Here is a 72,089-nt window from a genome sequence, read left to right as displayed (position 1 = left end):
TGAGTCTGAAAGACATAGCTGCTAGACAGGGTCTGCAGCAGAGGTGAGAAAATCAAGAAGAGGGAAAACATACTTGGAGAAAGTGAGGACTGCAGACACTGGAGATCAGAGACAAGAGTTTGGTGCAGGAAAAGCATAGCAGGTGAGGCAGCATCCGAGGAGCAGGCGAATCGACGTTTCAGGCATATGGCCTTCACCAGGAATGAGGCTTGTGAGCCAAGGGGGCTGAGAGATAAAAGGGAGGGGGGTGGGGGTTGGGGGGAAGGTAGCTGAGAATGCAATAGGTAGATGAAGGTGGGGGAGAAGGTGATAGGTTGGAGAGGAGGGTGGAGCGAATAGATGGGAAAGGTGATGGACAGGTCAAGAGGGCAGTGCTGAGTTGGAGGCTTGGGACTGGGATAATGTTGGGGGAGGGAAGTGAGGAAACTGGTGAAATCCACATTAATCCCGTGTAGTTGCCAGGTCCCAAAGTCGAATATGAGGCGTTTTTCCTCCAGGCATTGGATGGTAAGGCTGTGGCAATGGAGGAGGCGCAGGACTTGCATGTCCTTGGTGGAGTGGGAGGAGGCGTTGAAGTGTTCAGCCACTGTGCGGTGGAATTGGTTGGTGCGGGTGTCCCAGAGATGTTCTCTGACAAGTAGGCGTTCTGCCTCCCCAACGTAGAGGAGATGACATTGAATGCAACGGATACAGTAGATGACATTGGTGGAGGTACAGATGAATTTCTGTCAGATGTGGAAGGATTCTTTGGGGCCTTGGATGGAGGTGAGGGGGGAGGTGTGGGCACAGGTTTTGCACATCCTGTGGTGGCAGGTGAAAGTGCCGGGAGTAGGGTGTGGGCTGGTGGGGGGGATGTGGATCTGACGAGGGAGTCATGGAGGGAGTGATCTCTCTGGAACGCTGCCAAGGGTGGGGATGGAAATATATCTCTGGTGGTGGGGTCCGTTTGTAGGTGGCGGAAGTGGTGGAGGATGGTGTGATGTATAGAGGTTAATGGGGTGGAAGGTGAGGACCAGGAGGGTTCTGTCCTTGTTGCGTTGGGAAGGGTGGGGTTCAAGGGCAGAGGTACAGGAAGTGGAGATGTGCTGAGGGGCATTGTTGACCACATGGGAGGGGAAATTGCAATCCTTAAAGAAGGAGGCATTCTGGGATTTTCTAAGGTGGAATTGGTCACCCGGGAACAGATGCCACAGAGGCAGAGGAATTGGGAATATGGGATGGTGTTTTTACAGGAGGTAGAGTGGGAGGAGGTGTAGTCTAGGTAACTGCGGGAGTCGGTGGGCTTGTAGTAGATGTCTTAGGATGGTTGGTCGCTGGAGATGGAGATGGAGAGGTCCAAGAAGAGGAGGGAGGTGTCCGAGATGGTCCAGGTGAATTTTAGGTCAGGATGAATAGTGTTAGTGAAGTTGATGACATGTTCAATCTCCTCGTGGGAGCACGAGGTAGCACCGATATGGTCTTTGATGTAGTGAAGGAACAGTTGGGGGGTGGTGCTGGTGTAGTTGCGGAAGATGGACTGTTCCACGTACCCAACAAAGAGGCAGGCATAGCTGGCTCCCATGCAGGTGCCCATGGTTCCCATTTTGGTTTGGAGGAAATGTGAGGATTGGGTGGAGAAGTTGTGAAGGGTGAGGAGCAGTTCAGCCGGGCCGATGAGAGTGTGACTGGAAGAGTACTGGTTGGGATGGTGTGAGAGGAAGAAATGGAGGGCTTGGATCCCTTTGTCACGGCGGATGGATGTGTGCAGGGACTGGGTGTCCATGGTAAAGATGAGGCATTGTGGGCTGGGAAACTAAAGTCTTGGAGGAGGTGAAGGGCATGGGTGGTCTCCCAAACGTAGGTGGAGAGTTCCTGGACTAAGGGGTCATGATGATGTCAAGGTCTGCAGGATGTGTTCTGGATGTAAGTTTGCTTGCTGATCTGGAAGGTTCAATTTCAAACATTTCATCACCATAGTAGGTAACATCATCAGTGAGCCTCCAGTGAAGCATCAGTGTTAGTGACCCACTTACTATTTATGTGTTTCGGTCTCCATGGGTTGTTGACGTCATTTTCTGTGGTGAGTTCAGTGGGACAGGAACAGGGTGAGACAATGGGTCGACTGGGGAAGTCAGGTTTGAGAATCTTCGGTAGGAGATCGAATCAGGTGGTGTGGGGTGCGCGGATGATGAAGTCAGAAGCTGTGGATGAGAGATCTCCAGGAGTGATGAGGTTGTGGATGGTCTGGGAGATGAGGTCATGGTTTAGGGGGCTGTAGGAAGAGGTGTCTACGAATTGGCACCTGGCTTCAGCAGTGTAGAGGTTGGTGTGCCAAACTACCACTGCGCCGCCGCCTCTTGTCAGTGGGTTTGTTGGTGAGTTTGGGGTTGGAGCAGAGGGAGTGGAGGTCTGTGCATTGTGAGAGTGAGAGGTTGGAGTGGGGGGGGGGGGGGGGGGTGGGTGGGGGGGGGATGGTGGAGAGGTTGAGGTGATTGATGTCACAGCGGCAGTTAGAAATGAAGAGATCGAGGGCAGGTAACAGACCAGCACAGGGTATCCAGGTGGATGGAATGTGTTGGAGTGGGTCCTCAGCCCTAGACCTGTCCATCACCTTTCATGTCTATTGGCTCCTCCCTCCTCTTTGGCCTATCACCTTCTCCCCCACTTTCATCTGCCTATCGCATTCTCAGCTACCTCCTCCCCCTCAAAAACCCCATCCCCTTCCATTTATCTCACAGCACCTTCCCCCCCCTCCAGCCCACAAGTCTCATTCCTGATGAATGATGCCCAAAATGTCGATTCTCTTGCTCCTTGGATGCTACCTGACCTGCTGTGCTTTTCTCGCACCACACTCTTGACCTCATCCTTACCAATCTGCCAGGTGCTGGTGTATTTGTCCATTATGGAATTGGTAAAGGTGATCACCGTACAGTCCTTGTGAAGACAAAGTCCTGGCTTCACATTGAGAATAACCTCCATCATGTTATGTGGCACAATCATTGTTCTAAATGGGACAGAGTTCACACAGATCTAGCAACTCATCCATGAAGTACCATAGGCTATCAAAAGCAGGAGAATTGAACTCCAGCATCATCTGAATCCTCATGGTCCAGCATATCCCCACCCAATTACAGGAGGGCATGCCAGGTGCAGCACCAGGCATAAGTAAAAATATGGTGTTAACCTTGTCAATAGACAATAGGTGCAGGAGTAGGCCATTCTGCCCTTTGAGCCTGCACCACCATTCATTATGATCATGGCTGATCATCCTCAATCAGTATCCTGTTCCTGTCTTATCTCCATAACCCTTCATTCCACTATCCTTGAGAGCTCCTTTAATAATCCTTTAATAATCAGGTTACCAATCAGGATTATTTGCATGCCAAACAGCATAAACAGCAAGTGATAGACAGAGCTATGTGATCCCACAACTCATGGATTATATCTGCAGACCTGCCACATCCAGTCATGAACAGTAGTGGACAATTAAACAACTCACTGGAGGTGGAGACTCCATAAATAGCTACATTATCGGTGATGGAACAGCCCAGCGTATCAGTGCAATATATCTTGACTTCCTCCAGTGGTCCCCAGCATCACAGATACCAGTCTTTAGTCAATTTGTTTCACCCTATATGTTATCAAGAAATGGTTGAAGGCACTGGATTCTGCAAAGGGCAAAGGCCCTAACAATATTTTGCCAATCGTACCGAAGACTTATGTTCCAGAACCTGCTGCTCCCCTAGCCAACCATTCCAGTACACTTGCAACACTGGCATCTACTGACAATGTGGAGAATTGCCCAGGTATTTCCTGTACACAAATGGCAGGACAAATTCAACCCAGCCAGTTACCGCCCCATTGATCCACTCTCGATCATCAGTAAAGTGATGGAAGGTGTCATCAACCTGCTCAGCAATAACCTGTTCAATGACGCCCAGTTTGGGTTCCACCAGGGCCACTCAGCTCCTGACGGCATTACAGCCTTGGTTCAAACATGGACAACAAAGCTGAATTTCGGAGTTGAGGGGAGAATGACAGCCCTTGACATCAAGACTGCATTCAACCAAAGGTGACATCAAGGAGCCCTAGCAAAACTGGAATCAATGGGTATCAGGGGACAAACTCTCTGCTGGTTGGAGTCATACCTAACACATAGCAAGATGGTTGTGGTTGTTGGAGGTCAGTCATCTCAGCTCCAGGACATCTCAACAGGACTTTCCCCATGTGTTGTCCTAGGCTCAAACACTTTCAGCTGCTTCATTAATGACCTTCCCTCCATTATAAGGTCAGAGTGGGGATGTTCGCTGATTATTACACAATGTTCAGAATCATTTGTGACTCCTTAGATACTGAAGCAATCCATGTTGTAATGCAACCAGATCTGGACAAAAATCCAGGCTTGGGCTGACAAATGGAAAGTAACATTTGCGCCACACAAATGCAAGCAATGACTATCTCCAGTAAGGGAGAATCTCACCATCTCCCCTGACATTCAATGGTGTTATCATTACTGAATCCCCCACTATCAACATCTGGGGGATTATCATTGGCCAGAAACTCAACTGGATTCATTACATAAACACAGTGGCTACAAAAAGCAGGTCAGAAACAAGGAATACTGTGGCGAGTAACTCACTTCCTGACTCTCTGAAGCTTAGCCACCATCTATAACGCACAAGTCAGGAGTGTGATGGAATACTCCCCATTTGCCTGGATGGGTGCACCTCCAAAAACACTCAAGAAGCTTGACACCATCCAGGACAAAGCAACCTGTTTGATTGGCACCACATCCACAAACATCCATTCCTCCACTACCGATGCTCAGTAGCAGCAGAATATATCATCTACAAGATGCACTGTAGAAATTCACCAAAGGTTGTCAGATAGCACCTTTCAAACCCACAACCACTTCTACCCAGAAAGACAAGGGCAGCAGATACGTGGGAACACTACCATCTGCAAGTTCCCCTCCAAACCACGAACCATCCTGAATTGGAAATAGATTGCCATTTCTTCACTGTCACTGGGTTAAAATGCTGGAATTCCCACCCTAACAGCATTGTGGGCCTGCCTACAGCATGTAGACTGCAGCAGTTCAAGAAGGCAGCTCACCACCACTTTCTCAAGGGCAACTAGGGATGGATAATAAATACTGATCAGCCATACCCATGTCCCACAAATGAATAAAAAACTAAGTGCAAACTAATATAAGCAGGGAGAATATTAAGCAGCATGATTAAACAACTGTGCTTTAACCCTAAAACATTTCGTTTCAGCCCCATTCACACACAAGACAAATGGTCAAACTAACAGAGCTAAGGCATAAATAAAACAAAGTAACAAAAGTGGCCAGATTACTTAAACAGCTTTCACAACACAATCTCTCACAGGTACAAATGTGGTCTACTTGGCTGTTTCTCATACAGTGCAGAGCAGACTCTTCAGCCCAACAAGTCCACACTGACCGTCCAAAGAGCATCCCATCCAAACCCATTCCCCAATGCTTACCCCTGACTAATGCACCTAACCTACACATCCCTGAACACTGTGGGATATTTAGCATGGGCAATTCACCCCAACCTGCACATCTTTGGATTGTGGGAGGAATCCAGAGCAAACCCACGCAGACACGGGGAGAATGTGCAAACTCCACACAGACAGTCATCCGAGGCTGGGATCGAACCTGGGTCCATGGTGCTGTGAGACAGCAGTGTTAACCACTGAGCCACTGTGCCACTCTATTCCTGAAATGTTGATCAGGATCACCTTCTCAGTTCATCCAAGCTAATGCTTCTAAATAAGCTTTCCTCTCACTGGCCTCTTGCAAGCTGATGTAGAAGTTTAAGCAGGGAACTTTAAAAGTTTCATGCTGTCTCGGCAGCAGCCCAGAATCATCTCACAAAAAAAAACAACTTTAATGCTGGTTCCACCCTCATAGACCGATTGAGCTTCCCAAACTCTTAGTCATCATTCCAAAACTGCTATCTGCTTAAACATAAGATCTGTTTCAGACTTGCTGGAACCGAGTCCCAGGTGCTGAACGCACTAATAGCCAACTGCTACTGTTAATTTAAACAAAATGCTTTTCTTAGGGTAGGGTGTGGTTGTTGTGTCTTTTAGAATCGTTTGATTAAGTCTCAGCCTGCAATTAGCATCCAGGACCAGCCTCACAAATAAACAGAGCTTGCGTGGTCTGTTCTTTCTTTTTCAACTCACGTTAACCCAAAGTCCATCAGTCATTTCCAGATCATAAAACAAAATTGATAAAAGAATAAAATAAAAATAACAACATATCAGAAACAATCTTGCACTCATCAGTACAAAAGTAAGAATGCCACATTTTAAACTAATACTGTAATTTTGTTTTTTTTTGCTGATTTTTTTCCCCAGCACCCATGTTGTGTGTGTGCAGGTGTGAGACACAGTGAAAGACACAAGATGTACAAATCTTTATTCAATTTCTACCACCGGGAAGGAAGGAAACACCCAAGTGGCTAGTGACAAGCAGTGCCCCAACACTATAATTTGTACCACAGTCAATGAGGATGCTGATTGGCTGAGTTTATGGAGAGAGAAAAAGGAATTATAGGCTCCCCAAGTGCTGGGGCATTTCAAAAGAGATGCAAGTCTTGAACATGTTCCCATTGTTTGCACTGAATAGATCCCTGTTATAAATGAGCCATATCGTAGAGTCATTGAGGTCTACAGCATCAAACAGGGCCTTCAGTTCAACTTGACCATGCCGTTCAGTTTTCACAATTTAAACTAGTCCCATTTACCTCATTTGGTCTTTTTCCCTCCAAATTTATCCTAACCATATACCCATCTAAATGTTTCTTAAATGACGAGATTGTACTCGCCTCCACCACTACCTCTGGCAGCCTATTCCAGACACTCACCACCCTCTGTGTGAAACTAATAGCCCCTCTGGACCCTTTTGTAACTCTCCTGTCTCACCTTCAACCTACTCCCTCTAGTTTTAGACTCCTCTACCATGGCGAAAAGCTGTCTACTATCGACCTGAGCTATGCCTCTCTTGATTTTATATATCTCTATAAGCTCACCCCTCAGTCTCCTCTGCTCCAGAGAAAAGAACGTCCCAGACTATCCAACCTCTCCTTATCACTCAAACCTTCCAGTCCAGGTAGCATCCTGGTAAACCTTTTCTGGGCTTTTTTCTAGTTTTATAATATCCTTTCTATAGTAAGGCAACCAGAACTGCATGCAGTACTCCAAATGTGGCCTTATCAACATCTTGTACAGCTGCAAAAAGACATTCCATCTCCTGTAATCAATGCTCTGACCAATGAAGGTTAGCATGCAGAAAGTCATCTTCACTGCCTTGTCTACCTTTGACCCCATTTTCAAAGAGTAATGAACTTGTACCCCTCGGTCTCTTTGTTCTATAACACTTCCCAGACTCCCCAGAGTTCCAGCTTTGGGCGACTGTCTGCGTGGAGTTTGCACGTTCTCCCTGTATCGTGTGGGTTTCCTCTGGGTACTCTGGTATCCTCCCACAATCCAAAGATGTGCAGGTTAAGTGAATTGGCTATGCTGAATTGCCCCATAGTGTTCAGGGATGTGTCGGTTAGGTGCATTCGTCAGGGGTAAATGTAGGGGAATGGGTCTGGGTGGGATACTCTTCGGAGGGTCGGTGTGGACTTGTTGGACCAAAGGGCCTGTTTCCACACTGTAGGAATTCTAATTCTAACACAGACTGTGTATGTCTTACCCTGCTTTGCCTGACCAAAATGCAACACCTTGCACTTATCTAAAATAAACTCCATTTGCCAGTTCTTAGTGCACATGTCCAGTTTTTGTCCCATAGAATAACTCTGATATACTTTATTTCTGCACTGAGCTTGTAAGTTGAGTAAATATGTCAGCCCCTATTTAAAAGGCTGATGTTAAGGCCAATCTTGTAGCACAAAGACCTATACAAGTCCCAGTGCATATGTTGACCTGCGAAGGTGGGCTTGGGGTAGAAAGTAGGGGAGAGCCCATTCGTGAATTTCTCAACTAATGCACTGGGGAAAGAGAACATATTAGACCGCTCCATTTTGACAGTGAATGTGAGTGGAAGATGGAGTTTAGGAAGCTGAAAAATCCAATCCTTGCACACTGCTGCAGGTTGAAAGGTTGCAAAGAGGATATCTAAGTATTGAAATATGCATGGGGTAGGAGATTCTCAAGATTTGGAGTCAACTGATGGACCAAGAATTATAATATTGGACAGGCAAGCTAATGAGTACAGGAAAAGCTCCAGGCATTGAGAAAATAACCACAGATCAGCCAAAAGCTCTGGGACAAGTGAGGTTTGAGAAGATTTGTAGCTCAGGTTGAGGTATTGGATGTAGGTTTGCTCGCTGAGCTGCAAGGTTCATTTCCAGACATTTCATTACCCTACTAGGTAACATCTTCAGTGGGCCTCAGGCAAAGTGATGCTGAAAATTCCTGCTTTCTATTTTTATGTTTGGGTTTCTGTGAGTTGGTGATGTTATTTCCTGTGGTGAAGTCAATTCCTGTTCCTTTTCTCAGGGGGAAGCTGAGTTAGAAACGAGAACAGGATTTTGTGATCAAATGGTGTTCAACAAGGTTCACCATGGGAGACTGATTAGCAAGGTTAGATCAAATGGAATACAGGAAGAACTAGCCATTTGGATACAGAACTGACTCAAAGGTAGAAGACAGAGGGTGGTTGTGGAGGGTTGTTTTTCAGACTGGAGGCCTGTGACCAGTGGAGTGCCACAAGGATCGGTGCTGGGTCCTCTACTTTTTGTCATTTACATAAATGATTTGGATGCGAGCATAAGAGGTAGACTTAGTAAGTTTGCAGATGACACCAAAATTGGAGGTGTAGTGGACAGCAAAGAGAGTTACCTAAGATTACACCAGGATCTTGACCAGATGAGCCAATGGGCTGAGAAGTGGCAGATGGAGTTTAAATGCGAGGTGCTGCATTTTGGGAAAGCAAATCTTAGCAGGAATTATACACTTAATGGTAAGGTCCTAGGGAGTGTTGCTGAACAAAGAGACCTTGGAGTGCAGTTTCATAGCTCCTTGAAAGTGGAGTCACAGGTAGATAGGATAGTGAAGAAGGCATTTGGTATGCTTTCCATTATGGTCAGAGTATTGAGTACAGGAGTCGGGAGGTCATGTTGCAGCTGTACAGGACGTTGGTTAGGCCACTGTTGGAATATTGCGTGCAATTCTGGTCTCCTTCCTTTTGGAAAGATGTTGTGAAACTTGAAAGGGTTCAGAAAGGATTTACAAGGATATTTCCAGGGTTGGAGGATCTGAGCTACAGGGAGAGGCTGAACAGGCTGGGGCTGTTTTCCCTGGAGCGTCGGAGGCTGAGGGGTGACCTTATAGAGGTTTACAAAATTATGAGGGGCATGGATAGGGTAAATAGGCAAAGTCTTTTCCCTGGGGTCGGGGAGTCCAGAACTAGAGGGCATAGATTTAGGGTGAGAGGGGAAAGATATAAAAGAGACCTAAGGGGCAACTTTTTCACACAGAGGGTGGTGCGTGTATGGAATGAGCTGCCAGAGGAAGTGGTGGAGGCTGGTACAATTGCAACTTTTAAGAGGCATTTGGATGGGTATATGAATAGGAAGGGTTTGGAGGGATATGGGCCAGATGCTGGCAGGTGGGACTAGATTGGGTTGGGATATCTGGTCGGCATGGACAGGTTGGACTGAAGGGTCTGTTGCCATGCTGTACATCTCTATGACTCTATGTATCTCTGACGATACCTTCCAAGTCATTGTTTGTTAAATTACCTAATAAATCTTAAGCAATGGAGTCCAATCATGAACTTTAATGAGTCATCTCATTAAAATGATCGTGAAAATTGTAACTGAAAGAAATAACATATTTGAAGCAGAAGTTGATGAGACAGTCTAGATTTGTAGTTGGGATAGGAAGAATGGACAGTATATGTAACTGAAGAATGATGTTTAACAAATATCCAGGAGTAAATGAGAATATTTTCATTTTCTACGTAAGATACGAAAAAGTATTCAATTGTGTTAATCATTATAAAATAACGGGCACGTTATTGAAAAGTGACATTGACAGTAATGATGTGAGATCTATCCAGAGTCTACATTGAGACCAAACAATGAATATTAGGCTGGAAGAGAAACAATTGGATATGTTTCAGGTGAAGAACAGCATATGTTGAAGCTCTGGACAATTGTTCACTCTTTACACAGATTAAATGTTCAGAGAGTTCACTGTCCTTCCAGCAATCAGAATTACAAGAATAACAAACTTATGGCACAGTAAAGAGATAGCATTATTTACAGAACTGAGATGCCGTACAATATAATGTAGATCCTGTAAAATGTAGAATAAATCTAGAATATAGATGAAGCATTTACCACAAAAAAACCTATAAATCATAAAAGTTGTCATAGTCTCAGAGGGCTGCTTTCTCATTAGACAGAAAGAACTGGTGGGACTTTAACCTGAGGATCAAGATGCCTCAGGTGAGGCGAGAGGTTGAAAAGGAGAATCCTTCACAGAAACCTCAACCAGCACTAGAATTGAACCCAAACTGCATTGTAAACCAATCATTTCGCCAACTGAGCTAATGAAGGGGTTGCTTAGAAGAAATTAAAATAAATACTGAACTGAATGGTGTCGCACTTAAACAAGGATATACATTTATCTATTTTGGACAAGTGATAATAGAAGATCGCAGATGTGTTGTGCAGAAGATAGAGCAACTTTGTGAAAGTGAAGGATGTGTTAACAACAAGAAAACTTAAGGTTGCAACAAAAAAGAAGCTCATAAAATGCTGCATTCGATCCACTTTTCTGTAGTCTCAGCAATCTGGAAAATAAGCAATAATGGAAAATATTGAGGCTTTTCGAATGTGGATGGTAACATTTCATACAGACAACAGCCAAGAAGGTTACCGCAGATGGGCCAACGGGCTGAGGAGTGGCAGATGGAGTTCAATTTAGATAAACACAAGGTGCTGCATTTTGGGAAAGGCAAATCAGAGCAGGGCTTATACACTTAATGGTAAGGTCCTGGGGAGTGTTGCTGAACAAAGAGACCTTGGAGTGCAGGTTCATAACTCCTTGAAAGTGGAGTCGCTTGTAGATAGGATAGTGATGGTATGCTTTCCTTTATTGGTCAGTGTGTTGAGTACAGGAGTTGGGAGGTCATGTTGCGTCTGTACAGGACATTGGTTATGTCACTTTTGGAATATTGTGTGCAATTCTGGTTTCCTTTTTATCGGAAAGATGTTGTGAAACTTGAAAGGGTTCAGAAAAGATTTACAAGGATGTTGCTAGGGAGAGGCTGAATAGACTGTTCTCCATGAAAGTGTCAGAGGCTGAGAGTGACCTCATAGAGGTTTATAAAATCATGAAGGGCTTGGATAGGGTAAATAGACAAGGTCTTTTCCCTGGAGTAGGGGAGTCCAGAACCAGAGGGCATAGATTTAGGATGAGAGGGGAAAAATTTATAAGGGACCTAAGGGACAACTTTTTCATACAGAAGGTAGTGCATGTATGGAATGTGCTGCCAGAAGAAGTGGAGGAGGTTGGTACAATTACAACATTTAAAAGGCATCTGGATGGGTATATGAATAGGAAGGATTTAGAGGGATATGGGGAGAAAGTGAGGTCTGCAGATGCTGGAGATCAGAGCTGGAAATGTGTTGCTGGAAAAGCGCAGCAGGTCAGGCAGCATCCAGGGAACAGGAGAATCGACGTTTCGGGCATAAGCCCTTCCTGAAGAAGGGCTTATGCCCGAAACGTCGATTCTCCTGTTCCCTGGATGCTGCCTGACCTGCTGCGCTTTTCCAGCAACACATTTCCAGCTTAGAGGGATATGGGCCAAGTACTGGTAAATCGGACTAGATTAATTTAGGATATCTGGTCGGCATGGACGAGTTGGTGTGAAAGGTCTGTTTCTGTGTTGTACAATTCTATAACTCTAACCAAGGAGGATTTTGAAATTACAAGAGAAAAGAAAAACACTGGTTAAAAAAAGTAACATCCAGGAAATAAAATGGTACCGAAAGCCAACATGACTGAAAAAACTGACAACAGAAACAATGTGCTGATACCTCAGCAGGAGAATACAAGTGAAAACCTGAAGCAAAAGGCTGTGCTCTGAGCCACTGAGACTCTCTAGACAGATCAGAACTAATGAGGAATCAACTCCTGTCCTGCAGCCAGACTCATTCTCAGCAGGCTTCGTTTCAAATTGATACATCAGCCTAATACTCATGGGGTGTATTAGGCTGAAGAAGGGCTCATGCGTGAAACGTCGATTCTCCTGTTCCTTGGATGCTGCCTGACCTGCTGTGCTTTTCCAGCAACACATTTTCAGCTCTGATCTCCAGCATCTGCAGTCCTCACTTTCTCCTTGTACTTTTAAGATCCAAATTGGATGACCTCACATTTGCTTACATTGAAATGCACTTGCTACAAATTTACTTTGTTGATTAATACTTGTTTGTAATTATATTTTTCTTTTAAATGGCTTATATAAAGAACAAAGAAAATTTACAGTCCAGGAACAGGCCCTTCGGCCCTCCAAGCCTGAGCCGATCCAAATGTACTGTCTAAACCAATCAGTCAATTCCTAAGCATCTGTATCCCTCTGCACCCCACCTACTCATACATCTGTCCAGATGCATCTTAAATGAATCGACCGTGCCTGCCTCTACCACCTCTGCTGGCAATGCATTCCAAACGCCCACCACCCTCTGTATGAAGTACTTACCGCATGTATCCCCCTTAAACTTTCACCATGCAGCATATATTTCTGCCATCAGCAAGCAACCTCTCCATCTAAGTCAACAACTACAGTGAACGGTGCGTTCCCTGTGGACCATCACTTGTCAAACTCAATTAAAGTACCTGCAGGTTATCCCTGCTGCTTGCCTCCTTCTGCTCAGCTAATTTCCTATCTAAGTCAATTGTCAATTCCATGAGTTTCCACTTTAACCAACAGATTTCTGTGAGGAACGTTATTAAATGCCTGCTGTAAATCCATACTAACATCTGCAAACATTCCCTGCCATTTGAAAGAGGATTTCAAAACAATGCCAGTGTTGGACGAGGTTGGACAAAGTCAGAAGTCACACAACACCAGGTTATAGTCCAACAGGTTCATTTAAAATCACAAGCTTTTTGAGTGCTGCTTCTTTGTCAGGTCAAGCTCTTTTAGTTTCTAGATAGCTTTGAGAAATTTCTTGATTACAAATGTTTGGTTATCTTGAAGATCCTTGCTTAATCATTGAAGATACCTTCTTTCAGTTTGGAACTTTCACCACTGATTTACCTTTGCCAATTTCTGTAGCTATTTAAAATGTAATTGTAAAGATTACCTGTCCATCAAGATCATGCAGTTGTAGTATTTATAGGTGGAAGGATGTTGCCAGATTTTCTCTTTCTGTGTCTGGGTAAGTCTTAACAAGAAAAAGCTTTTATCTTTAACAAGATGTAGTTTACTGCATGATAGCAATTAGTGAACATTATGTGGGTTTGTTAGGCATTATTACAATAATAATAAGAGCATCCCATCCAAATTTCTGTATCTTCATAAACCCACATTTACCATGGCTAATCCATTTGGTCTGCACACCCCCTAGGCTCTATGGACAATTCCCCATGGTCAATCCACATAACCTGCATATCTTTGGACTGTGGCAGGAAACCACAGCATCCACTGGGAAACTACACAGACACTGGGAGAATGTAGACTCCACAGACAGTTGTCCAAGCTAGAATTGAACCTAGGTCCCCTGGTGCTGTGAGGCAGCAGTGTTCACCACTGGGCAACTCACTCTGAGAAGAGATGTGAATGTAACTTACTCTCCATGTGATCCTCAAAAGTTCTGCTTTACCCCAACAGATTGTGTGTAACTTAATGCAGTATGCAACAATCACCCTTTCAGAACCACTTATACGCTGATTGTATCCCAACATCAGCACATTAGAAGACAACACAACAGTCTTCTGTTCTGCACCGTGGATAAGTGATGACAGAGACAGGGCTGTGAATCTGAAGGTCTCAGTCAAAAGTGCGCACACAGCAATGGATGATGAATGGCCTCTGAACCCTTGGAATTGGGCAGATATTGCTCCTCAGAGACTATCTCTAAGCAGTAACTGACTCATAGGGTGGAATTTAATGCATTCCCTTGTGGCATCTTTGATGGTGGGAGTGGGGGCATTTAATCCAGTGGGAGAGTGATTGAGACCCACTGCCCACTTACCTCCATCTTAACGTTGATGGTAGGAATGTCTGTGGATGGATGACATGCCTGTGGAGCCATCATTAAAACCCCTTATCTTGGTGATGAGGGCTTGTTTCGGTGTCTCACACTGCTGTCACTGGTACTAATCCCAGGGTGGAACTCACCACTCAGGGAGTGCGACAAGCAAACACTGTTGACTCAGCTGTCTTTATTTAACATTGATCACGTAGTGCAGAAGGCCGTATCAAAGATAACTTGGATAACAAGGGGATTGCTGTGTAAAGGCACTCAGTACACGATAAGGAGACCAGGCCTGAGGAAGGGAGTGGGACGTATCGTCTTGCTCTTGCTGAAAAACTGTTTCACCGCCACAAATTCCCAACTGCAGAGACCTCATTGGATGCAGAGCAGCCTTGATGGGCTGAATGGCCACTTTTGTTTCTATGTCTTACGGTTTTACATTCTAAATTAAATGCAACTATAAAGCAATTTGACATAGAAAATGTGTAATTTCTACTGTGATGTTTAACCTTCTACTTTTCCTTTTGCATTATTCCTCTGATTATCATTATTGATCACCATCTATCTGCCCTCCAGTTTAATCAGGAAGTACCTCTTTCCCTGAATCTTGTTTCTGAGTTTTTTGTCTTGACATGCTCTGTCACACTGCAGTGTCCCAGTCCTACCAGTAGGTGTCACTACCACCTCACTATCTAAAAACCGAAAGAACTGCGACTGCTGTAAATCAGAAACAAAACCAGAAATTTCTGGAAAAGCACAACGGGTCTGACAGCATCTGTGAAGAGAAATCAGAGTTAATGCTTCAGGTCCAGTGACCCTTCCTCACAACACAACAACATAATCTAATCTAATCTAAAAAAAAACTTCCTCAGAATAGAGGACCTAAAACATCAACTCTGATTGTTATATTTCAGGAGAAATATTAATGACTGGAATTTGGACAGAGAGGAGGCACAATTTCAAAGTTTGCAAATGTTTTGAAATGCCTTTGAAGTGAGGAGGCTGGTGACAGAGTTCAGGAGGATACAGGCGGCTGTAGCAAATGGAGCAGACAGGTGGGATGGTTGCAATGCAGAAGTAGGCATTTCAGCCCATCATGTCCATGCCAGCTATCTGCAAAAGCAAATCTGCCTTTGAAGGTGCTGGGAGCTGAATACATTCACAGGGAAATTGCTCAGCTCTTTGAGGGAGATAATTCTACGACTCTCCAAGAATGGAGCTGAGAAATGGTTGAATTACTTTGCAGGGAAATGTGCCATCATGACTTGACTTCTGGCCTTAAATAACTCAGTGTCGTGACCCCTGTTTACCCATTAATCAACTTACAACCTGTCGATGAAGATCTCAACCCACAGGAGGGGTTCCTCGGTTCTGTGAGCAGTCAAATAAACACTAGCAGTTCGGTCTATAAATTACGCATCATTGGCCAGCGCTATCGAGGTCTGACTGTTTTAGTTGTAGATTGTCTACTGTCCTCTCTCTTGCAGTTAACTTGGGATCATATGGAAACGTGCAGATCATTACAATGTGCACATCTCGATAAGATTGTTAGCTGCAACAGTTCCACAGATCCAACATTAATCCTGTGGAACACCACTGCAAGTCACAAAGATCATGCACACACATAATGCTTCCATCAACTTAACAAAATAGGTGACAGCCATTCTCTAGTGCATTCATCAGGGCAATGCCTTGACCAATTAGAGTCAATCTGCCTCACTGACATGTAAACAAAGCTTGGCCGTTAACTTGCAATCATCATCTAACTGGTGCATTCTCCATGCAATGTCTCTGCTGTTGCCAACTAACCAGAACTCTGTTCTCATACATTATAAAATGTTGTTCCCTTTTGCAGGCTTGCAAATGTCCAAATAAACACGGCTGATTAACTTCAACAAGATGTGTTTTCTTTCAGAAATGTACTTGATGTACATGTGCAGTGAAAGTGACGTATTGAAACACCTAACTCTAACCAAGAGAGAGGGCAGTAGACAATCCATAACCAAAGCAGTCAGATTGAGATGGGGCTTGTAACTCTAACCTTGGACATGGTGAGGAGATGCCGATGTTGAACTGGGGTGGACAAAGACAGGGGTCACATGACACCAGGTTATGGTCCAAGAGATTTATTTGAAATCACAAACTTGCGCAGTGGGGCTGATGAAAGGGTTTTGCTTTGAAAGCTTGTAATTTCAAATAAACCTGTTGGACTATAATCTGGTGTCTGAGAGAAAGTAAGAAATGCAGATGCTGGAGAGTCAGAGTAAAAAAGTGTGGCGCTGGAAAAGCACAGCAGGTCAGGCAGCATCCGAGGAGCAGGAGAGTTAATGTTTCGGACATAAGCCCTTCATTATGAATGTGGGGGTGATGGGTGCTGAGAGATAAATAGGAGGGTGGGAGTGGGGCTTGGGGTGATGGGAATGAGGAAGGTTATAGGTGGGTGCAAGTGGGAGGTTGTTGTGATAGGTCAGTGGGGTGGGTGGAGCAGATAGGTGGGAAGGAAGATTGACAGGTAGGACAGGCCAAGAAGGTGGTGCTGAGTTGAAAGTTTGGATCTCGGATGAGGTGGGGGAGGGAAAATTTGGAAAGTCATGAAGTTGACATTGATGCCATGTGGTTGAAGTGTCCTGAGGCAGAAGATGAGACGTTCTTCCTCCAGACGTCGGGTGACTTGGATTTCGCGATGAAGGAGGTCCAGGATTACATGCCATTGGTGGAGGGGGAGGGGGAATTGAAGTGGTCGGCCACAGGGTGTTGGGGTTGTTGGATGAGTTTGTCCCAAAGATTTTCCCTGACACATTCTGCAAGCTGGTGTTCTCTCTCCCCGATGTAGAGGAGATCACATCAGAGCATCGAGTTGATAAGGTGGGTGGATGTACAAGAAAATCTCTGCCAGATATGAAAAGATCCTTTGAGCCCTTGGGGGGAGGTGAGGGGGGTGAGGGGGGAGGTGTGGGTATAGGTTTTACATCTCTTGAGACAGCAATGAAGGTGTTGGGTGTGGAGGGTGGGTTGGTGTGGGGTGTGGACATAATCAGGGGGTCACAGAGGAAATGGTCTCTGTGGAATTAAGATAGGGGTGGAGAGGGAGATAAGTCTCTGGTGATGGGGTCTGATTGTAGGTGGTGGAAATGGCAGAGGATAATGCGCTGTATCTGGAGATTAGTGGGGTGGAAGGTGAAGACCAGGGGGTTTCTGTCTGTGTTATAGTTGGAGGAGTGGGGTTCGAGGGCAGAAGTGCAAGAAGTGGAGGAGATGAGTGGGAAGGCATTGTTGATCACATGGGCAGGAAAATTGCGGTCCTGGAAATAGGAGGCCATCTGAGATGTCCTGGTGTGGAATTGCTCCTCCTGGAGGCAGATACAGCAAAGGTGGTGGATTTGGGAGTAAGGGATCATGTTGTCACAGGAGGAGTGGTGGGAGGTGGGGTAGTCCAGGTAGCTGAGGGAGTTGACACCTGATTCCAGCGGTGGAGAGTCTGTGGGTCAAACTACCACCAGAGTTACATCCACCGTGTGGCTGAATGAATCCATCGAATCCCTACAGTGTGGAAACAGGCCCTTCGGCCCAACAAGTCCAGACCAACTCTCCAAAGAATGACCCATTCCCCTACCTTTTACTCTATGTTTACCCCTGACTAATACACCTAACCTACACATCCCTGAACACTATGGGCAATTTAGCTTGGCCAAGTCACCTAATCTGCACATAGAGTCAAGAGATGTACAGCACAGAAACAGACCCTTCGGTCCAAACCGTCCATGCTGAACAAATATCTGAACCCAATCTAGTCCCACCTACCAGCACCCAGCCCATATGCCTCCAAACCCTTCCTATTCATATACTCATCCAGATGCTTTTTAAATGTTGCAATTGTACCAGCCTCCACCACTTCCTCTGGCAGCTCATTCCATACACGTACCACACTCTGCTTGAAAAAGTTACCCCTTAGGTCTCTTTTATACCTTTCCCCTCACACCCTAAACCCTCTAGTTCTGGACTCCACCGCCCCAGTGAAAGACCTTATCTGTTTATCCTATCTATGCCCGTCATGATTTTATAAACCTCTATAAGGTCACCCCTCAGCCTCAGATGCTCCACGGAAAACAGCCTTAGCCTATTCAACCTCTCCTTATAGCCCAAATCCTCCAACCCTGGCTACACCCTTGTAAGTCTTTTCTGAACCCTTTCAAGTTTCACAACATCTTTCCGATAGGAAGGAGACCAGAATTGCTTGGATTAATCTAAAAGTGGCCTTACCAATATCCTGTACAGCCACAACATGACCTCCCAACTCCTCTACTCAATGCTCTGACTATAAAGGAAAGCATACCAAACTTCACTATCCTATCTACCTGCTATTCTACTTTCAAGGAGCTATGAACCTACACTCCAAGGTCTCATTGCTCAGCAACACTCCCTGGGATCTTACCAGTAAGTGTACAAGTCCTGCTAAGATTTGCTTTCCCAAAATGCAGCATTTCGCATTTATCTAAATTAAACTCCATCTGCCACTTCTCAGCCCATTGACCCACTTGATCAAGATCCCATTGTACTCTGAGGTAACCTTCTTCGCTGTCTACTACACCTCCAATTTTGGTGTCATCTGCAAATGTAGTAACTATATCTCTTATGCTCACATCTAAATCATTTATATAATGACAAAATGCAGTGGACCCAACACCGGTCCTTGTGACACTCCACTGGTCACAGGCCTCCAGTCTGAAAAACAATCCTCCACCACCATCCTCTGTCTTCCACCTTCAAGCCAGTTCTGTATCCATATGGCTAGTTCTCCCTGTATTCCACAAGATCTAACCTTGCTCAAGAGTCTCCCATGGGAGACTTCCTTACTCAAGTCCATACAGATCACATCCATCGTTCTGTCCTCATCAATCCTCTGAGTTTTGTTGAAGAAGTAACAATCAAGTTTGAGAGTCATGATTTCCCACAAACAAAGCCATGTTGACTATCCCTAATCAGTCCTTGCCTTTCCAAATACATGTAAATCCTGTCCCTCATGATTCCCTCCAACAACTTGCCCACTACTGACGTCAGGCTTATTGGTTTGTAGTTCCCTAATGTGTCCTTAGCATCCGTCTTAAACAGTGGCACCACGTTAGCTAACCTCCACTCTTGTGGCATCTCACCTGTGGCTATCGATGATACAAATATCTCAGCAAGCAGCCCAGCAATCACTTCTCCAGCTTCCCAAAGTGTTCTGGGGTACACCTAATCAGGTTCTTGGGGATTTATCCTCCTTTATATATTTCAAGACATCCAGCACTTCCTCCTCCGTAAAATGGACATTTTTCAAGATGTCACCATCTATTCCCTACATTCTATATCTTCCACGTCCTTTTCCACTGTAAATAAGGATGCAAAATACTCGTTTAGTATCTCCCCCATTTTCTGTGGCTCCACACAAAGGCCGCTTTGCTGATCTTTGAGGGGTCCTATTCTCTTCGAGGAGAAAGTGAGGTCTGCGCAGTAGGTTGAAATCTTCGAGGAGAAAGTGAGGTCTGCGCAGTAGGTTGAAATCTTCGAGGAGAAAGTGAGGTCTGCGCAGTAGGTTGAAATCTTCGAGGAGAAAGTGAGGTCTGCGCAGTAGGTTGAAATCTTCGAGGAGAAAGTGAGGTCTGCGCAGTAGGTTGAAATCTTCGAGGAGAAAGTGAGGTCTGCGCAGTAGGTTGAAATCTTCGAGGAGAAAGTGAAAGTCCTATTCTCTCCCTAGTTACCCTTTTGTCCTTAATGTATTTGTAAAAACCCTTTGGATTCTCCTTAATTCTATTTGCCAAAGTTATTTCATGTCCCCTTTTTGCTCTCCTGATTTCCTTCTTTAGTTATCGCCTATTGACTTTATACGCTAAGGATTCACTCGATCTATCCTGTCTATACCTTACTTTTTCTTCTTTTTCTTAATTAAGCCCACAATTTCTTTCATCATCCAGCATTCCCTTTACCTACCAGCCTTTCCTTTCATCCTAACAGAAATATACTTTCTTTGGACTCTCGTTATCTCATTTCTGAAGGCTTCCCATTTTCCAACCGTCCCTTTACCTGCGAACATCTGACCGCAATCAGCTTTTGAAAGTTCTCGCCTAATACCGTTAAAACTGGCCTTTCTCCAATTTAGACCTTCAACTTTTAGATCTGGTCTATGCTTTTCCAACTAAACCCTTAACTTTATGGCAGTTCCAGTCCATGCTTGGAAAGTTAACATTCCCTACCATAACCACCTTATTATTCTTACAGATAACTGAAATCTCCTCACAAATTTGTTTCTCAATGTCTGCTGACTATTAGGGGGGTCTGGAATACAATTCCAACAAGGTGATCAGTCCTTTCTTATTTTTGGATTGGAGAGGAAACCAGAGCACCTGGAGGGAATCCACACAGACACAGGGAGAAAGTGCAAACTCACCACAGATAGTCACCCCCAAGGCTGGAATCGAACCCGGGTCACTGATACTGTGAGGCAGCAGTGCGAACCAGTGGGCCACTGTGCCACCCCCACATGTGCTCACTGAAGTTCCGCTGACCATGTCACCCCCCCCTACTCCAGATACAGTCTCCACCCCAACTCCCAACTCCAGGTCTACATCAGGCCCCAGCCCTGCCGACTTTTTACCATCACCCTGGATCTCCCCCTCACTGAGGATAAACGATCACTCCACAGTAAAGGTCTCACCTTCATAGCACTATGCTCCCGGGTCAACGAATTTCATTGCATTGCAACATAGCACTTTTCTTCTGCTGCTTCTATGCTTTCAATCATGGCTCCCACCCCATTCTGAGAACCCTTCTCCTGCCTCAAACATACTCCATCCTCTTGGATACCCCATCCTGGTCTCTAACCTGCCCTCGATCTCTTCATCTCCAACTGCCACCATGGTACTGACCGCCTCAGCCTGCCCACCACTCTCACCTACTCTTCCAACCTCTCACCTTCATAAAGCACAGCGCTCCACTCCCTCCACTCCAACCCCAACCTCACCATTAAACCAGTGGTCAAGGGGGTGCGCAGTGGTAGTTTGGGGCACCGATCCCTACACCACTGAAGCCAGGTGCTAACTCATAGATACCTCCTCCTACTGCCCCCTCGACCATGACCTCACCTCCCAGACCATCCACAGTATCATTGCCTGAGGGGATTTCTCATCCACAGCCTTGAACCTCATTATTCCACAACCCCACATTGCCCGATTCTAACTCTTACCCAAAATTCACAAACCTGACTGTGGATACCTCGGTCGACCTATTGTCTCTGCCTGCTCCTGCCCCACTGAACCTATCTCCTCACATCTTGACACCATCCTGTCCCCTTTGCTCCAGGGATCCCCACATATATTCGGGACACCATCACCCTCCCTCCACGAGGTTCGTTTCCCTGCCCCAATGCCTCATCTTTATCATGGACATCCCATCCCTGTACACATCCATCTAGCATGGTGAAGGCCTCCAAGCCCTCCATTTCTTCCACTCCTGCCGACCCAACTAGTGCCCCTCCACCTACACACTCATTCAATTGGCCAAACTAGTCCTCACCCTCAATAACTTCTCCTTCAAATCCTCCCACTTCCTTCAGAGCAAAGGGGTAGCCATGGGCATCTACATAGGCCCCAGCTATGCCTGCCTCTTCGGTAAGTGGAACAGTCCATCTTCCACAGTTACACTGGCACAATCCTCCATCTCTTCCTCTGCTACATTAGTGACTATATCAGCACCATCTTGTGCTCCCAAGGAGGTGGTGGAACAGTTTATCAACCTCACTAACACCTTCCACCCTAACTTTAAGTTCATCTGGACCATCTTGGACACCTCCTTCCCCTTACTGGGCCTCTCCATCTCCATCACCATCTCTGATGGCCGACACAACACAGACATCTATTTCAAACCCATCAACTCCCACAGATACCTGGATTAGACCTCTTCCCAACCACCACCCCCATTGCCCATTCCCCATTCCCCACCTCCGCTCTTGAACCCCACTCTCCAGCTGCAACAAGGATAGAATACCCCGGTCCTCACCTTCCACCCCACTAATATCTGGATACAGCGCATTATCCTCCACCATTTCCACTACCTACAATCAGAACCCACCCTATCTACATTCCACACAGACCATTCCCTCCGTGAATCCCTCATTATCAAGTTTGGAGTAGATTTGTAGTTCAGGTTGAGGTTCTGGGTGTAAGTTTGCTCACTGAGCTAGAAAGCTCATTTTCAGACATCTTGTCACCACCTTCAGGCTGGGTTTCCTGCTTTCTATTTATATGTTTAGGTTTCCGTGGGTTGATGATGTCATATCCAGTGGTGATGTCACTTCCTATGGTGATTTCATTTCCTGTTCTTTTTCTAAGGGGGTGTTAAATAGAGTCCAAATCAATGTTGTTGTTGATAGAGTTCTGGTTGTAATGCCATGCTTCTAGGAATTCTCGTGTGTGTCTCTGTTTGGCTTGTCCTACGATGAATGTGTTGTCCCAGTTGAAGTGGTGTCCTTCCTTATCTGTATGTAAGGATACTAGTGAGAGAGGGTCATGTCGTTTTGTGGCTAGTTAATGTTCATGTATCTTGGTTGCTAGTTTCTGCCTGTTTGTCCAATGTAGTGTTTGTGAGAGTCCTTGCACGGTATTTTGTAAATGACATTAGTTTTGCTTGTTGGCTGTATAGGGTCTTGCAAGTTCATTAGCTGCTGTTTTAGTGTGTTGGTGGGTTTGTGGGCTACCATAATGCCAGGGGGTCTGAGTAGTCTGGCAGTCATTTCTGAGATGTCTTTGATGTCGGGGAGAGTGGCTAGAGTTTCTGGATGCGTTTTGTCTGCTTGTTTGGGTTTGCTGCTGAAGAATCGGCGGACTGTGTTGATTGGGTACCCAATCGTTTTGAATATACTAATAGGTGGTTTTATTATTTCAATAAGCCACCAAATACTGCAGTACAGAGGAATTACGCAGAGTAGAGGAAAATCACCTATACCTAGCAAGGAGGGGAATCGGGGTGGTGGATTGGATAGCAGCAGGAATCCAGGACCGGGAATCTGACGGGAAGCTGGGATCTGGATGAAGACACAGTCGAGGCCAATGCTGGGATCGAGGCATCAAACCGATAAAAACTCGGGAGGGAGGGAAGGAAGGAAGGAAGGAAGGAGGATGGATGGAGGGATGGATGGATGGAGGGATGGATGGATGGATGGAGGGAGGGAGGGATGGAGGGAGGGAGGATGGATGGAGGGAGGGAGGGAGGGATGGAGGGAGGGAGGATGGATGGATGGAGGGAGGGAGGGAGGATGGAGGGAGGGAGGGAGGGAGGGAGGGAAGGAAGGAGAGAGGATGATGGGATGAACAGCAGGATGGAGAGAGGGAAGGAAGGAGAGAGGATGATGGGATGAACAGCAGGATGGAGAGAGGGAGGAAGGATGGAGGGAGGGAGGATTGTGGGAGGAAGGGAGGAAGGCAGGATGGGGGAAGGGAGGATGGATGGAGGGAGGGAAGGGAGGAGGGAGGAAATGAGGCTGCATTGATCTTCCAGTGTCTTCAGCATTCAAATTCAACATTCCAAAATGATTTACTTCATATTTATCCAGGTTGAACTCCGTCTGCCACTTCTCACCCTAGCTCTGCATCCTGTCAATGTCATGTTGTAACCTGCAAAAGCCCTCAACTATCTACAACATCACTGACCATTGTGTCATCAGCAAACTTACTAATCCACTCTTAACTTCTTCATTCAAGTCATATGTAAAAATTATACAGAGGAGTGGCCTAGGAACAGATTCCTGTGGGACACCACTGGTCACCGACCTCCAGGTGGAATACTTTCTATCCACTGCCACTCACTGTCTTCTTTTGGCCAGCTAATTCTGTATCCAGACAACTACATTTCTCTATCCCATACCTCCTAACTTTCTGAATGAGCCAACCATGGGGAACCGTATCAAATGCTTTACTGAAATCCAAATACACTACATCCACTGCTCCACCTTCATCAACTTGTCTCGTCACATCCTCAAAGAACTCAATAAGGCTTGTGAGGCATGACCTGACCCACACAAAGCCATGTATATTGATCCCTCAAAGTTGCCACCCAAGTTGATCGGGTTGTTAAGAAGGCATATGACGATTTGGCTTCCATTAACAGGGGGATTGAGTTTAAGAGCTGTGAGATTTTGCTGCAGCTCTATAAAACCCTAGTAAGACTAAACTTGTAATACTGTGTCCAGTTCTGGTCGCCTCATTACAGGAAGGGTGTAGATGCTTCAGAGAGGGTGCAGAGGAGATTTACCAAGATGCTGCCTGGATTGGAGAGCTTATCTTATGAAGAGAGGTTGAGTGAACTGGTGCTTTTCACGTTGGAGAGAAGACGGAAGAGAGTTGGCTTGATAGAGGTGTACAAAATAATGAGAAGCATAGATCGAGTAGATAGCCAGAGACTTTTCCTCAGAGCAGAAATGGCTGTCACAAAGGGTGATAATTTTAAAATGATTGGAAGAAGGTATAGGGGAGATGTCAGAAGTAGGTTCTTTACACAGGGAGTACTAGGTGAGTGGAATGCACTGCCAGCGATAGCAGTAGATTTAGAGATATTAGGGACATTTAAGTGACTGCTGGACAAGCACATGGATGGCAGTAAATTGAGGGATGTGTAGGTTAGACTACAAGTGTTCTTAGACTAAGATAAATGCTCAACACCACGTTATGGACCGTAGGGCCTGTACTGTGCTGTACTGTTCTGTGTTCTATGTTCTAGTTAACAAGGAGGATAAATGATAAGTAGTGGCTGTTGCATATTTGGATTTTAAGAATGCATTTGACAATTTACCACATATTAGACTATTTAATAAAATAGAGCCCATGGTGTTGGAGATAGTACATTGGCATGGATAGAGGGTTTGCTTGAAAAGATGGAGTTGGCATCAGGGGTACATTTTCAGGTTGGCAACCTGTAATGAGTGGTGTGCTACAAGAGTCCATGTTGTTGCCACAATGATTCACAATAGATATTGATGATCTGGATGAGGAAGGTGAATGTACTACCACCCAGTTTGTGACTGACACAAAAGTATAGGTGGGAAGGTGAGTGGTGGGTATGACAGAGTCTGCAGAGTGACACAGTCAGGTTACATGAATGGACAAAAACTGAGCATATAAAGTAGGAAAATGTGAAGTTATGCACTTTGGCAGGAAGGATAGTGGAGTTAAATGTTATTAAAATGAAGAAAGACTGCAGAAAGTCTCAGAACAGAGGGATTTGAAGTCTTCATCCATGAAGCACAAAAGGCTCACATCCAAGTTGAGAAGGTAAAGGGGACACAAATAGAACATTGACCTTTATTTCAACGGAAATGAGTACAAAAGTAGGAAAGTTTCACTAGAACTATGCAAGGCACTAAGTGGACCATGGCTGGAATAATGTGAACAGTTTTGGGCCCCATATCTAATGAAAGATGTATTGGCATTAAAGAGAGTTGAGAGAAGGATCGGAGATTGATCCTGTTGTGGAGGGCCTGTCTCATGAGAAGTGATTGAGTAGATTGGACTTGTATCATTACACCAGAGAAGAATGAGGTGACCTTGTTGAAACACACAAGCTTCTCAGGAGATGTGACATGATAGATGCAGAGAGGTTCTTTCCCCTTGTGGGAGAGTCTCGGACCAGATGGCATAATGTCAGAATAGAGGGCTGCACATTTAAGGCAGACATAAGGAAGGATTTCTTCTCTGAGGGTAGTGAGTCATGTAATTCTTGACCCCAGAGGGCTGTTGAGGCTGGGTCACTAATCATAATCAAGGCTGAGATAAATTTTTAACCGAGGGTTGTGGGGAAAAAGGCAGAAAAGTGGAGTTGTGAATTATCAGATTGGCTGTGACCGTATTGAATGGTGGAGCAGACTCAGAGGGCTGAGCAGCTAATTGTGCTTCTATGTTGTGTGGAATTAAAGATAAATTGAACTACTAGAACTGAAATACCAGGAACGTTTTGTAAATCAATATTAAGTGCTGCATATTTTTTGAGTTGCGCAATACCGTGTTACTTTTTGAAGCAGTGTGAGGGAGGATTCAAGACTCGGTGGCACTGAGAGTTTTTTGATTTTCATTACTTCTGCCTGACAACAGCCTTTGGTTGACGTACAGTGTTAAAAAAATGAACTGTAAGGGTAGCAGAAAGGTCTGTTTCTTTGACCTATTTAGTCATCAAAGTGCATGTTATCGTTTTAGAAATTATCGTTTCCCATGCGTTTATGTTTTGTGTGTGCGTGTGGTCTGGACCATACCAGACACCCTTAGGAATATTTTAAGAAGGAAGACTAGTCCCTAACATTTTCTTCTTATGAAGGCAATTGTAAAATGCCTTGGGAATTCTAGATTTCGATCGATGCAAGAGTCCCCAGTTTACAATACGTCAGACCAGACTCCCTCAAAAATATTTTAAGTAGGTAAACTAGATTCTAATGTTTTCTTATTGTAGAAGCAAATGTAAAGTGCCTCAAATGCAAAACAACTGGTCAAACTACTCGACATGAAGCAATTATATAACACTGTAGTTAAAATACAGCCAAAGAAAGAGGAATTTAGAATAACAACTGTTTTGGAAACTTATCAGAATAACAGATACAGTAACTATTACTAATTAATTGTTCCAATATAATAACATCTCATAAATATACCCCTTAGCAAAAAGAAATTTCAGCCAAATTCTCACATCCATTTCTCTAATCCAGGAGGAAAAAATATCAAGAGAAGATTGAGAGAGAGTAGCAGCCAAGAGACATTCACTGAAGCTTCCAACTCTTTTGACACCCCAATATCTTCTGATGTTACTGACAAACCCGAATTCCAGACACCTGGATCTGTGAGAGCTGGCCACACCCATTCAAGCTGTTTTTTTAAGAAAAACACCAAGGCCTCCCAAACTGTTTACTTGGTCTTCAGTAGCAAATTTGGTACCTTTACCTTACAAGCTCGTTTCAAAACAAAAACAGAAAAAAATAACCTCCTAAAGTGACAGCATTGTCACACGTGTGAGTGTGTGTAAGGTTGGGTGTGTTATGATTACAGTTCAGATCATGTGAGAAATAAATTGTCATCAGTTCTTTTGATTTAATCTAACAAGGTTCCGTGCATGTGCTTTGAAATTACAAAGTGATGAAACACGGTATATCTTAAGTTGCAATCAGCCAAGAGATGAGAAAAGGGAGAAATTCTCCCACATCTCTCCCCATCTGTAGCACTAAACATAATTATTCCACTGCTATAGGACTCCTATCATTGCCAAATTCCTAACTCATCCACAATAGCTCCACCTTTGCTGTCAGGTCATCAGTGATGCTAAATTTCACTTTCTGGCTCAGCCAGTCAGAATCCCTTTATTGCTGTTCTTCTCTTTTCTTCCCTGACACATTTGCTCACCATCTCACCGACTGGACAGTCAATCAGCTAAGCAAGAAACAATGAGGAAAGGTGCACTACAACATTGGTAGAAAAGCTGTGAAATCCCTGTAAAATAGCATGAATATTGGAGATATACCATGGACATTCATGGACTACAATCCCTCAGTACAAAATCTTTACAATATACAGTGTAATCTGATTGAGTGTTTGAATAATTAGACCAATTAATTGCATGCTACCTACTCATTCCTCCAGCAAGGATGTTAAACTAGTGCAAAAGTTCTACTTATGCATTTTTTCTGAACCAGGTAATTGACAATCCCAATGATCAAACACACCAGAATTGCAACAACAATCGCAATCCAAATCACCTTCCATACACTACTGCCTTTTGGGTGCTCAACCAGAGGTGCAGGTACAAAGACATAAACCTTGGCCACATTAGACATTTCAGATGACTGTTCCTGTTTATCGTAGGCGCAGAGAGCGAAGTAGAGCGTTGTCCTGTTTTGCAGTTCCGTGTTTTTGGGAACAAATGTGAATGTTTCCCTTGAGCCAAATGGACGTGGATTCAAGTTGGTGAGGTTAACCAGGGCAGCTGCTGTGAAGTTGTCCCGTAGCTGGAGGAGGTGGTCACCCATTCTCACCTCATAGCGGGACGCTATCAAAAGGAGAAATGAAAGAAGAGAGAAAAGAAATTAATGTGTTCACATCTAAACTGAACAATGGTGACTTTCTAAACCGAGGTAAAGGGTGGAACCTGAGGTAAACAGGGGCGCCTTGGTTTGTGGCAGGAGAGCAGAGCAACCCATGCTTCAGCGCATTTTGGTGGCAGTTGGAGTGGAGGGAGCGACAGCCAGAACCAGAGGCCTGATGGGAAGGTAATTTTTAAATATAAAAACTTACCTTCAGGTATATATTTTGGCAGTGGCCATTCAAGAGGGGGGATCAAAAAGACAAGTAGTTGTTATAAGGGATTCTATAATTCTACAAGATCATGAAGGGTATAGGCAGGGTGGATAGAGATAAGCTTTTTCCCACGGTGAGGGATTCAATAACGAGAGGTCACGCGGTCAAGGAAAGAGTGAAAAGTTTAAGGGGGATACATGCAGATAGTACTTTACACAGATGGTGGTAGATGCCTAGAACGTGTTGCCAGCAGAGGTTGTAGAAGCAGGCACGGTAGATTCATTTAAGATGCGTCTGGACAGATGCATGAGTAGGTGGAGAGCAGAGGGATATAGATGCTTAGGAATTGAGCGAAAGGTTTAGGCAGTGGATTTGGATCGGCTCAGGCTTGGAGAGCTGAAGGACCTGTTCTAGGGCTGTAAACTTTCTTTGTTCTTTGTTCTAGTAAGGTTTTGCTGGTTTGACCAGGTGTGACTACATCCTTGTGAAAAGAACAAACATATGAACATCATGGATGGTTCTGTGGGGCAAATGTAGCACGAGGAAAAGTTTTTTATAATACAGCAAAAGTTTAGGTGGATTGTGTTGTTTGAGAACCTATAAACAAATATGAACACATAAGATACTGGAATGAAAGATGTGTAATTTATATAATAATATAATAAATATAATATATTCTAAGTTGTACAGAACTTGGGTAATGCGAAAAAAAAGGCAGATTGAATATAAGGATAGGGAAGTTATGCTCCAGCTTTATAGAACTTTAATCAGGCTGCCCTTGGAAAATTGTGTACAGTTCTGGTCACCACATTACCAGAAGGATGTGGATGCTTTTGAGAGCAAACAGAAAATGTTTACCAGGATGTTGTCTGAGATGAAGGATTTTAGCAATGAAGAAAGGTTGGATAGACTGTGTTTGTTTTCACTGGAATGCAGAAGATTGGGGGGTGCCTTATAGAAGTTTATTAGATTGTGAATGGCATGGAGAGAGTGAAAGTTTGAGGCTTTTTCCCAGAGTAGAGGGGTCAATTTTTAGGGCACAAAGGTTCAAGGTGCGGGGGGTGGGAGATGTGTGAGGCAAGTTTTTCACACAAAGGGTGGTGAGTGCCTGGAATGCACTGCCAGGGGAGGTGGTGGAAGCAGACACAGTAGCAGCATTTAAGAAGTGCCTGGACGAATACATAAATAGGAAGGGAAGAGAGGAATATGGATCTTGTAAATGACAACAGTTTTAGCATGTAAGGGTGAGATGTGTCAGTGCAGGCTTGGAGGACAGAAGGGCCTGGACCTGTGCTGTATTGTTCATTGTTCTTCTGTTTCTCATCTTGTATCTGGCACAAGAATACAAAATCAAGGGATTTCAATATTTATACCACATCAGATAGGATAAATAGACAAAGTCTTTTCTTTGGGGTTGCAGAGTCCAGAACTAGAGGGCATAGGTTTAGGGTGAGAAGGGAAAGATATAAAAGAGACCTAAGGGGCAACTTTTTCATACAGAGGGTGGGACGTGTATGGAATGAGCTGCCAGACGAAGTGGTGGAGGCTGGTACAATTGCAACATTTAAAAGACATCTGGATGGGTATATGAATAGGAAGCATTTGGAGGGATATGGGCCGGGTGCTGGCAGGTGGGACTAGTTTGGTTGGGATATCTGATCAGCATGGACGGATTGGCCGAAGGGTCTGTTTCCATGCTGTACATCTCTATGGCTCTATGACTCTATCAGGGGAGAGTGCCAGTTGGTTAGCAAGTGGTCTCTGATTGTTAGAGGCATTGCCATGAAAATATACTCATTAATATTGATTGACAGCAAACAGCCAGCTCTGTTAAATTTTTAACCAAATGGTTTGTTTCTAATTGGTCAGACCCTGAGAAATTAACCAATGACCGGCTGTCACCTACTTGTTGAGTTGCAGTAGGAACAAGGCGTGTACATGTAATTTCTGTCTGTCAAGGGCGTGGTGTGTTATTACATGGAACTTCCAGTCCACACTGCGAGCCTGATGGACTACCTTAAACCGGTTATTTGCATAATTCCGCACACTCCAGCTTATCTAGCAAATGTAGTCCAATAGCAAACTCACATCTAATATCAGACACTGTGTTTTTGGTTTGATGTCAGTATGTATTTGTTGGTGAACACCATTCGTGTTATTACTGCACAGTAAGAAAGGAAAACAGATAGCTTCACTTCTTGCTCAACCCTTTGAGATTGGACAACAATTGCTGGATAACCCTGAATGTGCCTGGAATTACATTGACAATGGATTTAAGGCAGTCAGCTAAACCAAAGCAAAAAACAATGAAGCCAGATTTCATTCTGGGATCTGACTTGTCTCATGGGCCCATCAGCTAAAATAAAGCTAGGGTTAGGTCAGTTAGTTTTAATTTTAAACTGTAATGTATAAAGAGCTTACAATGATGCATGTCCAAGGGCCAACACATAATTATCAAACGGAATAAACTAGACGGCATTAAAAAATTATTTTACATTGAGTTGGAGTTACTGATGGGAATTTGAGGAGGCAACAGTGATCTCAACTATGGGTATCAGCATGCGTGACCCCAGTGCCACATCTTTTCAAGAATACTCAGTGTATCTTGCTCAAATTGGGCATTTACCAAGCCATCCTTGGTCCAGGATGAAGGACCCTGAGAGGGGTGGGAAGAGTGTGAGCATGAAGCTGCCAGCCAATCAGAGCGGAGTTGCTCCTCTTGATTCAGCAGTGCCAGGACCTAGGTGGTGGCTGTTGCCGGTATGACACATAAACGAGGCTTTGAATAAACAATGAACCCAGGAAGAAAGGTGAATGATGGTGGAAAAGGAGGAAGGACGGTAACTGGGTGAGGAAAGTTGGCAGAAAGTGGAGAAAGATTGGCAGTCAGCAGACTACCCCCTTCTTAACATTTAGCCCCTTGTTCAGGCACCGAGTGACTTTGAAAGAGGGCCTATCCCCAGATGCCTGCAAGTAAACCTTTGAAGGTTTGCATGGTGGCTTCCCCACTTAGTGGGTATTCTGCCCACCTTTCTGTTGAACACCAATGGTGGTGGGACATTACCCTTGAGTGAACATCAAGGGCACCATTGAAATGCCATCCTGCCATGGATTTACCAGGCTGGAGGAGAGAAGGTGGTGGAAGGAAGGCACAAGATTTTGACCATTGTGTTAAAACACTGTGAAGAACGACATGCAACAGTACAATGCAATCTTTTATCACAGTAAGGAAGGGGTCAGTAAACTCATTCGTGTTTACATTTCCCATCCCCCATTGCCCAACACCATTATTTAGCTTTTCATGGACTGTAAAGGCTGGGAGAATCTTCTGCAATGAATGCTACAAAGGTTTAGGCATCATGTGAAGTACCATTCCAGCGCAGTAGGAAGCAAATCAGATAGCACCCAAAGGATATGGAGAGCTCACAACTCAGTGGTTTACCACACCATAAAACCATGTACCATTGTCAAGGCATCCCTGTACATGAGAGTCATTGAGTCCTACAGCACAAAGACAGGCCCTTTGGCCCAAACCGGTCCATGACAACCAAAATGTCCATCCACATCAACCCTGCACTTGTCCCACATTCTTCTGAACCTTTTCTATCCATGTATTTGTCCCAATGCCTTTTAAATGTTGTTAATGCACCTGCCTCAACCACTTCTGCTGGCAGCTTATTCCATAGACTTACCACCCTCTGAGTAAAAGCTTTGCCCCTCAGGTTCTCTTATATTCATCACCTCTAAACATAAACTGATGCCCTCTAGTCCTCGATTCCCCAACCCTGGATAAAAGGCTGAGTGCATTCACACTAACCGTGCCTCTCATGATTTTACACACTTCTATAAGATTCCCTCTCAATCTCCTACACTCTAAAGAAAAAAGTCCTTACTTATCCAACCTCTCTCTATAACTCAGACCATTGAGTCCTGGCAACATCCTTGTAAACTTCTTCTGCACTCTATCCAGTTCGTAGCAAGGTGACCAAAATTGAACACCATACTCCAAGTGCGGCCTCACCAGTGTCCTGTACAGCTGCAATTTCCCAATGTCTATATTCAGTGCCCTGACCGATGAAGGCCAGTGTGCCAAAAGACTTCTTCACCACCTTGTCTACCTGTGACTCCAATTTCAGAGAATGTGCGCCTGATCTCCAAGGTCCCTCTGTTCCACTACACCCCTTAATGACTTACAATTAAGCATGAAACCCCTAACTTGATTTGACTTACTAAAATGCAAGACCTCACACTTATCCACATTGAACTCCATTTGACACCTCTTGGCACACTTCCCCCGATGATCAACGTCCTGCTGCAGTATCTGTTACCCTTCCTCACTGTACAAGATACTTCCCCTTTTAGAGTCATCTGCAAACTTACTGATCATTCCTTGGGCATTCTCATCCAAATCACTGATATAGATAGCAAGCAGCAATGGGGCCCTCACCAACCCCTGAGGCACTCGACTAATCACAGGCCTCCAGTCTGACAAGCACCCTTTCACTATAACTCTCTGCTTCCTACCATTAAGACAGATACGTATCTAATTTGCCAGTTCCCCCTGGATTCTATACGATCTATCCTTTCAGAGCAGCCTACCGTGTGGAACCTTTTCAAAGGCCTTACTGAAATCCATATAGACTATGTCTACCACCCTGCCCTCACCAACCTTCTTGGTAACCTCATCAAAGAACTGTAACAAATTTGTGAGGCATGATCTCCCACACGAGGAGAAAGTGAGGTCTGCAGATGCTGGAGATCAAAGTTGAAACTTTGAAGAAGGGCCTGAAGAAGGGCCTGTGCCCGAAACGTCGAATCTCCTGTTCCCTGGATGCTGCCTGACCTGCTGTGCTGTTCCAGCAATAAAATTTCAACTATGATCTCCCACACACCAAGCCATGCTGATGAATCAAACCCTGTCTTTGCAAATGCAGGTATATCTTATCTCACAGAATCTTCTCAAGTAACTTACCTACCACAGATTAGATTAGATTAGATACACTACAGTGTGGAAACAGGCCTTTCGGCCCAACAGGTCCACACCGACCTTCCGAAGAGCAACCCACCCAGACCCATTCCCCTACATTCACCCCTGACTAATGCACCTAACACTACGGACAATTTAGCATGGCCGATTCACCTAACCTGCACATCTTTGGACTATGGGAAGAAACTGGAGCACCCAGAGGAAACCCAAGCAGGCACAGGGAGAATGTGCAAACTCCACACAGACAGTTGCCCGAGGCGGGAATTGGACTCAGGTCCCTGGCGCTGTGAGGCAGCAGTGCTAACCACTGTGCCACCATGCCGATGTTAAGCTTACTGTTCTATAGTTCCCATATTTTGCTTTGCAACCCTTCTTTAATAAAGGCACAACATTCGCTACCCTCCAGTCTTCTGGGACCTTGCCCGTGGCTAATTATCTGACAGGGTCCCTGCAATTTCTTCTCCAGCCTCTTGCAATGTTCTTGGATATATCTGGTCAGGACCAGGAGATTTATTCACTTTCATACATTCTAATCCATCCAACCCCTCCTCTACTATGGTATGAGCTGTCCCCAGGATATGACCACTAACTTCCCCAAGTTCCCAAGTCTTTATGGCTTTCTCCATGATAAACACAGAGGAGAAATATTCATTGAGGACTTCGCCCATCTCCTCAGGTTCTATACATACATGCTGTGGTTCTGTTTGCCGAGCTGGAAGTTTTTGTTGCAAACATTTCGTCCCCTGTCTAGGTGACATCCTCAGTGCTTGGGAGCCTCCTGTGAAGCGCTTCTGTGGTGTTTCCTCTGGCATTTATAGTGGCCTGTCCCTGCCGCTTCCGGTTGTCAGTTTCAGCTGTCCGCTGTAGTGGCCGGTATATTGGGTCCAGGTCTATGCGTTTGTTGATGGAGTTTGCGAATGAGTGCCAAGATTCTAGGAATTCCCTGGCTGTTCTTTGTTTCGCTTGCCCTATAATGGTAGTGTTGTCCCAGTCAAATTCATGTTGCTTGTCGTCTGTGTGTGTGGCTACGAGGGATAGCTGGTCGTGTCGTTTCGTGGCTAGTTGATGTTCGTGGATGCGGATCGTTAGCTGTCTTCCTGTTTGTCCTATGTAGTGTTTTGTGCAGTCCTTGCATGGGATTTTGTACACTGTTAGTTTTGCTCATGCTGGGTATCGGGTCCTTAGTTTTGGTGAGTTGTTGTCTGAGGGTGGCTGTTGGTTTGTGTGCTGTTATAAGTCCTAGTTGTCGCAGTAGTCTGGCTGTCATTTCAGAGATGTTCTTGATGTATGGTAGTGTGGCTAGTCCTTTGGGTTGCGGCATGTCCTCGTTCTGTTGTCTCTCCCTTAGGCATCTGTTGATGAAATTGCGAGGATATCCGTTTTTTGCGAATACCTTGTATAGGTGTTCCTCTTCCTCTTTTTGCAGTTCTGGTGTGCTGCAGTGTGTTGTGGCCCTTTTGAACAGTGTCTTGATGCAACTTCGTTTGTGTGTATTGAGGTGGTTGCTTTCATAGTTCAGGACTTGGTCTGTGTGTGTGGCTTTCCTGTATACCTTAGTGGTGAATTCTCCTTTTGGTGTTCTCTGTACCCTCACGTCTAGGAATGGGAGTTGGTTGTCCTTTTCTTCCTCTCTCGTGAATCGGATTCCTGTGAGTGTGGAGTTGATGATCCAGTGTGTATTCTCTATTTCTGTGTTTTTAATGATTACAAAGGTGTCATCAACGTATCTGACCCAGAGTTTGGGTTGAATTTGTGGTAAGACTGTTTGTTCTAACCTTTGCATTACTGCTTCTGCTATGAGTCCCGAGATCGGTGAGCCCATGGGTGTCCCATTGATTTGTTCGTATATCTGGTTGTTGAATGTGAAGTGTGTTGTGAGGAACAAATCCAGTAGTTTAAGTATGCCGTCTTTGTTGATGGGTTCAACGTCCTGTTGTCTGTTATGTCTGTTCAGCAGGTTGGCTATTGTTTCTCTGGCTAGGGTTTTGTCAATACATGTCTATACATACATGTCTACTTTGGTCTTTGAGGGGCCCGATTCTCTCTCTAGTTATTCTTTCTTTTAATATGCTTGAATAACATCTTTGGATTCACCTTAAATTTTCTCAGCCAAGACTATCTCATGCCCTCTTTTTGCCCTCCTCATTACCTTCTTCAGTAAACTCCTGGATCCCCTATTTACCTCCAGAGACTCCCTTGATCCCAGCTGCCTGTACCTGAGCCATAAGTCCTTTTTTCTGGTCAAAGTCTCAATATTTCTTGTCATCCAGGGTTCCCTATTCCTTTCAATCTTGCCTTTCACCCTTCCATGAATGTGTAGACTTTGAAGTCTAGCTATCTCAGTTTTAAAGGCCTCCCACATCCCGGAGATCCCTTTGCCTGGAAACAAACTACTTCAACCAACCCCTGCAAGCTCCTGTCTAATTCCATCAAAATTTGCCTTGCTCTCATTTAGATCTTGAAACTGTCGACCAGTTTTGTCCCCCTCCATCACTATTTTAAAATTAATAGAACTATGGTCACTGGTCCCAAAGTGCTCCCCCACTGTCACCTCAGTCACCTGTCCTGCCCTATTTCCCAAGAATAGGTCGACTTTTGCCCCTTCTGAGTAGGACCCTCCATATACTGCCATAGGAAATGCACTTTCCTGAACACACTTAACAAATTCCAGCCCATCTAAGCTCTTAATGTAATGGCAGTCCCAGTCTAGGTTGGGAAGATTAAAATCCCCTACTATGACAAGCCTATTTCTCCTGCGAGTCTCCCCAGTCTTCCCGCATATTTGTTCCTCTAATTCCCATTGACTATTTGGGGGCCTATAGTACTACTACAGTAATGTCACCACTCCCTACTTATTTCTTAGCTCCACCCTCAAAGCCTCACCGGACGATTCTTCAGTTATTTCATTTCTGATACTGCGGATGCCAAATATTGTTTACCATTTTCTGTGTATCCCGGTATGTAAAAGGAATGTCCTCCTGTTCGGATCGCTGCCTTTGCCTTCCCTTCCTTTCCCTGCACACGTACTTTAAAGCTGTATCCTCCATATCCAGAATACTTGTGGAAATACTTTGTGTAAATACCATCATTTTTGACAATGTCAGCACCTAAAGGCAAGGAAAGGGTAAGTAGCTGCAGACTGAGTGAAGCATGGAATAATTGCACAGTATTTGGATTGGCACTGATATCACTGATGACAAGTGCAAAGTCAAATTGATCTGGGAATTCTAAGTTCAAATCCCAATCACTTTAATTGTTTTGTGAATTGTTATAAATGCAAAATATCTTTGTTTAACATAATTTATTAATACAAATGCAACTTTGGGAGTTAAAAATTGGTTTTGCGCTGATTCTCAGGCACTGTGTTTATGGTTCATGAGCTGCTCAATCCAAGCCTGGTGTAGATAGGAAACACATTAATCTTATCCTGCCATCTGATGTACATAGTGGGAACTATGTGTACCCTGCACTGCTGACTGCCACTGCGTTTAAGAGTGTACTGAGTGGGGAAAAGGTGCTGAAGCCAGCCTTCTGTGGTGGAGGTGCAGAGGAGGAGAGACATCATGGATCTTGAGGGAATGGGGCCATGAGATCCTCAAGACCCATCCTCAGACTGGAGTAGGAGCAGGTAGCCAAGAAGGTTAATGCCTATTGTCTGAATCTGAAGGTTTTCTTTAATGTATTCACTCATGGGATGTGGGTGTCACTGACTGGGCCAGCATTTATTGCCTGTCCCTAGGTGCTATTGAGAAGATGATGGTGAGCTGCCTTCTTGAATTGCTGTAGTCCATGTACTGTAAATAGGCACACAATGCCTTTAGGGAGGGAATTCCAGGATTTTAACCCATGACAGTGAAGGAATGACGACATATTTCCAAGTGAGGATGTTGAGTGGCTTGGAGTGGAACTTGCCGATAATTGTGTTGCCATGTTTCAACTGCCTCTATCCTTCGAGATGAAAGTGGTTGTGAGTTTGGAAGGTGCTCTCTCAGGATCTCAGGTGAATTTCTGCAATGCATCTTCTGGATAGTACACACTGCTGCTACTGGGTGACAGGAAGTGGATGTTTGTAGATGTGATGCCAATCAAGCTGGCTGCTTTGGCATGAATGGTGTCAAGTGTTGTTCAATATAGGGTAGCACTGAATTATCAGTCGAATGGGGGGGCATGAGGGGCAGGGAGATGTGGGTGGGGGTGTTGGCTGTGTGCATGGGTGGGGTAGTGGGTGGAGAGGTAGTATGTAGTAAAGGATTCTTTGCCCATGTTTGATCTGAAGCCATGAGAACTCATGGGGTCCAGAGTCAATGTAGTCAAAGCCCATATTCCCTGCGAGCACTACTTTGAGTGTCCGAACAGTCAACAGGTCCATCAGGCTTAATTGTGATATATTTTATGTTCTGGAGGTTATAATTAGATATATGTGCATAACAGACACTGAATATACATTTCACTTTATCGAGTCACATCATCAGTCTCACCCAGGCCATCTTCAGAAAGTTCCTGTTCAATTGTTGGGCCAGTTGGTAGTTCGATAATAACCGTCACGTTTGCAAACAGGACGGGTGAGAATCTCTGACTGACTTCTGCGTAAATTGGCCTAACACCAACCAAATCCTTTTCACTGATGTGCACATCGACCGTGACCGAGGGAACTTTTTCATCTGCTGCTCGGGATGTCATTACAATACTTACAACCTGTTCAATGCCAGGATTCAGGATGGCATAATTCCAAGTACCTGTCTGGAATAAAAATATTTATTTTCAACAGCTGGATAGGTGAGAGCTTCTGCAACACCTGAATGCTTTCTCTAAATTCACCTGGAGAATATCTGCTCATTGCCCATTCCCAAGTGTCCTTGAGAAAGTGGTTTGAACTGTTGTGCTCTAGCTAGGGGAGTGTTGCTACGTCAAGAAAGTACCAGGATTTTGACCCAGCGTTCATCAAGAAATAATGGAACAGTTCCAAATCAGAATGGCATTGACTTGAAAGGGAACTTGCAACTGAAGGAGTTCCTGCTGCCTTGGTCATTCTAAATGGCAGAGCTCTTGGATTTGGATGGAGGTGTAGCCATGGTCTCGTTGAGTTGCTGTACTGTATCCTGCAGTTGTTCAATGCAGTCCAGGTAAGTCCCAGATTTTCTTGCTGGTTTGTGCCTTCTTTGTTGGTATGAGCTTAGGTACTGGGAAACTTTTTACAACTGCCCTCAGTGTCACTTATTGGGGGAGAGAAAAACAAATGGACATGGCACCCACCATGATCAACACTGAATTGCTTAGCACAGTGAATAGGGAGCAGAAAGGAACAGAAGTTCAATAAGTGAATAATGAAAACCATCATGGAGGGAGTTCAGTGCAGGGAAGTATGAGATAATTCACTCCATCGCCAGCAAGAAAAGATTCAAATAGTTGTGAGAATAGTAGTTGTGGGAATGATCTAGATGGATCACATTGTACTAATGGACAGCTACAAGAATGTTAGCCTTCATTTCGAGGGGCTGGAATACATGGTGTGGATGTTATGATCCCAGCGGTGTAAAGCTCTGGGAATACTGCATCTGCAGTATCACTTTCTCATACCAGGAAAGATGGAATAGGTTCTGAAGAAGGGGCATTGGACTCTATTTCTTCCTCCACAGATGCTGCCAAACCATTTGGGTTTCCCAGCAATGACAATTTTTATATATTTTATATATTGCACAGATTCTTTGTAATGGTCCTGCTGTGATGAGGATTAAATAAGGAGGAAATGTTTTTAATGAACTGAGATGGTTTTGCTATAACTATAGACAATTTAGGGTGATTTAATCAGAGTGTTTATGGTAATCAGAGAATTTTATTGCCTCCATTGGGAGCATCCAGACAAGATGAGGGAACAGTTGTAGAGGTTGAAGTGAGGAAACACACAAGAACTAATTGAAATTTAGAATTTTGATTTGCTACTTAAATAAATTTTCAACACCTGAGAACAATGAATATTGAAAGGCAAATATATCAAGGGGTATAGAACCAAACTGAGTACATTGATTTGAGAGACAAATCAGCCATGGTCTCACTGAATAACAGAAGTCATTTAAGGGACTGACTTGTCTTTCTTATATGACATTGAAGCACCATTGATCAAACTGTGTACACTCGGCAACAGAAGACATAAGAATAGAAATAAGAACATCAATCCTACCCTGTCATTTGACCAGATCATGGATGATCTTCTACCTCAATGCCATTGATCTGCACTATCTCTATATCTCTTAATGTCTTCAATATCTGGAAATCTACAAATCTCTGTCTTGAGCATACTCTCTGGCACTTTAGAGTGTTTGATACTCTTTACTTGAAAGTGTGTCAGCAATATTGAGGTGAACTCAGGATTACCCTCGCTTATGATGCCTCCATGGGTTCCCAAGGCTCTCAATGGCATTGAATGACCCTAATGCCCATGTCCTCACCAATGCATTGGAAGAAGTGATACATTTCAAATTGTAACATAGCCATTTTGTTTCACTCCATGTGTGCTGTGTACTCAACTGGCTAAAGGCAGAGATCATGTGAAAGACTGCACTGTATAATTGTCAAAATAGAGGATGGTTGAGAGTAAACATGCTGCTGTCCAATGACTCTGCTGGAAAACATGATTAACAATGATACAATGTACACTGCAGAACATGAAGAATTGAAGGAGACATTTTGATCCGTACCAGTGCAGTGTCAGGAATGTTCAGACGGGCCGTACGTGTTGTACTATCAATCTTAAAGTCACTGTTGTTGTACACATTTCCACTGGGGTCATATACAAACATTTCTGGTGTCTGCTTCCGCCATGAAATAACAAAAAATGTGTCGTTCCCAATGGTCTTATCGATGACAACTGTTCCATTTAACCAAGTATCATCTTCAACCTTTGTTCCAAAACTTTCAAGCTGGGACCAAAGAAATGGATCTATTGAATCTAATGTTAAGTTAATGAAAGGATAATTTGAAAGTCATTATCTGAGGAAAAACAGACCTGAATTGACTGAATTGACTTTATCAGTGGCTGCAAACTGTCGACCCCCTAGAGAATGGAGAGGGTAAGAAAGTTATAAACATGGATCAAATACATGGTCAATGGGCAATGCCAATTGAGACCGAAATGAAGAAGGAGGCATCAGAGATTTCTGCAATGTGACAGTAACTGCCCAAATTGTTTGGAATAAAACTATTGAACATGTTAACATTGATTTTAATCCTGTCTGATTAGCAGGAGCAATGTATAGTTGAGGGAAGAAGAATTAAAATGGCAGTGGTAGCCATTATGTTCCCATTACCTGCAATATTAACAGTTAGCTTGGAGAATCAACTCTGACTGACTAGAAATATGGACATGTCAATGGCTTCTATTGTACATCAAAGTTGTGTGACATCACTTTAAATAAATAAATTGACTTGGCTAACTTCCTGTTAGCTCTACTTATGGACAATGCCAGGAGTAAAGTCCCACCAACTTCCTGTCGGAGTCTGCCTAGTAATTGGAATGTTCTCAACTGAAATTCCTTTGTCCAGTATTTTCACTGAGGGCCCACCCAGTTTATTTTAAACCTATTAACACTTCCGCCACAATAAAAGTTGGGAGCAGAACTTGAAACAAAAAGGCTTGAAGTTGTGTTTGTCTCCCAAGAATTCATGAGAAATTCTGTGTGTTCTTATTACCTGTCAGTGTTGACATCTGTTCCAGCTCTGTGGCTGCATTCGGTCCTAATGCTATCGTGTGGATTACTGCACCACTTTGTTCCACCTCCGAGAAACAACTGCTTATCCCACTGTCCTCCCCATCAGTCAGCAAAACAACTTCATCACCATTTGTAGGACCGTGGTCATCACCAAGTACCTGCAAAGCCGTTAAATTATTGTCAACATGGGTAAACTGAAAATTAAATGAGTTACTAAAGTTTGCTGAAGCATTTCAGTTTCTATCTGAAAACCAGTCTGGACTCCTGCGCAGATATTTTTCCCTCCATTAGCTGTTGTAGGTAGCAATTGGACAAGTTGATTCCTCACACCTTCATTATCAATCACTTTCAAATGTGATTGAATAGTTGCAGTATTGTTAAAAGTGATTTTGCTTCAATGATCTGAAGTAAGAATATCTCGGCTGCTTGTCGGAGTCTGTTAATACAATTCTCCTGTTGAATTAAAAAAAAATGTAATTTGCAGCTCACTGCCTTTCAGTCGATTTATTTACAAATTGCATTAAAAATAATATTGATAAAAAATTAAAGTTAGTATTAAGCAGGCTGCTATGCCCGAGATAGTTTCAAGATTTTTTCTGATTGTTTTGGCTGCATTAATTCAAGCAAATGTTTCCTTTTTATACGTGGGATGTGGGTGTTATTGGCAACAGCAGTATTTATTGCCCATCTCTAATTGCCTTTGAACTGAATGACTTTCTGGGCATTTTAAGGGTAGTTAAAGTCAACTACAGTCTCTGAGACTGGAGTTACATGTACGTCAGATAACGTTGGCAGATTTCCTTCCCGAAAGGTCATTAATTGGTTATTTACAACAATGATTGTCTTTTGTCCAACTGGCCAGCATCTACTGCCCATCTGTAGTTACCAGTGAGAAGGTGATGATGAGCTATCTTCTTGAACCACTGCTGTCCACATGCTGTGGCTTGACCCACAATGCCTTTAGGGAAGGAATTTCAGACATTTCTTTTACCTAGCAATAGTGAAGGGATGCGGATATGTTTCCAAGTCAGAATGGTCAATGATTTGGAGGGGAACTTGAATGTTCCCATGTCTTTGCTGCCCTTGTCCTTCTAGAAGGAAGTGGTCATGGGTTTGAAAGGTTCTACCTGAGGATATTTGGTGAATTTCTGCAGCGCATCTTATGGATAGTACGCACTGCTACTACTGAGCGATGGTGGTGGAGGGAGTGGTTGTTGTGGAGGTAATGCCAATCAAATGAGCTGCTTTGTCCTTGATGGTGTCAAGTTGCTTGAGTGTTGTCGGAGTTGAACCCCCCTAGGCAAGTGGGGAGCATTCCATCACACTCCTGTCTTGTGCCTTGTATGTGCTGGACAGGATCTCAGGGGTCAGGAGGTGAGTTACCGCAGTGTTCCAAGCATCTGACCTGCTTTTGTAACCACTGTGTTTATATGGTGAGTCCAGTTGAGGCTCTGGTCAGTGGTAACCAGCAGGATATTGATAGTGGGTGTTTCAATGATGGTACCAATTTAAATTGTCTCTTTTTGTTGATGATCACAGCTGAATGAATCAAACTAGCTGAAGACTGGCATCTATGATGCCAGGGACCACTGGAGGAGATCCAGATGGAACTTGGTATTTGTAGCTGAAGGTTGCTGCAAATGCTTCAGCCTTATCTTTCACACTGTGTTGGATTCTTCCATCATTGAGGATGGGGATATTTGTGGAGCATCCTCCTCCATTTAATTGTTGAATCGACCACCACCATTCATGACTGGATGTGGCAGGACTGCAGAGCTTTGATCCATTGATTGTGGGATCACTTGTGCTGTTTGAATTACAAGTAATCCTGTTTGGTACTTTCACCAGGTAGACTCCTCATGTTCAGATATGCCTTCTGTTGCTTCTGCATTCTCCATTGAAACGGGATTTATTCCCTGGCTTGATAGTAATCGTTCAGTGGGGGATATGCTGGGCCATGAGGTTGAGTTGTGCTGAAGACAATTCTGCTCCAGCTGATGGCCCACAGTGCCTCATGGATGCCAAGTCTTGAGTTGTTCGATCTATTTAAAGTCTGTCTCATGTAGCACAGTGCACAACACAATGGAGGGTGTTCTCAATGTGAAGGTGGGACTTCATCTCCACAAGGATTGTGCAGTGGTCGCTCTTACTGATACTGTCATGGACAGGTGCATCTGCAGACAGCAGATTGGTAAGGATGAGGTCAGGTACATTGATTCCCTCACCGCCTGCTGCAGATCCAGTCTGGTAGCTTGGTCTTTAGGACCTTACCAGTTCGATCAGTAGCACTGCTGCTGAGCCCTCCTTGATGGTGGACATTGAAATGCCTCGCCCAAAGTACATTTTGTGTCCTTGCCTTCCTCAGTACTTCCTCAAATGTTTGTTCAACATGGAGGAGTATCAATACAGTAGCTGAGGCAGGACAGTCATGGAGATGCACTGCATGGAAACAGACCCTTTGGTCCAACTCATCCATGCCAACCAGATTTTCGAAATTAATCGAGTCCCATTTGCAAGCACTTGACCCTTATCCCTCTAAACCCTTCCTATTCATGTACCTATTCATGTACCTATCCAGGCCTCTTAAATATTGTAATTGCACCAGCCTCTACCATTTCTTCCGTCAGCTCATTCCATACACACACCATACTCTGTGTGAAAAAGTTGCCACTTAGATCCTTCTTAAATCTTTTCCCTCTCACACTAAACTTATGCTGCCTAGTTCTGAACTCCTCCAATCCAGGGAAAATACCTTGTCTATTTACCTTATCCATGCCCCTCATGATTTTATAAACCTCTGTAAGGTCACATCTCAGACTCTGATGTTCCAGGGAAAACAACCCCAGCCTATTCAGCCTTTCCCTATAGCTCAAACTCTCCAACCCTGGCAGCATCCTTGTAAATCTTTTCTGAACCATTTCAAGTTTCAAAACATTCTTCCTATCGGAGGGAGACCAGAATTGCGTGCAATATTCCAAAAGTGGCCTAACCAATGGCCTGTACAGCTGCAACATGACCTCCCAACTCCTATACTCAATGCTCTGACCAATAAAGGGAAGCATACTAAATGCCTTCTTATTATCCTATCTAGCTAAGACTCCACTTTCAAGGAACTGTGAACCTGCACTGCAAAGACTTTTGTTCAGCGACACTCCCCAGGACCTTACCATAATCAGTGTTTACTGTAAAGAAGGATATGGAAGATATAGAATGTAGGGAAATAGATGGTGACATCTTGATAAATGTCCATATTACAGAGGAGGAGGTGCTGGATGTCTTGAAATGCATAAAAGTGGATAAATCCCCAGGATCTAATCTGGTGTAGCCTAGGTCCTAATCAGTGAAGCAAAGGAAGTGATTGCTGGGCTCTTTGCTCAGATATTTGTATCATCGACAGTCACAGGTGAGGTGCCAAAAGGCTGGAGGTTGGCTAATGTGGTGCCACTGTTTAAGAAAGGTAGTAAGGACAAGCCAAGGAACTATAGACATCGGTGGTGGGCAAGTTGTTGGAGGGAACCCTGAGAGACAGGATTTATTAGGAAGAGTCAGCATGGCTTTGTGTGTGGGAAATCATATCTCACAAACTTGATTGAGTTTTTTGAAGATGTAACAAAGAGGATTGATGAGGGCAGAGCAGTAGATGTGATCTATATGGACTTCAGTAAGGCGTTCGTCAAGGTTCCCCATGGGAGACTGATTAGCAAGGTTAGATCTCATGGAATACAGGGAGAACTAACCATTTGGATACAGAACTGTCTCGAACTTAGAAGACAGAGGGTGGATGTGGACGGTTGCTTTTCAGTCTGGAGGCCTGTGACCAGTGGAGTGCCACAAGGATCGGTGCTGGGTCCTCTACTTTTCATCATTTATATAGATGATTTGGATGTGAACATAGAGGTATAGTTAGGATAGTTAGATGAAACCAAAATTGGAGGTGTAGTGGACAGCGAAGAAGGTTACCTCAGAGTACAATGGGATCTTGAACAGATGGGCCAATGGGCTGAGAAGTGGCAGATGGAGTTTAATTCAGATAAATGCGAGGTGTTGCATTTTGAAAAAGCAAATCAGAACAGGACTTATACACTTAATGGTAAGGTCCTGAGGAGTGTTGCTGAACAAAGAGACCTTGGCGTGCAGGTTCATAGTTCCTCGAAAGTAGAGTTGCAGATAGATAGGATAGTGAAGAAAGCATTTGCTATGCTTTCCTTTATTGGTCAGAGTATTGAGTACAGGAGTTTGGAGGTCATGTTGCAGGTGTAGAAAACATTGATTTGGCCACTTTTGGAATATTGCACGCAATTCTGGTCTGCTTCTGATTAGAAGGATGTTATGAAGTTTGAAAGGTTCAGAAAAGATTTTCAAGGATGTTGCCAGGGTTGGAGGACTTGACCTATTGGGAGAGGCTGAACAGGCTGGGGCTGTTTTCCCTGGAGCATCGGAGGCTGAGGGGCGACCTCATAGAGGTTTATAAAATCATGAGGGGCATGGATAGGATAAATAGACAATGTCTTTTCCCTGGGGTCGGGGAGTCCAGAACTAGAGGGCATAGGTTTAGGGTGAGAGAGGAAAAATATAAAAGAGACCTAAGGGGCAAGTTTGATGCAGAGGTCAGTGCACAATTGGAATGCGATTGATACAAAGGAATGGCTTTTTTGGCCATTTAAAATGAGAGTCAATCACATTGCTGTGAGTCTGGATCCACATGGCGGCCAGCCGAGGTGAGGATGACAAATTTCTTTCTTGAAGGATATTAGTGAACCAGATGGGATTTTTCACCAATTGACAATGGCTTCATGGTCATCAGTAGATCCTTAATTCCAAATGTTTTTATTGAATTCAGATTCCACTATCTGCCATGACAGGATTCGAAACCAGGTCCCCACAACATTAGCTGAGTTTCTGAACGATACTGGAGCTATGCCATCATCTCCCCCTTGAACCCATGTCTCCAGAGCATTAGCATGGCTGTCTACATTACCAGGAGAAAGTGAGGACTGCAGATGCTGGAGATCAGCGTCGAGAATGTGGTACTGCAAAAGCACAGCAGGTCAGTCAGCATCCGAGGAGCAGGAGGATAAGCCCTTCATCAGGAATCTTTATATTGCCACCCTGACATTACCACTATATCAATGCCTGCTCTAAAATGCAGAGTGTTCTGTCAAACTCCTGATATGTGCTTTGTAGATGACAGCGAGGATCTGGGAATAAGGAGATGAGCTACTAGTTTCAGAATATCCAGCTTCTGACCTCTTCTAGCTTGCTGTGCGAAGCCACACAAGAGCATCAACCTGTATCTAAGTTAATACCTTCTGTGAAATAAACTTTACTATTGACCTTACCAATGTCATGCTCCCAGAAACATCAAGGGCTAAGCACAGCACACGGTGTTTGGCCTGTAGCAGTGTAAAGGTCGGTATCACTGAACCACTGTAGGGTGAGGGATTGTTTCTGAAATCCTCCGACTCTCTGATTATGTCCCAAGTGCTCCTGAAGTTGCACATTTTGTTTTGCATGTTCGGTGTGTCAGGATTGTGAGTCTTATCGTCACAGAATTCAGTCACCTGGATGTTTTTAAAAAAAAAGATGCAACAGGTTAAAGGGGCTGCAGATAGATTGGGGTGGGTTTGGATTATTTTTACCTCCCATACCCAGGAAGAATACTGTTGGAGACAGTCACCCACCCATTGTGAAGACCACAGGATTGATATTGCATTTAATCTCTTGGATATCACACAGATGTCTGACAAGAAGGAATCCACAATGTAAGTTTACAACTACCCTCAGTGTTTAAAACTTATCACTAATTTGTTGATAACATCATAATGAGTTTTTAACAAGAAAAGGACAAAACTGTTGAATACTTCAATGTTCCATGTTTGCATCCTGCCCTTCGCCAGTCAGGTGTCTGACGAGAAGGAATACACGATATAAGTTTACAACTACCCTCAGTGTTTAAAACTTATTATGATGCTATCAACAATCAAGGATATGTGTCTTAAATAAGAAAAGGACAGAACTGTTAAATGTTTTGATGTTTTATGTTTGCATCCTGCTCTTCCCCAATCAATGGCATCCGATAAGGGAAAGACACCAAACTGTGCATAATCATCAATCTCAAAATGCAGGTCACTGCTGTCTTCCAATGAAGAGGAGACACCTTCAATCTGCAGTAAAATGGGGAAAGTGATGTTCAGGAATTGAGGGGATGGTAAGGTGACTCAGTGGTTAGCATTGCTGCCTCATACACAAGGGACCTGGGTTCAATTTCAGCCTTGGGTAACGACTGTGTGAAGTTTGCATGCTCTCCCCGTGTCTGCACGGGTTTCCTCTGGATGCTCTGGTGTCCTCCCATTGTCCAAAGATGCACAGGCTGGGTGGATTGACCATGGCAAATGAGGTTACCGGTATAGGATGGAATTCTCTGTGGAAGGTTGATGGCAAACTCGATGGGCTGAACGGTGTCTTTCCACACTGTCAGGATTTTATGAAATTGCAGGTCTCCATCAAAGTGAAACTCTCCCAGAGCACTGCTGCCAGTACAAAGATTTCAGTTGGCTGGACAGCAGATTTATGACACAGAGGTGATAGCGATAATGTTCGATTCCTGCACTGGTTGATATTTCCATGAAGGACTGTCCTTGTCAACCTTTACTCTCACCTGAGCTGTGGTGTCTGTCTGGGTAAGGCATCACACGTTGCCTCAATCCAATGGGAGAGCAACCTTGGCCTGGGAGGACTATGGAGACTTCACTTTATTTTTATATTAATTATTACAGTATAGATATCTCTGGCAGGATCTAATTAACAGTGACATGGTGATTCACCTTCTTCTTGAGTCAAAGCAGTGTCAATTGTCTGCACTCTTTGTCACGTTAGGGGATTTCAGTGATAATGAAAGATTAATGAGAATTTTCAAAGTTGGGATTAGTGTTGGACTTTAAGGAGAACCTGGAGGTGGATGTGCTGCTATTGTTATGAAGATCCTTTATTATGAATAGTATTTTTGAGGATTTGTGTTGAAAGAATTGCAGACAGTCATTTGTTTGTAAACTCTCGGAAGACACCTGGACCTTTTTCTTAAAAGAGTCACTAAATGATAAATTGGACTATTATTTAAAGACACTTCTTGGAAGTCACATGGTTTATTGCAAATCACATGCCTTGGTTTATGGCTGTCAATATTGTTTGGAATTCAGTTACTGAGATGGTTATCGGCTGCTTTTCAAAGAAAGCTCTTTTGAGGGACCAGTGTAATAGCCAAACACTGTATGAACTGTTCTCCTTGAATACCTTTTGAACAATACTTCTTGGTGATTACAGAATAAACGACATCTGTAAGGATCCCTGTGGTGACTGTCTATCTTCGATATCCATGTGCCAGGAAGCTGGATGAAAGCCTTATCGTTATTCTTCATATCCTCATTCCATATCTCTGTCGAGAATTTTGTTTCTTTCTAAATTGACATATGTATGGTTATTTCGAAGATATAAAATTTGAAACTTCCACTTTTGTGTTTGCATCTTTCTTGAGTAAGTTTTGTTTTATAGTAAATCAATAATTTTATTCCTGACTAGAGATGCTTATTTAATGGATCTTTTATATTCTAATTTGAAAATATAGATAAAGCATCATTGGCTATGTTGGTAACTGTGTAAAGTAAATATATTTGTGTTGGGAACAATGGAGTGATGGCACTGGACAGAGGCAGTCCACTCCCCAGTCTTGGGCACAACACCATCCATCTGCTTCTTTTGCTGAAGTTTAAGGTCCTGTTGAAGAAGCCTTAGTGACAGATACAATGCATCCTGCAACTGGTACACAATCCAGTCACTATGTGTCAATAATGGGGCAAGTGAATCTTTAAAGTGGCTGTTGGAGCTGACTAAGTGGAGTTCTTCGTGTTTGATAGTATTGAGCTACTTGTTGTTGCGGTCATATAGGAAGCAGCCCACCATGGTTTTGACTTGTGCCTTGTCAGAGATAGAGAGGCTTTGGGGATTCAAAGTGTGAGACTACCCAACAAGAGCAAAACATCACAGATGCAAGAAATCTGATAAAAAATCTGAAAATCATGAAAATCTGGAGCAAGAAATGAAGTTAATGTTTCAGGTCACTGCAAGTTCAACAGAAGTATTCTGAGATTATCCGGTCTTGAACAAGATCATCCGGAATGTATGTGACTTAATCGGTTCTGTAGAAGAGCCACATTGGATTGAAGCATTAACTCCATTTCTCTCCTCAGTTGCTGCCTGACCTGCTGAGTCTCTCCAACATTTGCTGTTTTTATTTACTTGCTCATCCCGTTTAGTTGAGGGTCAATGGTAATCTTAAGGAATCCAACACCACGAGTCATAGAGTCACAGAGATGTACAGCATGGAAACAGACCCTTCGGTCCAACCCGTCCATGCTGACTAGATATCCCAACCCAATCTCGTCCCACCTGCTAGCTCCCGGCCCATATCCCTCCAAACCCTTCTTATTCATATACCCATCCAAATGCCTCTTAAATGTTGCAACTGTACCAACCTCCACCACTTCCTCTGGCAGCTCATTCCATATATGTATCACTCTCTGCGTGAAAAGGTTGCCACTGAGGTCTCTTTTATATCTTTCCCCTCTCACCCTGAACCTATGCCCTCTAGTTCTGGACTCCCCGACCCCAGGGAAAAGACTTTGCCTATTCACCCTATCCATGCCCCTCATAATTTTGTAAACCTCTATACGGTCACCCCTCAGTCTCCAACGCTCCAGGGAAAACAGCCTCAGCCTGTTCAGCCTCTCCCTATTGCTCAAATCCTCCAACCCTGGCAACATCCTTGTAAATTTTTTATGAACCCTTTCAAGTTTGACAACATCTTTTCAATAGGAAGGAGACCAGAAATGCATGCAATACTCCAACAGTGGCCTAACCAATGTCCTGTACAATTGCAACATGACCTCCCAACTCCTGTACTCAATACTCTGACCAATAAAGGAAAGCATACCAAACGTCGTCTTCACTATCCTATCTACCTGTGACTATACTTTCAAGGAGCTATGAAACTGCACTCCAAGGTCTCTTTGTTCAGCAACACTCCTCAGACCCTTACCATTAAGTTTATACATCCTGCTAAGATTTGCTTTCCCAAAATGCAGCACCTTGTATGTATCTGAATTAAACTCCATCTGCCACTTCTCTGCCCATTGGCCCATTTGGTCCAGATCCTGTTGTAATTTGAGGTAACCCTCTTCGCTGTCCACTACACCTCCAATTTTGGCGTAATCTGCAAACTTACTAACTGTACCTCTTATGCTCGCATCCAAATCATTTATGTAAATGACAAAAAGTAGAGGGCCCAGCACCGATTCTTGTGGCACTCCACTGATCACAGGCCTCCAGTTTGTAAAACTACCCTCCAAGACCACCCTCTGTCTTCTACGTTTGAGTCAGTTCTGTATCCGAATGGCTAGTTTTCCCCGTATTCCGTGAAACCTAACCTTGCTAATCCGTCTCCCATGGGGAAGCTTGTCGAACGCCTTACTGAAACCCATATAGATCATATCTACCGCTCTGCCCTCCTCAATCTTCTTTGTTACTTCTTCAAAAAACTCAATCAAGTTTGTGAGACATGATTTCCCACAAGCCATGTTGACTATCCCTAATCAGTCCTTGCCTTTTCAAATACATGTACATCCTGTCCCTCAGGATTCCTTCCAACAATTTGCCCACCGCAGGCTCACCAGTCTATAATTCCCTAGCTTGCCCTTACTACCCTTCTTAAACAGTGGCACCACATTAGCCAACCTCCAGTCTTCAGGCACCTCACCTGTAACTATTGATGATACAAACATCTCAGCAAGAGGTCCAGAAATCACTTCTCTAGCTCCCGACAGAGTTCTAGGATACATCTGCTCTGGTCCTGGGGATTTATCCACCTTTAACCGTTTCAAGACATCCAGCTCTTCCTCCTCTGTAATTTGGACATTTTGCAAGGTGTCACTATCTATTGCCCTTCAGTCTGTATCTTCCCAATCCTTTTCCACAGTAAATACTGATGCAAAATACTCATTTAGTATCTCCCCCATTTTCTGTGGCTCCACACAAAGGTCACCTTGCTGATCTATGAGGGGTCCTATTTTCTTCCTAGTTACCCTTTTGTCCTTAATATATTTGTAAAAACCCTTTGGATTCTCTTTAATTCTATTTGCCAAAGCTATCTCATGTCCCCTTTTTGCCCTCCTGATTTCCCTCTTAAGTATATTCCTACTGCCTTTATACTCTTCTAAGGATTCACTCAATCTATCCTGTCTGTACCTTCCATATGCTTCCTTCTTTTTCTGAACCAAACCCTCAATTTCTTTCATCATCCAGCATTCCCTTTACCTACCAGCCTTTTCTTTCACCCGAACAGGAATATACTTTCTCTGGATTCTCGTAATCTCATTTCTGAAGGCTTCCCATTTTCCAGCCGTCCCTTTACCTGCGAACATCTGCCCCCAATCAGCTTTCGAAAGTTCTCGCCTAATACCGTCAAAATTGGCCTTTCTCCAATTTAGAACTTCAACTTTTAGATCTGGTCTATCCCATTCCATCACTATTTTAAAACAAATTGAATTATGGTCACTGACTCCAAAGTGCTCCCCCACTGACACCTCAGTCACCTACCCTGCCTTATTTCCCAAGAGTAAGTCAAGTTTTGCACCTTCTCTAGTAGGTACATCCACATACTGAATCAGAAAATTGTCTTGTACGCACTTAACAAGTTCCTCTCCATCTAAACCCTTAACACTATGACAGTCCCAGTCTATGTTTGGAAAGTTAAAATCCCCTACCATAATCACCCTATTATTCTTACAAGTAGCTGAGATCTCCTTACAAATTTGTTTCTCAATTTCCCTCTGACTATTAGGAGGTCTATAATACAATCCCAATAAGGTGATCATCCCTTTCTTGTTTCTCAGTTCCACCCAAATAACTTCCCTGGATGTATTTCCAGGAATATCCTCCCTCAGCATAGCTGTAATGCTATCCCTTATCAAAAACGCCACTCCCCCTCCTCTCTTGCCTCCCTTTCTATCCTTCCTGTAGCATTTGTATCCTGGAACATTAAGCTGCCAGTCTGCCTATCCCTGAGCCATGTTACTGTAATTGCTATGATATCCCAGTCCCATGTTCCTAACCATGCCCTGAGTTCATCTGCCTTCCCTGTTAGGCCCCTTGCATTGAAATAAATGCAGTTTAATTTATTAGTCCTACCTTGTCCCTGCCTGTCCTGACTGTTTGACTCACTTCTGTTCTCAACTGTACCAGTCTCAGAATGACCTCTTTCCCCACTATCTCCCTGGCCTCCATCTTACTAGTTTGAATCCTCCCGAGCAGCTTTAGCAAATTTCCCTGCCACTATATTAGTCCCCTTCCAATTTAGGTGCAATCAGTCCTTCTTATACAGGTCACTTGTACCCCAAAAGAAATTCCAATGATCTAAAAATGTGAATCCTTCTTCCATACAACAGCTCCTCAGCCATGCATTCATCTGCTGTATCCTCCTATTCCTGCCCTCACTAGCTCATAGCACCAGGAGTAGTCCAGATATTACTATTCTCAAGGACCTCCTTTTTAAATTTCTGCCTAACTTTCTGTAATGCCCCTTCAGACTCTCAACCTTTTCCCTTCCTTTGTCAATGGTTCCAATGTGGACAATGACCTCTTGCTGGCCCCTCTCCCCCATGCGAATATTCTGCACCCTCTCTGAGACATCTTTGATCCTGGCACCAGGGAAGCAACACACCATTCTGATTTTTCACTGCTGGCCACAGAAACATCTGTCTGTACCTCGGACTGGAGATATCCCCTGACACAATTGATCTCTTGGAACCCAACGTACCCCTCGTTGCATTAGAGCCAGTCTCAATACCAGAAACTTGGCTGTTTGAGCTACGTTCCCCTGAGAATCCATCACCCCCTACATTTTCCAAAACAGCATACTTGGTGTTTTATTTACTTGCTCGTTCCATTTAGTTCAGAGTCAATTGTAATCTTCAGGAATTCAGCAATGGTAATGCAAGGGGAGGTAGTTAGATTGTCTCTTATTGGAAATAATCATTGCCAGGCATTTGAATCACAGAAATATGACTTGCTACATTTCAGGCCAATTGTGGATGCTATCCAGGGTTAACTGTCTGCATTACAGACCGCGTAGTTAGTTGAGGAATAATGCATTGAGTGGAACACAGTGCAATCATCCTCACTTCTGTCCTTATAGCTAAAGGAAGGTCATTGATGGGCAGCCAAGGATAATTGGTCCTTGGATATCATTCTGAGGAGATATTGCAGGGATGATCTTGGAAACAAGATTGTTAGCAATATTGGACAAACATGCCTCTCAGCAACTTTACTTACATGTGACAGTGCCTGTATGAACATAACTGAGGAGGATGCAGTCTGTTTGCTGTCGGGATAAAATTCACAATCCCCTTTTGGCAGTCCTGACTTGGCATCTGTGTCACACACTGAACAGGATCTGCCTGTGCAATCAGCAAGCTGTCCTCTAATCTCTTTTGGACATCTGGAAGTAAAATTGATCAAAGATCACTCCTTGATTCCAAGTAACATTTCAACAATGAGAAATCACTGAATAAGGTTAAAACTTACAATATTTCCTCCGTACCGTTTGCAACTTTCATCCATCATTTCTTTGCTGACTTAGAAAGGTTATAATCAACCACTTTCCTCAGGAAATTGATTTTTTTCCTTTCTACTCTTCGCCGTTTATAATTTTAATTCACCTCAATTAAATGTCCCCATACTCCCTACTTCCAAAGAAAAGAACTCCAGCCTATCCAGTGTTTATTCATTCTTGAGACAACATCCCAATAAATCTCCTTTGTACCCTCTTTCAGTGTATACTATCCTACCTGACATACGGTTACCAGAACTGTTCTTTTATGTTTCACTGTAGTAACACATTGGAAACCAAGCCCCACTATTACCAGAGTCATCACATAAGTAGACTTTCAAGACTTTAAAATGTCACAAAATTCCTAATTTGTCCATCTTTTGGATCCAAGTTGACAGAAAGCATGGACCAAAAACCATGTAACAAGAATTACTATTTATTAGAAATAGATTCTAACTGCAGATAAAAAAAATTATGATCAATTGACACACAACTCTACTGGTTAAAATTCTAATCTACTTATAAAATTCCCATTACACATACAAATACAGATAGACACAAAGAAAAGGGCATTACAGGTGGAGTGAACATTTGAGAAGGCCCACAGGGTTTGCTCAGATGATCCTTTTGCTGATCACAACTCCTTTCCTCCAGGCGTTATGATTGTTCCTAACTTGAATGATCACAGCTGTAAGCTGCTCAGCTAACTGGAAGCCAGTCACATTACTGTGGACAGGCAAAAGGCCTTTGTTATCAATAACTGGTCACTCTTCCATGCAACAATCAGGTACCTGTTGCCAGCCGAATATCTGTTTGTACACAGATCGTCTGGAACTAGAGTTGTCCCACCACTTGTACACACAACTGTGTAAACATCTCCTACAATGAGTGCCTGGTTATTTGCTTTAAGAATATACAGCAATCCCTTCAATAATCTTGGTTTTTAAGACAGTCGTTTTCCATTTCAGACCACAATCAAAAATACAATAAAATAAAAATACATGCTCTTCACAATATGCAGTATATGAGCTGTTCCATGAACAGTATTTCATATGGTTCTGGAATAACCTCCCTGCTTTTGTACTCTCTGCCTGAGTTAATAAAGGAATCTATCTATATGCCTTCTTAACCATCATTCCACTTGCCCTTTTTTTATCTTCCTGGAGCATGCACTGTAATGCTAGTTTTTTCTTCTACCCTTCTCAGTAATCTGCTATTTATTATATATTCCTTTTGCTTGTTTTCACTATCCTCAGCCCTGTAAATGCACTACCTCTCTGTTCTCTACATTTGCCACTTTTTGACCAACTTGATAATCCATTTATATTTCTAGTCTGCATTATTGCATTTATAGTTTGCATTATTGAACATGAAACATGTGGCCAATTTTTTATACCAAGTACAAACATCTTAATAATGATGACTACATTGAAGTCTGAATCTGTATATGTAATATATATGTATATCATGAAAAGTAAGGGACCTCATGCACACCATTGAAACCAGCCTTCCAGTCCCAAAGATATCCGTAGATCCTTCAATTCCTACCATAGAGCTCATTTTTCATCCAACTTCTTACTTGTTTAGAGATCCCATGTAAACATTTATTTTTCTGACCAGTCTGTCATGTGAGATTTTGCTAAACGCCTGGCAAAATCCCATGGAGATCACGCCAAATGCATTAACCAGATAAACCCTCCATGTTACTTGCTCAACAATTGAACTGAGTTAGTCAGACTTAGCCTTCTCTGAAAAGATCCATCCTGACCCTCCTTGATTAATTTATGCTTTTTTAAATGATCATTTGTATAGTTCCTTGGAATGTTTCTCAATATTGTTTTCACCAACGCAATTAGACATGTTTATTTGGAAAAGCTGAGGATGAAATTCCTTTGGACGGGATTGTAGCTGCACAGATTTGTCTATTCGTACCATATGGCTGTGTTATTATTGTGAGGTTTGCAAGATCATTATTTGAGGATTGTATCTTTTGTTTAATAAGATGATTATAATTGAGGACTGTGATTTTAAATGTAAGGTAAATGAAAGAGTAGATTAGAAGTAATCCTGAGTGAATTATTGAGGAGAATATGCAAGGTATTTAGTCTTGGACCAATGACTGCAGTTTCCAAGTTAACAATGTATAGAGACAAAAATAATATTTAGTCATTGGCTCGATTTTTCACCAAGCTCAGATTGTATCAAATTATTAAAAATAAACTATGAACTAGAACTTTGAAATTCTCTTTAAATGCCACTGGAGAGATTAATATTTTTTTTCATAGGATCCTGATGTAAATCAAATAATATGGCTCCCATCTTAGTCAGATGGTCATTTGAGTTACCTAGAAGAGTTAGGCTAAGTCTTTGTATGGATAGCCCACACTGCAAAATTAATAACAGGAAAAGACAGCGTAGATAAAGATTAACTATTTCCATTGGTTGGGGATTCCAGAGCTGGGGACATAGTTTGAGAATTAGGGCCAAACCATTCAGGACAGATGTTGGGAAGCATTTCTACACACAAAGGGTGGTGGGTAATTGGAACTCTACTGCACAAACTTCAGTGGATGCGGGATCAGTTGATACTTTAAAATCTGAGGATATTTAATTTTTTTGTTCAGCAAAGGTATCGAGGGATATAGGCCAAAGGCAGAAAGGAAATACAGGGAGGTAGTCACACCTCAGGTAAAAGATGAAGGTAGATGGGTTACCGTCAGGGGAAGGTAAGGGAACCAGCAGGCAATGCAAGGATCCTCTGTGGCCATTCCCCTCAACAACAAGTATACTGTTTTGGATATTGTTCAGGGGGATGACTTATCAGGGGTAAGCAATGGGAACAGATCTTTGGCACAGAGTCTGTCCCTGTTGCTCAGAATGGAAGGAGGAAGAGTAGCAGAGCATTAGTTATTGGGGACTTCATAGGGGAACAGAGAAGAGGTTCTGTGGGAACGAGAGAGACTTACGGTTGGTGTATTGCCTCTCGGGTACCAGGGTTTGTGATGTCTCTGATCGTGTTTTCAGAATCCTTGAGGGGGAGGGGGATCAGCCCCAAGTCATGGTCCACATAGGCACGAAGGACATAGATAGGCAGGGAGATGGGGATTTAAAGCAGACTTTCAGGGAGATAGGGTGGAAGCTTAGAGCTAGAACAAACAGAGTTGTTACCTCTGGTTTGTTGCCTGTGCCATGTGCTAGTGAGGCGAAGAATAGGGAGAGAGAGGAGTTGAACACGTCGCTACAGGGATGGTGCAGGAGGGAGGGTTTTGGATTCCTGGATAATTTGAGCTCTTTCGGGGGTAGGGGGTACTTCTACAAACAGGATGGTCTTCACCTGAACCAGAGGGGTACCAATATCCTGGGGAGTATATTTGCTAATGCTCTTAGGTGGGTTTAAACTAATTCAGCAGGGGGGATGGGAACCAAAATTGTCATTCTAGTATACGAGAGGATGAGAGTCGTGAAGTTAGAACTAAGATTTCAAGATCGCAAGAAGGCACCGGCAGGCAAGAAGTTGGTTTGAAGTGTATCTACTTCAATGCCAGGAGCATCTGGAATAAGGTGGGTGAACTTGCAGCTTGGATTGGTACCTGGGATTTCTATGTTGTGGCCATTTCAGAGTCATGAGTAGAGCAGAGACAGGAATGGTTGGGTTCTGGGATTTAGATGTTTCATTAAGATCAGAGAAACTGATAAAAGAGTGGGTGGTGTGATGCTAGTCAAGGACAGTATTACGGTTAAGGAAAGGATGTTTGAGGACTTGTCTACAGAGGTAGTATGGGCTGAGATTTGAAACAGGAAAGGAGAGAGGTTACCCTGTTGGGAGTTTTCTATAGGCTTCCAAATAGTTCCAGAGATGTAGCGGATAGGACAGCAAACATGATCCTCAATGGGAGCGAGAGTGACAGGGCAGTTGTTATGGGGGACTTTAACTTTCCAAATATTGACTGGGAATACTACAGTTCAAGTCAGTTGGGTCAGTTTTTGTCCAATGTGTGCAGGAGGGTTTCCTGACACAGTATATCGACAGGCCAACAAGGAGTGAGGTCACATTAGATTTGGTACAGGCTAATGAACCCGGCCAGGTGTTAATTTAGATTTGGAGATAAGTGAGCACTTTAAAGGGAGTGACCACAATTTGGTTATGTTTACTTTAGTGATGGAAGGGGTTAGGTATCTACCGCATAGCAAGAGATTTGCTGGGGGAAAGGCAATTATGATGAAATTAGGCAAGATTTAGGATGCATAAGATGGGGAAAGAACTGCAGGAGATGGGCACAATCGAAATGTGGAGCTTGTCCAAGGACCAGCTACTGTGGGTCCTTGATAAGTATGTACCGATTAGGCAGGGAGGAAGTTGTCGAGTGCGGGAGCCATGTTTACAAAGGAAGCTGAATCTCTTGTCAAGAGAAAGAAGAAGGCTTATGTTAGGATGAAATGTGATGGCTCAGTTAGGGTGCTTAAAAATTACACATTAGCCAGGAAAGACTGAAAGAGGGAGCTAAGAAGAGCCAGGAGGGGACATGAGAAGCCATGGGCAGATAAGATCAAGGAAAATCCTAAGGCATTCTATCGCTACATCAGGAATGAAAGAATGACTAGAGTAAGATTAGGGCCAATCAAGCAGAGTAATGGGAAGTTGTGCTTAGAGTTTGAGGAGAGACTGAATGAATACTAAACAGATACTTTTCATCAGTATTCACACCAGAAAAAGAACTTGTGGTCGAAGAGAATACTGAGATACAGGCTACTCGACTAGATGGGATTGAAGTGCATAAGCAGGAGGTATTAGCAATTCTGGAAAGTGTAAAAATAGATAAGTCCCCTGGGTCACATGGGATTTATCTGAGGATTCTCTGGGAAGCCAGGGAGGAGATTGCTAAGCCTTTGGCTTTGATCTTTATGTGGTCATTGTCTACAGGAACAATGCCAGAAAAGACTGGTGGATAGCAAATGTTGTTCCCTTGTTCAAGATGGAGAGTTGAGACAACCCTGGAAATTATAGACCCGTGAGCCTTACTTCCATTGTGGGTAAAGTTTTGGAAAGGGTTATAAGAGATAGGATTTATAATCATCTAGAAAGGAATAAGTTGATTAGGGATAGGTTGTGCCTCACGAACCTTATTGAGTTCTTTGAGAAGGTGACAAAATAGGTGGATGATGATAAAGCAGTTGATGTGGTGTACATGGATTTCAGTAATGCTTTTGAAAGGTTTCCCCATGGTAGCCTATTGCACAAAATATGGAGGCATGGGACTGAGAGTGGTTTAGGGTTTGGATCAGAAATTGGCTAGCTGATAGAAGACAGAGGATTGTGGGGGTTGATGGGAAATATTTATCTTGGACTTCAGTTACTAGTGGGGTACCACAAGGATCTGTTTTGGATCCACTGTTGTTTATCATTTATGTAAGTGACCTAGATGAGGGCATAGAAGGATGGGTTAGTAAATTTGCAGATGATACTAAGGTCGGTAATGTTATAGATAGTGAGGAAGAATGTTGTAGGTTACAGAGAGACATAGATAAGCTGCAGAGCTGGGCTGAGAGTTGGCAAATGGAGTTTAATGCGGAAAAGTGTGAGGTGATTCACTTTGGAAGGAGTAATAGGAATGCAGAGTATTGGCCTAATGGTAAGATTCTTGGTAGTGCAGATGAGCAGAGAGATCTTGGTGTCCAGGTACATAGATCCTTGAAAATTGCCACCCAGGTTGATAGGGTTGTGAAGAAGGCATATAGTGTGTTAGCTTTTATTGTTAGAGGGATTGAGTTTCAGAACCATGAGATCATGCTGGAAAACTCTGGTGCGGCCACATTTGGAGAGTCGTGTGCAGTTCTGGTCACTGCATTATGGGTATGATGTGGAAGCTTTGGAAAGGGTTCAGAGGAGATTTACTAGGATGTTGCCTGGTATGGAGGGAAAGTGTAATGAGGGAAGGCTGAAGGACTTGAGGCTGTTTTCATTGGAGAGAAGAAGGTTGAGAGGCGACTTAATTGAAACATATAAGATAATCAGAGGGTTAGATAGGGTGGATGGTGAGAGCCTTTTTCTTCGGGCGGTGATGGCAAACAAGAGGGGACATAGCTTTAAATTGAGGGATGATAGATATAGGACAGATGTCAGAGGTAGGTTCTTTATTCAGAGTAGTAGGGGCGTGAAAAGCAATGCCTGCAACCATAGTAGACTCACCAACTTTAATGGCATTTAAATGGTCCTTGGATAGTCATATGGACGAGAATGGAATAGTGTAGATTAGATGGGCTTCAGATCGGTTCCACAGGTCAGCACAACATTGAGGGCTGAAGGGTCCGTATTGCACTGTTAAGTTCCATGCTCACTGTTCTATATGGAGTTATCTAGAAAACATAGGAGATATTTTTCAACGAGCAGAATACTACAATCAGTGTTGTCCTACCTCGTGGCTTCACTTTTTCTATTCAATAAATAGAAAGGCACCCGTTCATTATATTCATCGAAAACTCCCCACTGAAGATGAACCCATTCATGAACAAATACTCGATCTGTCAAAACAAAAGCAATTTTTAATTAAAACAATGAAACTAATGCATCCATTCTCTGCAAGAAATAAATGAAATTGTCCTTCTGAAAGTTTGAACATTGGCATTATCCACTCATGGGTTCAAAACACCCAATGGCATGAAGTTATTTCGTGACTTCACAAGAGAAATCAATATTCAGTTCTCTGTGTTAGTGGTGCAGTGCTTCTGAGTATGGGATTGACTTGGTGACTCAGAGGGTAAACCTGAAAAGTTCAGTGTTCCATTGGCTTGGAGAGAAAGGAGCGAAATAAAAACGAAATTGCTCTTTGTGTGGCATTGCTTTTAATTAGTTCACCAAGATTCAATACGCAAATTTTGTTTCAAACAGCATCTTTTGAACCAGCAATCTCAATAAACTGTCAAAAATTATATACCTCAAATACTGTAAATTTACTGTATTATTACAATCTCTGTGATGTCCAAGTGGTCAGTTGAGGGTTTGCGTGAGTAAAGCTCTCTGCTGGTAAATGTTGGAAGGAGTAATAGGAATGCAGAGTATTGGCCTAATGGTAAGATTCTTGGTAGTGCAGATGAGCAGAGAGATCTTGGTGTCCAGGTACATAGATCCTTGAAAATTGCCACCCAGGTTGTTAAATGATGGGCGGCACGGTGGCCCAGTGGTTAGCACTGCTGCCTCACAGCGCCTGTAGACCCGGGTTCAATTCCCGACTCAGGCGACTGACTGTGTGGAGTTTGCACATTCTCCCCGTGTCTGCGTGGGTTTCCTCCGGGTGCTCCGGTTTCCTCCCACAGTCCAAAGATGTGCGGGTCAGGTGAATTGGCCATGCTAAATTGCCCGTAGTGTTAGGTTAAAGGGGTTAATGTAGGGGTATGGGTGGGTTGCGCTTCGGCGGGTCGGTGTGGACTTGTTGGGCCGAAGGGCCTGTTTCCACACTGTAAGTAATCTAATCTAATCTAATCTAAATGTTATTTAAGGCTTTGTTCTGTTAATAAAGTATAACAGTGATGTGTATATCCCCTACATTATTTAGTGTGTTTTTACATTGGTCATGTAGACCTCTTAATTGACCAGAATATTTGATGAACTGACACACTCCAGGTCCAATAGCTGATTGATAATAAAAGGATTTTTGTAATCCCAGTTTTGCCTTTGTCATGCCTCGTTGTCATAACAACTCATATATTCATTTTCTCCTAAAGCTTATGATTCCAAATAAACCTGTTGGACTATAACCTGGTATTGTGTGACTTCTGACTTTGTCCACCCCTGTCCAACACTGGCACCCCCACTTCATGAGCATTGGCTTGGATCATGTTCACCAACTAAGCAGTCTTAATTCGGTACTTAAAGCATATGCTACTCCATCCTAACTTCAATAATTTACCTTTCGGTCCATAAACTGAAACCAGACTGCTGTTCAGTAGAAAGTTTGGTGTGAAGTGAATGAACTGTCCCTTCTCACCACATCCACCATACTGCAGGGTATATGGTTCATCTCCATATTTACAGTATGGTTCCTCAATGATCACATCAGCCTAGGAAAAGATAAATGGATACGACCGTGTAAGAATCTGTTGATATCTGATATCTGTTGTCATAATTTTGGCTTGTATTGTTCAACTCTGAACTAAACTGTAACATCTAAAAGTGTCATTGACAGTGCTATCACAGCTCTTACCCAACACTAACCTTCTCACTGACATTCAGCTTGGTTCTGTTAGGCCAACTCAGTTCCTAACCTCATTGCAATCTCTGTCCAAACATGGACAAAAGAACTGAACTCTAGAGAGGAAGTGAAGTTGACTGCTCTTGGCATAGAGATGGGTTCTGACCAACAGTATCTTTAAAATTCACTCGTGGGCTGTGGCCATCGCTGGCTGGCCAGCATTTAGTGCCTTTCCTTAAGTGCTGTTGAACTAAGTGACCAGCTCAGCCATTTCAAAGGGAAGTTGAAAGTCAACCACACTGCTGTAGGGTCCAAGGTCACTTTTTTAAATTCATTTGTGTGACTTGAGCGTCACTGACTGGCCAGCATTGATAGCCCATCCTTATTTGCCCTTGAGAAGGTGGTAGTGAGCTGCCTTCTTGAATTGCTGCAGTCCACTTGTTGTAGGTTCATTTCTTTGTTGTGAATTTCTAGCGAATGATACAACTGAGTGGCTTGTCAGGCCATTTCAGAGGGCAGTTGAGAGTCAACACAATGCTGTGGCTCTGGAGTCACATTTAGGCCAGACCAAGTAAAGATGACGTTCATGAACCAGATGGGTTTTTCAGACAATTGACAATGGTTTCATGGTCATCAGTTGACTCTTGATTCAAGCTTTTGTTATTGAATTCAAATTCCACCATCTGCCATGGCAGGATTTGAACTCAGGTCCCCAGAACATTCTTCTGGGTTTCTGGATTAATATCAAGCAATGATACCACGAGACCATCACCGCCCCTCTGAGAGCCGGACAAGGTAACAATGGCACCCTTCCTTCCCCAAAGGACTTTAGTGAAACAGATGGGATTTTCCTGACAATCAACAATGGTTTCATGGGCATCAGACAGATTCTTAATTCCAGAATTTTAAAAATCGAACTCAAACATTAGCATCTGTCATGGCGGCATTTGAACTTGGCTCCCCAGAAGGTTAGCTGAGTTTTGGGATTAATAGTCTCGTGACAATACCACTCAGCCTGTCAAGTGGCATCATGGAACCTTAGAAAAACTGAAGTCAATGGCAATCAGGGTCAAATACTCCCCTGTTTGGAGTCATACTTGGCACAAAGGAAGATGATTGTGAGTGTTGATTGTCAATCATCTCAGCTCCAGGGTATCACTTCAGGAATTCCTAAGGGCACTGTCCTGAGCCCAACTATCTTCAGTTGCTTGATAAATGATCTTTTCTCCTTCATCAGGGGTGATATTCACTGATGAATGCACAATGTTCAGCACCATTTGCAACTTTTCAGGTACTGAAATGTTTTATGTTCAAATGTCATGGGTTCTGAACAACATTCAGGGTTGAACTAATAAGTGGTAAGTAACATTGATGTCAAATGATTGCCAGGCATGACCACGCCCAACAACAGAGAATCTAAACATTGCTCTTTGACAATCAATGACATTACTATTGCTGAATCCCCAACTATCAACATCCTGCGAAGGGGCAAGATGAACCGGACTGGTCAAGAGATGAGTTACACTTGCCTCAGATCTACTCTTGAACCACTCTAGTCAAGTTCAGCTTCTGGTCAACGGAATCCCCCATCCCAGGATGTTGACAGTTGGGGATTCAGCAGCTGAAGGCATAGCTGGAAATGCTGGAGTGATTAAAATTGCAAATGCTCAAGAAGCCAGACTTAGGTTGTGGGGCTGGAGATGAGGAGAGCTAGAGGTCATGAAGTGATTTCAAAATAAGGACAAGAACTGAAAATTTGAAGCACATTGCCAACAGTTTTTCTTGTGCACTGGGAGAAAAATCCATTTAATAAATGTTTTGCATGATTTTCTGTTTATCACGCCTGGTATCAACGAGAGGTGAAATTATGATGGGCACTCCGAACAGGCAAGTTTCTATAGTGATAGCTTGATTTCACAAAATTATGTCTTTAGTTATTACATTAAACAATTTAGTTGGGGGGAGAATATTGTGGGATTATAAGGGCACACAAATAATTTAACAAATAATTTACCATCTGTTATAAGGAGAAATTTTCAGCTAGGAATGATGCGATATCATTAAATGATTCATGTTCACATGTTGCAATTCATGAGGCTAAAACGTCAAACCATTCTTACCGTTGACAAAATCAGCTAAAGATTGATCTGCCCTCCTTTGACTACTAATGAATTTATGGTTATTTTCCCTTGATATGGACATGGACTATTCATACTTTTTTGGACAGTTCATTGTTTTTAATAGGATCATATCCTTCCTGATTTTGACCATTGAATCTGACCCAGTGAAAACAGTAGCATAGAATGCGTGCACAGAAAGGGAGGTTGTGGGAGGTTGAACAGTTCTTCTACTTTACCAACACCTTCCATCCCGACCTCAAATTTACCTGGACAGTCTCAGACTCCTCCCTCCCCTTCCTAGACCTCTCCATTTCTACCTTGGGCGAACGAATCAACACGGACATTTACTATAAACCGACCGACTCCCACAGCTACCTAGACTACACCTCCTCCCACCCTGCCCCCTGTAAAAACACCATCCCATATTCCCAATTCCTTCGTCTCCGCCGCATCTGCTCTCAGGAGGACCAGTTCCAATACCGTAGAACCCAGATGGCCTCCTTCTTCAAAGACCGCAATTTCCCCCCAAACGTGATCGACGATGCTCTCCACCGCATCTCCTCCACTACCCGCTCCCCTGCCCTTGAGCCCCACCCCTCCAATTGCCACCAGGACAGAACCCCACTGGTCCTCACCTACCACCCCACCAACCTCCATATACATCGTATCATCCGTCGTCATTTCTGCCACCTCCAAACGGACACCACCACCAGCGATATATTTCCCTCCCCTCCCCTCTCAGCGTTCCGAAAAGACCACTCCCTACACAACTCACTCGTCAGGTCCACACCCCTACTAAACCAACCTCCACTCCCGGCACCTTCCCCTGTAACCACAAGAAATGCAAAACTTGCGCCCACGCCTCCCCCCTTACTTCCCTCCAAGGCCCCAAGGGATCCTTCCATATCTGCCACAAATTCACCTGCACCTCCAAACACATCATTTACTGCATCCGCTGCACCCGATGTGGCCTCCTCTATATTGAGGAGACAGGCCGCTTACTTGCGGAACATTTCAGAGAACACCTCTGGGACACCCGCACCAACCAACCCAACCACACCGTGGCTCCACACTTCATCTCCCCCTCCCACTCCACCAAGGACATGAAGGTCCTTGGACTCCTCCATCGCCAGACCATAGCAACACAATGGCTGGAGGAAGAGCGCCTCATCTTCCGCCGAGGAACCCTCCAACCATAAGGAATGAACTCGGATTTCTCCAGTTTCCTCATTTCCTCTCCCCCCACTTGCGGAACGTTTCAGAGAACACCTTTGGGACACCTGCACCAACCAACCCAACCACACCGTGGCTCAACACTTCAACTCCCCCTCCCACTCCACCAAGGACATGCAGGTCCTTGGACTCCTCCATCACCAGACCATAGCAAAACAATGGCTAGAGGAAGAGCGCCTCATCTTCCGCCGAGGAACCCTCCAACCACAAGGAATGAACTCGGATTTCTCCAGTTTCCTCATTTCCCCTCCCCCCACCTTGTCTCAGTCCTAACCCTCGAACTCAGCACCACCTTCCTAACCTGCAATCTTCTTCCTGACCTCTCCGCCCCCACCCCCACTCCGGCCTATCACCCTCACCTTAACCTCCTTCCACCTATCGCATTTCCAACGCCCCTCCCCCAAGTCCCTCCTCCCTATCTTTTATCTTAGCCTGCTGGACGCAATTTCCTCATTCCTGAAGAAGGGCTCATGCTCAAAACGTCGATTCTCCTGATCCTTGGATGCTGCCTAACCTGCTGTGCTTTTCCAGCAACACATTTTCAGCTCTGATCTCCAGCATCTGCAGTCCTCACTTTCTTCTTGATATTACAGCCACTGAATCACCTGCTATCAACAATCTGGGGTGACCATTGGTCAGAAACTGAACTAGACTAGCTATATAAATAGTGTGGCTATAATGCAAATCAGTGGCTCGGAATCCTGCAGTCAGTAAGTCATCTCCTGACTCCCCAAAGCCTGTCTACCATCTACAAGCAACATGTCAAGTGTGTAATGGAAAACTCTGTACCTCCTGGGGGATCCTGGGGATGAAGGGTTTGTTATGTGTGGAGCACTTGAAGACTTTAGCTCTGTACTCATGGAGTTTAGAAGCTTGAGGGGGGATCTGATTGAAAGTGAAGAATGCTGAGAGGCCTGGATAGAGGAGACATGGAGGCAATGTTTCCACAGTAGGAGAAACTAGGGCTCAAGGACACAGTAAGGGAATGACCCTTTAGAACTCACTACGCATTTATCCAGGTTGAACTCCATCTGCCATTTCTCAGCCCAGCTCTGCATCCTGTCTATGTCACGCGGCAGCCTCCAGTAGCCCTCTATACTATCGATGACAGCTCCAATCTTTGTGTCATCTGCAAATTTACTAACCCACCCCTCAACCTCCTCATCCAAGTCATTTATAAAAACTACAAAGAGCAGAGGCCCAAGAACCGAGCCATGTGGGACCCCACTCAACACTGACCTCCAGGCAGAATACTTTCCATCGACAACCACACTCTGCCTTCTGTCAGCCAACCAACTCTGAATCCAGATAGCCAAATCTCCCTGTATCCCATACTTCCTGACTTTAAGAATGAGCCTACCATGGGAAACCATATCAAATGCCTTGCTGAAGTCCATATACACCACATCCACTGCTCGACCATTGTCGACCTGTCTTGACATCTCCTCAAAGAAGATGTGGGTAAGTGTGAGGTGATTCACTTTGGTATGAGTAACAAAAAGATGGGGAACTGGGCTAATGGTCGGATACTTGGTAGTGTGGATGAGCAGAGGGATCTTGGTGTCCATGTACACAGATCTCTGAAAGTTGCCACCCAGGTAAATAGTGCGGTGAAGAAGGCATATGGCGTACTGGCTTTTATTGGTAGAGGAATTGAGTTCCGGAGCCCTGAAGTCATGTTGCAGTTGTATAAGACTCTGGTGCGGCCACATCTGGAGTATTGTGTGCAGTTTTGGTCGCCATACTATAGGAAGGATGTGGAGGCACTGGAACGGGTGCAGAGGAGGTTTACCAGGATGTTGCCTGGTATGGTAGGAAGATCGTATGAGGAAAGGCTGAGGCACTTGGGGTTGTTTTCATTGGAGAAAAGAAGGTTTAGGGGTGACTTGATAGAGGTGTACAAGATGATTAGGGGTTTAGATAGGGTTGACCTTGAGAACCTTTTTCCACGTATGGAGTCAGCTATTACAAGGGGGCATAGCTTTAAATTAAGGGGTGGTAGGTATAGGACAGATGTTAGGGGTAGATTCTTTACTCAGCAAGTCGTGAGTTCATGGAATGCCCTGCCAGTAGCAGTGGTGGACTCTCCGTCTTTATGGGCATTTAAACGGGCATTGGATAGGCATATGGAGGATAGTGGGCTAGTGTAGGTTAGGTGGGCTTGGATCGGCGCAATATCGAGGGCCAAAGGGCCTGTACTGCGCTGTATTTTTCTATGTTCTATGTTCTAGAACTTAATAAGATTTGTGAGGCATGACCTGCCCCTCACAAAGCCATGCTCACTGCCTTTAATCAGCCAACCAACTGTGCTTTGCCAAATAGTCATAAATCCTATTTCTCAGAATTATTTCCAAAACTTTGCTGACCACAGACATAAGACTGACTGGTCTGTAATTGGCAGGGATTTCCCTATTACCCTTCTTGAAAAGAGGAACAACATTCGCCTCCTTCCAATCCTTCGGTACGACTCCCGTGGAGAATGAGGAGGCAAATATCCTCGCCAGCGGCTTAACAAACTTCTTTCTTGCTTCCTGGAGCAGACTAGGATAAATCTGGTCTGACCCTGGGGACTTATCAATCTTAATGTTTTCCAAAGTTTCTAGAACATTAACTTTATCAATCTTGATCTGGTTAGACTGTATCCCAGCTCTTCTAAGTTTTCATTTACAACAAATTCCCTTTCCTTGGTGAAAACCAAAGCAAAAAACTCATTTAGGCTTCCCCTATCTGCTCACACTCCACGCACAAGTTCCCTCCACTATCCCTGATCGGCCCTACCTTCTCCCTGACCATTGTCTTATCCCTCACGTATGAGTAAAATGCCTTTGGGTTCTCCCTAATCCTTCTTGCCAAGACTTTGGTGTTCAACCTGGATAAATGCATAGTGATGCATTTTGGAAGGTCAAATTCGAATGCTGAATATAGGATTAAAGACAGGATTCTTGGCAGTGTGGAGGAACAGAGGGATCTGGGTGTGCAAGTGCATAGATCCCTCAAAGTTGCCACCCAAGTGGATAGGGTTGTCAAGAAAGCATATGATGTTTTGGCTTTCATTAACAGGGGGATCAAGTTTAAGAGCTGCGAGGTTTTGCTGCAGCTCCACAAGTCCCTGGTGAGACCACATTTGGAATATTGTGTCCAGTTCTGGTCACCCTACTATAGGAAAGATACAGAGGCTTTGGAGAGGGTGCAAGAAGGTTTACCAGGAAGCTGCCTGGACTGGAGGGCTTGCCTAATGAAGAAAGGTTGAATAAGCTTGACTATTTTTCTCTGGAGAGAAGGAGGAAGAGAGGAGACCTGATCGAAGTGTACAAAATAATGAGAAGAATAGATAGAGTCAATAACCAGAGACTTTTCCCCAGGACAGGATTGACTGTTACGAGAAGTCATAGTTTGAAGATATTAGGAGGAAGGTATAAAGGAGACGTCAGAGGTAGGTTCTTTACGCAGAGAGCAGTGAATGCATGGAATGCGTTGCCAGCTGTGGTGGTGGAAGTAGAGTCATTGGGGACATTTAAGTGACTGCTGGACTTGCACATGGATAGCAGTGAGTTGAGGGGTGTGTAGGTTAAGTTACTGTATTTTACATTAGGATTAAATCTCGGCACAACATCGTGGGCCTAAGGGCCTGTTCTGTGCTGTACTTTGCTATGTTCTATGTTCTAACTCCCTTTAGGAATTCCTTAAGCCATGGACTGGTTAATCTGTGGAATGTGTTCCTGGAGAAGGCTGTCAAGGCCAAGTCATTGAATGCATTTCACACCAGGATAGACAGGTTCTTGGTTAGTAAGGGGATCAGGAGTCTCAGGGAGAATACAGAAAAATGGGGTTGAGAAATACATAAACTGCTGATCAAATTACAGATGACTCAATGGTCCAAATGGCTGGGTTGGCACGGTGACTCAGTTGCTCATTGGCCTCACCGCGCCAGGGACCCGGCTTTGATTCCTGCCTCGGGTGACTGTCTGTGTGGAGTTTGCACATTCCTCCCGTGCCTGTGCCAGGAAACCTGAGTTTCCTCCGGGTGCTCTGGTTCCCTCCCATAAGCACAAAACTGTGCAGGTGAATTGGCCATGCTAAATTGCCCAAAGTGTTCAGGGATATGGATGTTGGGTGCACTGGTTAGGAATGAATGTGGGGTGGGGTGTGGGTCTGATTGGATTGCTCTTTGGAGGGTCAGTGTGGACTTATTGGGCCAAAATGGCCTGTTTCCATGCTGTAGGGATTCTATCCTGTCGGGATTCTATTCTGTAGGGATTCTATGAATTACACTCCATTGTTGAATGGTCTAAAGGACATTGGTGAACCAGGTGTGGTTTTCCTCATCATTAGACTCTTAATTCCTGGTTTTTAAAATTGATTTCAAACTCCACCATCTGTTCATGATGGGTTTGGAACCCATGTCCCAGAACATTACTGCATCTCCGGATTAATGCTGCCATCATCTACACGATACAAATGCTGTCTGCATTCAGATAAAAAAGCCATAAGCTTTTCATTATTATAAATTATTCTGGTTCTATTTTCACCGTGGCACCCAGAACTACTTTGGAGTCTTCCTAAATTTCAACAGGCTCATCTGGGCTCCAAGATCACACGACCCTTTCACCTGCACTAATCGCTCTGGTTTAGGCTTTCAAACTGGCACAAGAGAATCCTCGAGGGATGAAATAGAAAAACAGTAATACTGATAAATAATCGTCCAATTGAAATGTACGAGATGAGTCTGACCACTACGTTACATCAAACACTCTGGTAAAGTTATCATTTTCTGAACAACTCATGTACTCTTTTCAGACTAGAATGGACAAGATTGCAAAACTTGTTCCCCAAAGCTGAAAATGTGTTGCTGGAAAAGCGCAGCAGGTCAGGCAGCATCCAAGGAACAGGAGAATCGATATTTCGGGCATAAGCCCTTCTTCAGGAATGAGGGAAGTGTGTCCAGCAGGCTAAGATAAAAGGTAGGGAGGAGGGACTTGGGGGAGGACTTGGAGGGACTTCGGGCTTATGCCAGAAACGTCGATTCTCCTGATCCTTGGATGCTGCCTGACCTGCTGCGCTTTTCCAGCAACACATTTTCAGCTCTGATCTCCAGCATCTGCAGTCCTCACTTTCTCCCCAAAGCATCAGTGTAAATTCCAAAATGTTGTGTAATAGAAAGGGAAATTATTCTGTTCAGTGTCCTAAGATCCTGCCCCACTAGCTATCTGATGAAGGAGTAGCAGTCCAAAAGCTTGTACCTCCAAATAAACTATAACCTGGTGTTGTGTAATCCTTAACTTTGTCCATCCCAGTCCAAACTCGGCACCTCCATATCATAGAGGAGAAAGTGAGTCACACCATACTTGTGAATTGTTCACTGCTTGTTCTCATTGGCATTGACAGGTTTAAGAGCTAGCCATCACCATCTGAGGAAAAAGACTCTCACTGCCCACCCTATCTAATCCTCTGATCATCTTGTACATCTCTATTAAGTCACCTCTCAACCTTCTTCTCTCTAATGATTTTGATGAGTTCTGAGGAAAGTTTCTCTCTGTGAGTCCTCTGCATTACTGAATGTACTTCCTTCGCTATCATCCCAAAATCACCTCATTAGCTTCCTCCCCTGTCCTTATGCACAATTCTTTAATTTCCTAATTTCCTTTTCAATCCTCTCCCATTCCCACTTACTGTAATGCTTTAGGAACTCTGCCCATTAATATCTGCAATAAGCCACTACTTTCTTCCTTCACAAAAACTTTATATCTCTCCGCAATTCGGGTTCCAGTTTGGCTCCAACCTTTGGTATTTATGGGGACCCAGCTGCCCTCTACTTGTGCTATTTCCTCCTTGAATTCCTCCTCCTGCTCTGACACTGTTTTATCTGCAAGTAACTGCTCACAGTCAGCTTAAACCGAGTCATATGTCAGTGAAATTATTCTTCCTTAAGGTAAGAACTTATATTCATTACCCCATCCTTATTCTTTTGCATTCTTATCCTAAATCTACTGATTTAGTCTCCTATTTCTTATCTAGCCTATATTTCCTTTGCTTTTGCACAATTACATGCTTTTGCCATAAATTTGATGCTGTTTTTTAGTTCTTCAGTTAAGCATGAATGGTAAAAACTTACCTTGGTTCTACCATTCATGGTAGAAAAATAAGTTTTTCTTTTTTGTAGAAATATTCTCATACTTGATATTCTAGACTGACCCTTTAAATGGGGAAGCGATGACTGAGCATTACTGTCACTGGACTGTTAATCCAGAGGTTCAGATAATGTTCTGGGGACCTGGATTCAAATCCAATCTTGCCAGATGGTGGAATTTGAAGTCAATGCAAATCTAGAATTAAGAGTCTATTGATGAGCACGAATCCATTGTTGAATGTTGGAAAAACCCATCCGGTTCACTCGTCGTTTCCAGAGAGAATCTGCCATGCTTACCTGGCATGACTCCAGACCCACAGCAATGTGGTTGATTCTTAACTGCCCTTGGGGCCATTAGGGATGGGTATTAAATGCCAGCCCAGCCAGTGACACCCTCATCTTGTGAATGAATTAAAAATAAACAACTGAATGCAAAGGTAAGAATGTTATGCCTCATTTATATGGGACATTGGTGAGATCACATCTTGAATCCTGTGTGTAGTTTTGGTTTCCTTACTTAAAGATACATTGGAGGTTGTTT

General features: G+C 43.8%; 1 pseudogene; it reads right to left on the bottom strand.

Annotated features, from left to right (window-relative positions):
* Positions 1 to 27,643: 27,643 nt before the first annotated feature.
* On the bottom strand, positions 27,644 to 71,551 carry LOC122554706 (calcium-activated chloride channel regulator 1-like; annotated as a pseudogene).
* Positions 71,552 to 72,089: the final 538 nt, after the last annotated feature.

Source organism: Chiloscyllium plagiosum, unplaced genomic scaffold, assembly GCF_037043375.1.
Source record: "Chiloscyllium plagiosum isolate Xiang-an unplaced genomic scaffold, Cpla_swu_hap1 HiC_scaffold_9, whole genome shotgun sequence".
In the NCBI taxonomy this organism is placed as follows: Eukaryota; Metazoa; Chordata; class Chondrichthyes; order Orectolobiformes; family Hemiscylliidae; genus Chiloscyllium; species Chiloscyllium plagiosum.
Note: the sequence above shows the minus strand (reverse complement) of the source record. Positions and strands in the feature narration are given on the sequence as shown.